This window comes from Humulus lupulus, chromosome 5, assembly GCF_963169125.1.
Source record: "Humulus lupulus chromosome 5, drHumLupu1.1, whole genome shotgun sequence".
Lineage (NCBI taxonomy): Eukaryota > Viridiplantae > Streptophyta > Magnoliopsida > Rosales > Cannabaceae > Humulus > Humulus lupulus.
This window is the reverse complement of record NC_084797.1, coordinates 241,239,108-241,311,196: the sequence shown is the minus strand read 5'-3', so window position 1 is coordinate 241,311,196 and position 72,089 is coordinate 241,239,108. Positions and strand designations below refer to the sequence as shown.

At 31.2% G+C, this 72,089-nt stretch overlaps 5 protein-coding genes across 7 annotated transcripts; 2 read left to right on the top strand and 3 right to left on the bottom strand.

The window, feature by feature from the left end:
- Positions 1-18,670: 18,670 nt before the first annotated feature.
- On the top strand, positions 18,671-23,600 carry LOC133834104 (MYB-like transcription factor ETC3). Of its 3 annotated transcripts, none has more exons than XM_062263609.1 (4): positions 18,671-18,779; positions 18,906-18,980; positions 19,135-19,228; positions 23,227-23,599. In XM_062263609.1, the coding sequence occupies exons 2-4, from the start codon at positions 18,926-18,928 to the stop codon at positions 23,348-23,350; spliced, it is 273 nt and encodes a 90-aa protein (XP_062119593.1). In that variant the 5' UTR covers positions 18,671-18,779; positions 18,906-18,925; the 3' UTR covers positions 23,351-23,599. The 3 variants fall into 3 exon arrangements, with proteins under 3 accessions (XP_062119593.1, XP_062119594.1, XP_062119592.1); XM_062263610.1 differs by having other exon boundaries at positions 18,714-18,823; positions 23,227-23,600; XM_062263608.1 differs by lacking the exon at positions 18,671-18,779 and having other exon boundaries at positions 18,833-18,980; positions 23,227-23,598.
- A 23,090-nt stretch (positions 23,601-46,690) lies between these two features.
- LOC133778574 (probable WRKY transcription factor 53) lies at positions 46,691-48,582 on the top strand. Its single transcript, XM_062218548.1, has 3 exons — positions 46,691-47,318; positions 47,431-47,559; positions 47,788-48,582. Exons 1-3 carry the CDS (start codon positions 46,981-46,983, stop codon positions 48,413-48,415), a joined length of 1,095 nt encoding a protein of 364 aa, XP_062074532.1. The 5' UTR covers positions 46,691-46,980; the 3' UTR covers positions 48,416-48,582.
- A 126-nt stretch (positions 48,583-48,708) lies between these two features.
- LOC133778576 (uncharacterized) lies at positions 48,709-50,497 on the bottom strand. Its single transcript, XM_062218550.1, has 4 exons — positions 50,131-50,497; positions 49,453-49,470; positions 49,161-49,362; positions 48,709-49,040 (listed from the first exon to the last, which is right to left on the bottom strand). Exons 1-3 carry the CDS (start codon positions 50,495-50,497, stop codon positions 49,178-49,180), a joined length of 570 nt encoding a protein of 189 aa, XP_062074534.1. The 3' UTR covers positions 48,709-49,040; positions 49,161-49,177.
- LOC133780182 (hydroquinone glucosyltransferase-like) lies at positions 50,207-59,712 on the bottom strand. The gene is made up of 2 exons (XM_062220054.1): positions 58,299-59,712; positions 50,207-50,660 (listed from the first exon to the last, which is right to left on the bottom strand). Exons 1-2 carry the CDS (start codon positions 59,710-59,712, stop codon positions 50,560-50,562), a joined length of 1,515 nt encoding a protein of 504 aa, XP_062076038.1. The 3' UTR covers positions 50,207-50,559.
- Positions 51,892-56,424, bottom strand: LOC133778575 (protein SEH1). The gene is made up of 8 exons (XM_062218549.1): positions 56,089-56,424; positions 55,604-55,715; positions 54,462-54,562; positions 54,016-54,093; positions 53,602-53,757; positions 53,019-53,131; positions 52,664-52,790; positions 51,892-52,220 (listed from the first exon to the last, which is right to left on the bottom strand). Exons 1-8 carry the CDS (start codon positions 56,245-56,247, stop codon positions 52,089-52,091), a joined length of 978 nt encoding a protein of 325 aa, XP_062074533.1. The 5' UTR covers positions 56,248-56,424; the 3' UTR covers positions 51,892-52,088.
- Positions 59,713-72,089: the final 12,377 nt, after the last annotated feature.

Here is a 72,089-nt window from a genome sequence, read left to right as displayed (position 1 = left end):
TGAAAATTTATTCTAAATAACTATAATATAAACGACCATACAAAAAATCGCACCGAAAATTGTTCCAAGATAGAAAATACAAAAGAACCCACCACCAGAGAATACTCCTATATATATATATATATATAAATCATATCACTCTCAATCTGCTTTCACAGTATTCTTTTTCCATTATATATTTCATTTGTTTATTTAAAATATTGTTATAAGATAGCGTAAGCGACATATAGAATAATAAGAGGATGAGAGAAAGTATAGACTAATCAAGTCTTGATCAGAACCAAATGAGAAAACAGACTAATAAGTAATGAAGTTTGGTAGTAGTGAAAAGCTCAATCGGTATTGTTGAGCATTAATCTGAACTTGAACTTGTATAGATATTTATAGATTTACAAACGAAGCTTTTAGAAACTTGATGAGGAATACAAAGTTAAAAATAACAAATAATACTAACTCTCATGCAGTAGAAATACATATTAATTAACTTTGATAATAATCCTTTACTTTCTCTTTATGCATGCTCTGAGCTCACTATTCCCTTATATCTCAAAGAAAGAAAGAAAGAAGAAAAAGAAGTGTCTCTCTACCTTGTTTCTTGTTCCATGGATTTTGTTTTTTGTAATCCTCATCTAATATTTTCTGCTCTTCTTCTCAACTTTAAGCTGAAAAATAAAAATTATTATGATCAAATTTATATATATTTAAAATATATGGTATCAAAATAGTAATGTTTTCTAATATAGGTCATAGAGATACTAGGGGTGTTCTTTGATCGTTTTGGGCGAGATGGGTGGATTTTTGACAAACTTAAATTTATAATCAGTTTTGTACTTTTCAACTCGTAACCCCCCCAATTAAAAAAAATTGAAGTTCAACCCGACCATATCGGTTTGGGCGGATTACGGTCGAATTTTTTATTTTCCTAAAAAAATATCATTTTTCACTATTTTTTTAATTTAATATCAGGTCTCACACGTTTTAATTTAACAATTATGATAAGATATAGCTAACCAACGGTAAGGTGTTACCTCATATGGTATTTAACACCTAAGATGTCAAATAGCAACACTCGTAACGTCACAATAGAAATCGGTGGTAAAGATTCGTGGAAAAATTAGTATTTACATATGCTTAGGTCAAAATTCGTGTGCGTTCCCACTTATTTGAATAGAGAATGATAAGTGATCAAGTGATGTGGCTGATGGCATATCATCCTATCCTATGTGGCTAAGAGGGCTTGCCATGTAAGGATGACATGTGACACGTCATAATAAAGCCAAATGTCACGCTTTGGTATATGTGGTACTTTCCATTGGCACATGAGTAAATTTCCCATTGAGCTACATGACCTGATAGGTTATCATCAGAATATTATAGGGATGGAGTTGAACATTTCTTGCAGTTTTGTTTAAAAAAAACATCCAAAATCTAATGATATTCCTCATCTTTATCTAAAGTGTGGAAATCTTGAAAATGTTAAAATTAGTCTGATGAAGGAGCATTTATATAAGAATGGAATAGATTTTAGTTGATAAAGTATGATTTTTACACGAAGAAAAATCTTATGTGTCGTGTTTTTTCTCTCTTTCAGATTTTGGTATACTAGTAACATGTTACCATAATAAAACCAAAAAAAACGGAGTAACTAATTACTATGCCATGCTTTTCGAGATTGGTAACTGCATTTCTTTTTAAAATTGATAACATTGGAAACTAATTAATGTATCATATTTTAAAATTTTAGCCAGCTAGTAACCAATAGCACTCTAAATCTACAAAACAAATGGTAACTAGTTGGCATAGTAGTAACTAATTACTACTGAAAAAAGTAACCAGTTACTATATGATGTGTTTATATATTTTGATGGATTACTACCTTGTTATCACTCTGAGTCTTAAGAAAATAATAACCAGTATTAGTAGAGGTCATAACACATCGTCATGAATGTTAATAATCAGTTTTCTCTCAATATATTATACGAATTATGTTTGTTAGATCCCTTTTTCACTGAACATAACATATTACTTATCTAACTCATATTTATGAATTCCATTTTTTTTATAAATCTATAATATTCACCGAATTCAAGTTTCAAAGAACATATAGCACTGATTAATTAATTTTCGCTGGGCCAATATAACCTTATGTTATATACATATGCTGTATATTGTTTGGCTATTTTTTATAAATAATTAATGATAAAGATCATAAATATTATGAATAATTGGTGTTTATCCCAAAAATAGACATGGTGACGTGCCATATCAAAATAACACGTGGCACTATAAAGTATAAACCATTAATTTTATCAATTCTGGTCGAGCATTAATTTTATCAGTTCTAGATGAAAAGTTACCCTCATCATATTCATTTAATATGATTGAAGGTAGTTGTTCGAAGGAAAACATCTACATTCCGACTACAAGCAAACTACATCGGTTCAAAGAAGCTCTAGTCGTAAGCAATCCCCAGAAGTAGTTCAAATGACCAAATCAACCCAAATTCTAAGGGATATTTATTTACTTTGATTAGAATGTAATTTTTTATATTTTTCTATTGCATGATCTGTTGTAAAAGACTCACATTTTGCGTGTATGACCCATTTCATGCGCAAGGCCTAATGCCCACAATAGACTCTATAAATAAAGACACCTCACAGTCATTATTTTTCAAAGATATTTTACATACAAAAACTCTGTCACACTGTACTCATTCTCTCAAGCTTATGAAACTCAGTTGAATTTTGTTCTTCTGATCTTGAGTTTGAGACATTTTTGGATTAATAAAAGTGTCTAAGTGGAGTAGGTTATTACCAATATCTGAAGCCGAACCACTATAAATATCTATGTCGTTTACTTAAGTTCATTTCTGTTATTTATTTATCATCGTTCATATTGACTTAGTGTCATTGTACAAATTTATCAAAGTTAACAAAAGATATATTTAATAAATAAAAAAATCATATTGAAAATTTTCAGAAATATGGATATGCATTTTTTTTACTTTGTTTATATATGTGGATTTTTTTTTTTTTTTTTAGTTTCTAGCTCTGGTTTACTTGATTAAAAAAGAAAACTACATTTTTTATAAAGTTTGGTGAATGAGATTAAGAAATAAACAAAGTAGGATCATAAAATAGAAGACCTCTTGTAAACACTATTATTCAATATAATAATATCAATTACTTTCTACACACTCTCTCTCTTCCATAAACATTCCAGCCCCATCGCCCCAAATCCAGGCACAACTGCTCCTCGCCCAAGAGTTCCCAATCCTCAAACCACAACTCCGAGCACACAAATCCTGGTAGGCTGCAAATCGATTTGCCCCTCTTGATACTCCTGATCGTTGTGTTCAATCTGACAACAATCCCAATAATGTTATTGCTTCAACAATCTTAATTGTCCTTAATTTTCATTCTTAGATGAGAGGCATCACAATTTCCCTTAGCGCCAAGAACAAGGTACCCTTCATATATGGAACCCTGCCTCAACCCGATGAAGATGACCCACTTCACACCTCATGGAATCGATGCAAAAACATGGTAATGTCCTAGATTTTGCATTCTATTTCTAAAGAAATTTCTTAAAGTATCATGTTTCTTGATGATGCCGCAACAATGTGAAAAAAGCTCCATGAACGTTTCAATCATAGAAATGGTCCCAAAATTTTCATGCTTCGCAACACAATTCATAGTTTGAAGCAAGGTGATCAAGATGTCAGCACATACTTCACCAAACTGAAATCCCTTTAGGATGAAGTCAAAGAGTTTCGACCATGCCAGATTTGCAAATGTGGTGCTATGCAAAAATTCCTTGATCACTACAATGAACATCACGTGTTGCAATTTCTGACTGGTTTAAATGAATCATATCATCCAGTTCGTGTAACGCCCCACGTCACTATGGTTGCTTCCTGTAATGACGACTGACCCTACAAGCCAACACAAGTCTTTCCAGCGTGCTTTGTCCTCACTCGCATGCTTCCTGGAAAAACTTCCCAGGAGGTCACCCATCATAGGATTGCTCCAGGTCAAACACACTTAACTTTGGAGTTCTCAAGTGATGGGCTACCGAAAAGAAGATGCATCTTGTTGGCATAGGTAGTACCCTTCAATCCATTTATGCCCTTTTCAATTGTGTAGTCCCATACCTACACAGTCTTAGAATCATCACACTTGACCTTCCTCAGACGATGTGGGATTGCACAACTTTTTACCCAGTCTTTTCCTCTGCAGATCACGGGATTCTGACTGTCACAGTTCATGCCTGAATTCTCCTCATAGAACCATTTCCTTCTTTATCAGAGGTTTTATTAATGATTATACAAGAAGAATGTCGATGTTCATTAGGTACTCATCCTTCAATTATTGTTGATGCTTCCATTCTTCCACCTCCTTCCACATCAAGAATTAAGAAACAAAAGTAATTTGCTCTAACTTTCATAAACTAGGGCACTTGGTGAATAAATGTTATTTTCCACCTGGCTATGGAGATAGAAGGAAAATCTCTGACAAGAACACACATGTGGTCAATACAACATCAACAAATGATTCAACTTCAGCACCAGTTCCTTCTGCCAACCAAGCATTGCTTAGCCAACAACTGATCTCTTTACCCAGTCACCAAATGGAACAGAACACTGCTTCTACTTCAGACGCAACACCTGTTTTGTCCAACTTTTCTGGTAACGATCCTCTTTACTCTTCTAAAGTATGGATTGTAGATAGTGGAGCTACACATCATGTATGTCACAATCTTGCTTGTTTTTCTACCTTTGATAATATTCCTTTTGTAAAAACTGTCATTTTGCATACTCGTTTAAAAACAAATATATTAAAAACTGGTATTCTTTTCTCAAAAACAATTTAGCATCAATACTTTTCATTGTTGATTCTTGTGTTATACAGGGACTTACCAAGACTTTGAGGATTATGATTGCTAAAATAATTGGCAACTTATTCTACCTCGAGAAAACATTTTTTCACAATTTAGCTTTACATTCTACATTTGATTATAATAAGTGTATCGATGGGAAATAACGACACTCAAGATTAGGCCATCCATCTTTGGTCATCACAAATACTTTGAATACAACCCTCTTTATTGTTCCTGAAAAATCAGTTTCCTTTCATTGTTCTATATGTCACTTTGCTAAACAAAGGAAGCTTCCCTTTTCATCTAATAATAACAATTCTCTTGCTACCTTTGATTTAATACATTGAGACATTTGGGGTCCATTTCAAGTAATAAGCATTGAAGGTTTTAAATATTTTTTGACAATTGTTGATGAACATGCACGATATACATGGATTTATTTTCTTAAAGCTAAGCCTGATGCACAATCTGCTATTACTCATTTCTTTGCTTATATAAACACTCAATTCTTAACTGTCATTAAAGAAGTCTGAAGTGAAAATGCAAAAGAGCTTACCTTGACTTCTTTGTTTTTTGCAACAAAAGATGTTATTCAATATAATTCTTGTGTTGACACACCACAACAAAATTCTGTTGTTGGACGGAAACATCAACATATCTTAAATGTGGCACATGCTCTAGAGTTTCAATCTGATATTTCCCTAAAATATTGGAGTTACATTATAAAAAACATATTTGAATCTTCTTAATAAAACACCATCAATTTTATTAAAAAGTAAAAGCTCTTTTGAATTACTCTATGAAAAAAAAGTCAAAATATTTCCATTCAAGAAACTTTGTTGGTTTAGCTTATACTTCTACTCTTGTCAACCTAAGACATAATTTTTCACCTTATTTAAGAACATGTGTATTCATTGGATATCGAGAAACTATGAAAGCATATTGTCTTCTGGATATTCAAACTCAACATATTTTCTTTTCTAGAGATGTCATTTTTCATAAAGAAAATTTTCCCTTTCAAAAACTAAATACTACTCTCAAATCTGATTCTATGTTCTCCTATGATATTATACCTGCTTCTACTAATAATGAAATTGCAAGTCCTTATTCTAATAGCTCCCACCATCCTTTTTCTACTATTAACAGTGATGTTGTAGGTCCTCACTTTGTTTCTAACGCTTCCAACAAAACTAGCAGCCACTCTCATGCTCAACAAGAAACTACCAACTTACTTAGATGATTATATTTATGATTTTGTTACTACCTCTTGTTCCACGACACATCCCCTAGCTAATAATCGTAGTTATAGCCAGTTGTCCAACAATTTTAGAGTTGTTATTCTTGCTACTCACACCATACCTAAACCAACATCTTTTTCCAAAGCCTACAAAACACTTGAGTGGAAGAAAGCAATGGCTACTGAATTAGATGCTCTTGAGGCCGACTAAACTTTGACCATTGTTTCCTTATCGCCTGGCAGCAAGATTGTAGGGAGTAAATGGGTTTATAGAATCAAATATAGACCCAATGGAGAAATGGAATGGTATAAAGTCTGCTTGCCAAAGGATTCACTCAACAGTCAGTCATTGATTTCATTAAGACTAATGCACCAGTAGCAAATTTCAATACCTTTAACCTTGCTTGCCCTTGCTATCATCCATAATTGGACCTTACACCAACTAGACATCAACAACACATTCCTTCATGGTGATCTTCATGAGAATGTTTACATGGCCTTACCTATGCCCCGGTGCACGGTGGCCGTAACTATAACAGTCTTAAGGTAGCGAAATTACTTGTTGGGTAAGTTTCGACCAGTACGAAAGGTGTAACGATCTGGGCACTGTGTCGGAGAGAGGCTCGGTGAAATAGACATGTCTGTGAAGATGCGGACTACCTGACCTGGACAGAAAGACCACGATGCACATAATAAAAATGAACAGATCTAATGAAAATAAAGATATTTGTAGACCAACTCTTGTCTCTTATGTTATCCATTATTCTATTTTAGGTTACACACCTCCCAGCCCGCTTCCCCCAAATCTTGTTTTGCAAGTTAAACAAAAGTCTATATGATCTTAAGCAAGCCTCTAAACGATGGTTTACTAAACTTAGTTATACCCTATTAGAAGATGGCTTCAAACAATCACATTTCGATCATTCTCTATTCACTAAGAAATGCTTAGGTGTTTTCTTAGCCCTACTTATATATGTTGATGATATAGTAATTGCGCAAGTAGCAGTGAAATTGCCATTACTCAATTTAAAACTAATCTTGATTTTAGATTTAAATTAAAAGATCTTGGCAATCTCATATTTTTTCTAGGCCTTGAAATAGGTCGTATTAACAAAGGTATCTCCTTATCACAAATTCATTTTGCTCTCCAATTACTCAATGAAACAGGTTATCATGGTGCAAAGTCAACCTCATCACCTATGGAAGCTAATATCAAACTCAGCTTGCATGAAGGAGAACTCCTGTAACGCCCTGGTTACCCCAGAACAGTTACGGTGAACAGTGAACCGAAAATTTGACCCGCTACCCGAGTCCTTTGGTTAAAAACGTGATCTAAGTGTTATTATCAGGTTAAGGTGAAAACTAGTAAAAAGGAAATGATACATTTCATTAAGTAAATAAACTGCTCATGAGCCTTTCAAAATGTTTACAAGTAATTCGTAATACAAAAGGGTCGCTACAGTTTCAAATTTACAATCCCCGCCGACCTAAGCAGCAAAAGTAGGGAAAACCCCTAGTCCCTCTGAGAACTCCTTGACCGTGGTGGTCAAGCGGCCCAGTATGTACACAACATCGCCCAAGCTCTCCACTCAGGGTTAGGCGAGCTTCTCTCTCCCTTTACCTGCACCACATAGCACCCATGAGCCAAGGCCCAGCAAGAAAACAGAATAAAGCATGACATAATATCAACAACGATCATATTAACCATTCGAGACCAACAGTCCAATACAGATAGGTGACAATAGCGAAAGTCACAAAGATGGGTACAGCTCCATTTGGCCATGTGACGATAGGGTCACCAGGGCTTAACTGATAGGTGGTTCTTTCATAAGTTTGATCAGGACAGGTGCATGGTGATTGGTCACCAACATAACCTTCCTCCCGACTCTAGAGTCGTAACTATGGACAACGTCCCCTAGCCATGTGACAAACGGTCACCGGGGTCATATACCTTGGCTAAGTACATCTGGTCTTAGACCAGGCAAGCGCTTATAAGTTCTTCGACCTTAGGGTCGGTCCCGCATTAATGCCATAGAGCTATTCAATGCGTGATCATCGACTTTAGAGTCGGTCCCTGACTAGTCAGTGCCATAAACAAGTAATCAGCATTCACTAGCATTTAATATGCAATCCATGTCCACATATATCAACCAACAGGCCTCAATATCAAACCATGCATGTCATATACCTATACAGGGTGCAACTGTATTCTTACCTTTGGTTCGAGTGAGAATTATTATATGAACGACCCCTGAGAACAATCAATCTTTAAATTCCTTGACGGTCACCTGGTCATAACCAAATTATAGGATTCATCAATAAAAATGATAACTGAGGGTTCCCAAACCAAATCCCAGCCCCCGAGACATCAAATACTACCCAACCGGGTATTAGGTCCAATCAATCTTTGTTGTAATTTTTATGTTATTTAATTTCCGCAAATTACTAGTTGATGGCAATTTTGCCTCCTAGTCCTCTATCTTATGTTTGAGTTGATGGCACTTGTGCCTCCTAATTTTTACCTTATTTTTGTTATGGTTGATGGCATGCTATGCCTCCCTACTCTTGCTTAAATTTGGATAGTCTTATTTAATTTTGCCTTATTTCTCTTTATCCTTTATCATTTTATTGTGAAAAAAATATATACTTGAAAAGAAAACTTGAAAAAAAAAATATATTCTTGAAAAGAAAAGAAAAAAAAAGATCTTAAATCTTGTCCTAGCTCTTGTTTTCATTTCTTAACATTGTTTTTTGTTCTCTTAATTTTTATTTTCTGGTTTTTTTTTCCTTAATTGTCATTTAAAAAAAAAATTAGTTTGTCATTTAGTTTCTTCCATATGGATCAATTTAATTATAGTTGGAATTCTGAGTACAACTATTATGAGCATTCAAATTTAAATTATGGAGAAACTAATAATATGTATGATATGCATGAATCCTTTGATATCCCATTTGCCCCCACCTATAATCCAAATTTTTCATGGAGTTATACCCAGTCTCCAATAGGGCATGAGTTCAACATGCATAATCAAAGTCATGCCCAATCCGACCTATCATATCCCATTAAACTAGAAACGAGCTCATCTTTAGAGGATACCCTACAACAGTTTATGCAATCAACCTACCAAATCTTACTAGCCCAATCTCAGTCAATCTAAAAAATTGAAACAATAGTAGGACACCTTGCAACTGTTATAGAGTCGGAAAAACAAGTTTATCCCAACCAACCCATTCCCAATCCAAATAGTCAAATTGAAAATGAAAATGAGAATGAAGTTGTTGAAGAACTTGTAATATGCATCCAACCCCCTAATAAAACCAAAGAGTTGGATGAGATAATTTTCGAGGCTCATGAGGAAAATGAAAAATATATAATTATATCTCAAGAGCCCATAAATGAACAAATTTGTATATTTACTCAAAATGAAAATGAGCCTAATATATATATGCAATTTCCGTATTTTATTGATATTCCATTAAAATTGCATATTTCTAATTTTCTTGTAGGTGTGATGTTATCAATTATTATTTATGGCATTTGCATCAAAGTCATAACTCACCTTACTAATGAAATTCTACACCATCGATTGGGTGTAGGTTAAAAGAAAAAAAAATTATAGTCGAGCTAAAGACTATAAACTAAAGCACTTTGTGGGAGGCAACCCATACTTTTAATGTTTCATTTTATATTTCACTTGTTGTTGTGTGTTTTTTGTTTCATGTTTTTCAAATTCCAAAAAGCTTGAAGGAAACTTCTTGCCCAAAAAGAAAAGAAGAGAAGAGAACAAAAGAGCTAAATCAATGAAGCATTCATCAAAGGGAGTTTTCTTAATTTTTTCTATTTTATTAAACATCGATGACAATGTTTCATTTAAGTTTAGGGGTAATGTGTATGTATTTTTTCTTTGTATTTATGTGTTTTTCTTTGTGTTTATGCATGTTTTTCATTTGTTGTAAAATTCAAAAAAAAAAAAAATTCTTTATTTATTTTTCTTTTTCTTTTTCTTTTTGTTTTTATGTGATTTTCATTTGTTATATAATATTAAAAAAAAAAATTATTGTCTTTGTTTTGTTTGAAAAAAAATTCTTTATTTATTTTTGTTTTTGTTTTTATGTGATTTTCATTTGTTATATAATATTAAAAAAAAAATTATTGTCTTTGTTTTGTTTGAAAAAAATATATTGGTGATTGTCATAAGAATTATAATTGAAATTGTTCTTAGTTCTTAGAAAAATATAAATAATTATTAAGCTTTACTTTTAATTTTTAAGTTAGTTTTGTTTAAATATATATTTTTCATTATATGACACTTTTCTATTCCATTTGAATTATTGTGATATTTGGATAAAGTTTATTTAAACATTAAATTATTTAAATCCCTAAAAAAAAAAATTGAAAAATCCTAGAATTTGCTTGATTATCTCTTGAGATTTAATTTATGTTTGTTTGCATAAACTTGTCTAAATGTTCACATGATGATTTAATATTTTTGTTTGCATGTTAAATATTTATTTTGAAAACAATTTTAACTTTTTAATTAATTACATAAGCTTTACTTTTATTTGTGATTTTCTTTGAACTATTTCCATTATGTAATTTTTGAGCTAAACATTTGACATCACCAATTAAAAAAAAATGAGTGTGTTTTTAATTTTTCTTTTGCTCGAGGACTAGCAAAATATTAAGTTTGGGGGTGTGATAACTCTACAAAATAGAGTTATTTTACCACTTTTTATGTGCTAATTGTTGCTTAATTCTTGAGTTTTTAAGTAATTTATTTAGTTTTTAAGTCATTTTCAATTTATTAGGCTTATTTTAATTTTATAGATTTTTGTGTGTTTTTATAGTTATTTTGTTGTAAAATGTTGTAGTTAATTATTTGAATTATTATTGTTAAGTTAGTGGTAAAAAAATGTTGTATTATTGAGCTTAAATGTTAAATATAAATTAAGTTATAATTAATATTTTCAAAAGAATTAATTGATTTATTTTATAGTTGAAAATATTTTATTATGATTTAGTTTATGTTTATTTTGTAGGGAAGTTATTTTAATTTTGGGCTTTGAAAAGCAAGGAAAAGAATGAAGAAAAATGGCATTTTTGTGGAACATGCAAAGAAATTGTGACATTTGTGAAAAGAAAATAGTAAAATTTGGCACTTTTGCCATCTCACACCTGCCAGGCCCAAAACAACAGAAGCCCAACAGTGGGCCCAACTGCTGATGCTCCCATGCCACCAGCTTGCCAACCGTTGCCTCCAATCCGCCTGGTTATCTCCAGCCTTCACCAAAGCTGCCTGCTTCCCACGCCTGACCAGCCGTGCACAACTTCAGCTCCACCAAGCCCCCAAATTTCTCATTTTTTGTGCCACAAAGCTGCCAATTTATTTTGGAGCTCAACAAAGCAATTTGTCCCATTGTCCCATTTGTTAAAAATACCACATTTTTACCCAACTTTCTACACATTTTACCCTAAAACATCATTATTACACCCTATAATTTACCTATCTTTGTCATATTATAATTAATTAAATTAATTTAATTAATTTAAATTGATTATTTTAATACCTCATTTTTTGCTATAAATAAGAGATTTGATGTCCATTTTAGAGGGAAGTTACTCTACACAAAGTTTCTACACATTCAAAACCTCTCAACTCTCTTCATCTTCTTCTTCTTTTTATTTTTTTCTATGTATTTTTAGAGGAAAAATTTGGGGGTTTTTCCTCCAAATTTTCCTATTTATGTTTGTAATTTTTAGTTTGTATTTGCTATTCTAGTTATGTGTTTCTAATCTTTTTAAGATTATTAAGGTGATGATGAAACATTATGTAACTAGATAGTATTTATTTTGTATATTGATTTCCCATTTTGTGCAATAAAGTTTATGGAATTTTCTTCTTCAAATATCTTCTTTCATCTTAAATATCATGTATTTTGGATTGTTAGCACATATTTAAACTTTGTTATTCATTAGTGCAAATACATAATATTCTTTGTGTAAGATGTGTCATTAAATTGTACATATCCATGCTTAGAACAAAAATATTATGTTTTGCCTTATAAATAATGCTCATTGATTTATTTGTTATTTCATTAGATTGATTTACACTAAATGCTTTGAAATTATAACTTTGAAAAGTGAAGAAAAATCCTATCTTTTTATAAATAATTTTTGCTTAAAATTATAAATTTATTTAGAAAATGATAGTTTGATTTATTTTAACTATCACTAAAACTTGGGAATCAATGTACTTATAAATATTATTGAACTTATATTTTGTGGATTCTAATCCTTAATAATCTTATTTTACCATCTTCATTTCTATTATTAATTTATGTTATATATATTGTCTTTAATTTCTTTATTAGTATCTTATATTTTACTTTTATTATACAAAAATCTCATCAATCTTTGGAACTAGGTTAGAATTTATTACTTTTGATTTAAAATAGTTTTCTTTTTTATTTTAGACAACTCATTTGGGTTCGATCTCGTGCTTACATGAACATTATATTCCATATACGATTCGTGCGCTTGCGAGTATAAATTTTTAAAACATACCCGTTTTGGGTCTAACACATGTCATGCCCCAAATTTCCTAATAAGGTTTAAGACCTTGATTAGGATGCCGGGAGGGCCATAATGACTCTGAAATTATATTTTCGGGATCCCAATGTATATATTAAACGTTCTAGTGAAACGTTACATCTTAACCAAAATGTTTAATCTCTAAACCGCTAATCATACTTAGTTCACGATTTTGGCCAAACGACTCGTTTAGCGAGTTTAGCACTGTTTACAAGGCACACCGTAACGGTCCCAGGAGTTGGGGCGTTACAAAACAGATCCCACTTCTTATAGAAGTCTAATCGGGAAGCTCATCTACCTCACCATCTCTAGGCCTGACATTTCTTACTCAGTCAGTTTCTATCTCAGCCACAAATCCCTCATCTTCAATCAGCTCAAAGAATACTGCAATACATCAAGGGAACTCCATGGAAAGGCCTCTTTTTCCACTCAAATATTCAGATATAACCATCAAGCCATTTGCTGATACCGATTGGGGAACTTGTCCAGATACTAGGCGCTCCATTTATGGTTATTGTATCTTCCTTGGCCGAAATTTAGTGTCATGGAAGTCCAAAAAACAACCTACTGGATCAAGATCCTCAATTGAAATCGAATATAGAGCAATGGCTAATGCCACTTGTGAAGTTACTTGGCTCTCCGCCCTTCTCAAAGACTTTGGCATTGTTTCATCAACACCAGCTATTATTTTCGGTGACAATAATGCAGCAATTCACATCTCAAAAAACTCGGTCTTCCATGAATGGACTAAACACATAGAGATCGATTGCCACATTGTGAGAGAGAAAGTCCAAACTGGTTCGCTAAAAATGAATCATGTTCCATCAGCCAGCAACCTTGCTCATATTTTTATAAAGTCTTTGTTTCCATCACTCTTCAAAGAGCTAATCTCCAAGATGAGATTAATAAACTTGTACAATCCATCTTGAGGGGCGTGTCAAGGCCTATGTAACTATCTAAGTGTAACGCCCTGGTTACCCCAGAACAGTTACGGTGAACAGTGAACCGGAAATTTGACTCGCTACCCGAGTCCTTTGGTTAAGACGTGATCTAAGTGTTATTATTAGGTTAAGGTGGAAACCAGTAAAAAGGAAAGGGTACGTTTCATTAAGTAAATAAACTGCTCATGAGCCTTTTAAAATGTTTACAAGTAGTTTGTAATACAAAAGAGTCGCTACAGTTTCAGATTTACAATCCCCGCCGGCCTAAGCGGCAAAAATAGGGTAAACCCCTAGTCCCTCTGAGAACTCCTTGACCGTGGCGGTCAAGCGGCCCTGTATGTACATCACATTGCCCAAGCTCTCCACTCAAGGTTGGCCAAGTTTTTCCTTCCCTTTACCTGCACCACATAGCACCCATGAGCCAAGGCCCAGCAAGAAAACACAATAAAGCACGATATAATATCAACAACGATCATAATAACCATTCAGGACTATCAGTCCAACAAAAAGGTGACAATGGCCAAAAGTCACAATAATGAGCAGCGCTCCCTCTAGCCATGTGACGATAGGGTCACCAGGGCTTAACTGATAAGTGATTCTTTCATAAGTTTGCTCAGGACAGGTGCATGGTGATTGGTCACCAACATAACCTTCCTCACGACTCTAGAGTCGAAGCTATGGACAACGTCCCCTAGCCATGTGACAAACGGTCACCGGGGTCATACACCTTGGCTATAGTCATCTGGTCGTAGACCAGGCAAGCGCTTATAAGTTCCTCGACCCTAGGGTCGGTCTAGCATTAATGCCATAGAGCCATTCAATGCATGATTCTCGACTTTAGAGTCGGTCCCTGACTAGTCAGTGTCTTAAACAGGTAATCAACGTTCAATAGCATTTAATATGCAATCCATGTCCACATATATCAACCAACATGCCTCAAATATCTAATCATGCATGTCACATACCTATACAGGGTGCAACTGTACTCATACACTGTTTTCTTACCTCTGGTTCGAGTGAGAATTATTATATGAATGACCCCTGAGAACAATCAATCTTTAAATTCCTTGACGGTCACCTGGTCATAACCAAATTATAGGATTCATCAATAAAAATGATAACTGAGGGTTCCCAAACCAAATCCCAGCCCCCGAGACATCAAATACTACCCAACCGGGTATTAGGTCCAACCCCGAGGCCTATGGTTTGAATCCCCAAGCTAAAAACCACATTTTAGCAAAATTAGCCTTAAGGGCCGCGACCCTCCCCTGCTGTGTCGCGGCGCGCCCTCAAACAGAGAGGGCTCTCCCTCTACCAGACGCCAAGGGTCGCGGCGCACCCCTGCTGCGTCGCGGCGCCCAACCCAGACCAGCAAGAACGCCTTAAACGAACCAGTTTTTCCCCTGTGCGATTTCCTCTCAAACCAGTCCTTCAAACCTTCATAAAACCCCTTCCTAACATACAATTAAACCCCCAAATAACACCCTTAGCTCACCCTCATCAAATCCCAATCAAACCAACACTAAAACTCCCTTTGATTCACACTTTCCACATCAAAATTCTAAGGCTGAAACTAACAACCAAAACAGAGCATATATAAAAACCAGTGGCTAAAAGCTTACCTTAAGTTCAGGTTATGGTGCTCTTCAACAGTGGAACACTCTCCCAAAGTATCAAGGCTTAGCTCCCAAGTTCAAACCCTCAACAAGTTCACAAAATCTCACAAGGAAGATGAGGGAAAGAGAAGGTACGGGAAGAAGAAGAGAATTGCCTCTGTTTTACTCTGTTTATTCTACAGCCTTCAAATATCATATATATCCAAGCCAAAAGACTAAAATACCCCTAGGTCTTTTATAGCTTCTAAAACCACTTCAAGGATAATTTTGGCACTTTCCGCTTATCCCGTTAATCATAATTAACGCTTCCCAATTCCCGCTAATCTCAATATCCTCAAACACCAATAACTCATATCTCGTTACCCTAAAATCCCCGGTAACGCCATAGCCTTTAATATCACTCCGAGCCCCGAGCTCAAACCTATTATGACCAAACCGATAAATCATATTTAAAGATCGTCTCATGTCGAAATACTCGAACCAATCCACATTATAATGTGGTCTCACAATATATCATAAGCACACAAACAAATATTCAATTATACCCTCAACGGGCCAAATTACCAAAACACCCCTGTAAACAAATGTGAACTCTCATGCATGCATTTAACATCATATTATAGTATAATTCTCATAAATATGCATAAACACATTTAATGGCGTAATCAAACAGTTATGGCCCTCCCGGCCTACTAATCCAGCCATTAACCATAATAATGAATCCAGGGCATTACACTAAGTTTGTTATTTTTTATGTTAAGCTTGTTCACACTAACTAATTCAATTAGTTAAGTGTTTTTGGTCTTTTTCTGTTTTGATCACTCGGTCTATATAAAGACCTCTTGTAAACACTGTTATTCAATAGAATAATATCTAACTGCTTTCTACACTTTCTCTCTCATCCATAAATACTAATAATAATTAAATCAATATTAATGTTAATATTATTATCAGCAAGAATTAAATTAATATTAGAAAGAATCTATGTAACTGTATTTTTTTTTTCTTACTAAGAATAATTTTATACCACCATTTAGTTTTCTTTGGAAAGTTTTGCCATGATATAATAGTGTTAAATGTGTATGTACAATGAGCTCTAAATTGGGAGGAGAACAGAATCCTCTATTGAGAATTGCGATAATTTCTTTTCTTTTCTTTTTTTTTTAATAAATAAAAAGGAACTTTTTCAAATTTATGATAATTTTTCACTTATTTTACATAAACATAAAAAATTTAACTTTCCACCAAATATATGAAAATATAAAGTACTTTTCCATGGGGAATTTTTAGCTGTATATATATAAAATCAGATACCTCATTAATTTAAGAGCTAAAATTAAATGTAGTACCGTAATTTTATTTGTTATATAGGGAAAAAGACAGAAAGGAGTACTGTTATGAATAATGGCACATAATAAAAACTTCACAATTGGGAGTACTCATTTGTGAATATTTATATACATATATATATTGTACGAAGTTATAAAATTTATACTATAAATATTCATATCCACATCTTTCAACAATAATGAATTACATCCAGTTAATTTATACTGTAATATTTATGATTATCCTCAGTACATATATATATACGATATATTTTAGCTGCTTTAATGTAAGTCACATATAAATATATATATATATATATATCGGTGGAGAATGTCCTAGCTACTAGCTAGTATTGCAAAAATTGTGGGACCTAAGCTTGAACGACACCGTTTCGAAGGTCAAATTATGTATAGGTAAGTAGTTATTACATTTCCCATCATCATAATTAGTCTAAAACATTCTACTTGATCAGCAAATCGAAATATGAAAACTACTTGTAACTTATTGTCAAACCTCATGTCATTTCATATATAGTACATAAGTGTTAGGGTATAACTTTTCTCATTTGATTTATTATTTCCTTTTTTATAAAAAACATGTAATTACTATAAATAGATATTTTTTTTTAAGGAGACACACCTAAATGCAAATCTTTAAAAATATTTATAGATTTTTTAAGATATTTATTGAGAGTCATGAAAAAACACAAATTAAGACTCGCAATAAGTATCCTAAAAGAATATGCGAGTCATAAAAAAATCTAGGCTAAAAAATAAGTATGTTACTTAATAATTTTAAAGACTTGCTTTGGGAGTCCTTAATACTCTTTTAGGACTCGTTCCTAAAAGAGTATTAAGGACTCCCAAAATAAGTTCTTAAAATTATTATGTAAAACACTTAAAAAGCTATCATAATTTTCGAAATTACAAGATTAAACAATAGAGAAAACTCAACAGCACTACATTTGGGGATTTATTCAAAATCACAACATTTAGGGCTGGTAGAGAGGTGAACGGCGGCTGTAGGTGAACGGCAGGGACGGTGGTGAACGGCGTTGTCTCACTAAATTTGTCTGAATCAGAGTTTGCCAGAAGCATAACTCGATAGAGGTAAATGAGATTTTGCGAAAGTCTCTACGTAGTGTAGAAAAAAAGCGAGAAAATGATAATTTAAAAGAATTCAACGTGAACTAATAAAAATAAGTCTCTCTAATATTTTTCTTTGTCATTTTAACTATAAATATTAGATTTATAACATAATTTAAGGACTTTTGATTTCTATATTTGTTGTAACTTTATTGAAATATTGTTGATGAGATGATCTATAATGACTTAAATTCTTCTTGTAGGTATTTTCATTGAGTTCTTTCTAGCTACCAGTTCAACTCAAGAACACATTCCATAGTTTATCTACTGAATGTGAAATCAAAGGCTCATATGCATTAATTGAAGATCTCATTTACAAATTTTCCTAATTGGGAAATTTGTTGTTAGAAGGAATTTTATACCTCAACAATAAGTAATTAATAATTATAATAAAAAAATCATTAATAAAACTCGAGTTAGTGATCATCCATAAATATCTAAAAATACCATTATATATAATACAAATTTTTTCCTTCACTAATAAATTCCATATGCTACACTTGTACATTATTGGACTAACTCACTATACTATACAATAATTATAACAACATATATATTTATACTATTGGCAAAAAGTTTAACCTTATTTTTTTACCTTGATGATATCAAAGATCTCCCTTTCCCTGCTGCTATATTTATATATATACATAGGTATACATACATATATCTATATATATATATATATGTTGTGCATGTGTGTGTATATTATTTACTATTGTTTTACACAAAGAAACAGTACATTTATATATGATCAGAACCATTCTTTTATATCTATCGATCAGCGTGGAGGATAGAATAACTAGAAGTCAAACTTAACGAGTCTCGTCTGGTAAGTACCACTAGTCGTTCAGAGCAATAAAAGTAGCTACCATAAGCACTTTACCACATTTTTATTGTAAATATAAATATATATATATATTAAAAAAAAATAGTGATAATAATAACTAAAAGTCCTTTTCCTCCAACCATTATTCTCTTTCTTCTTCATCTCAATTGAGTGTTTTGCAAATATAAATCTCATTCCATCTCTCAATTTTACAGGTTTTTTATTTTATTTCTTTTCCTTATATGACTTCTTCAATATCGTACGTAGCTATTTTACACAAATTAATTATTATTTTTTGTAAATTAATTTCCTTATTCTGAATCCATATATTTCTAATCCAGTTAATTAAGAGCCTAGCTAGATGGATAAACGACATCGTTCGGCTACACAAGAGGGGGAATCCTCCAATTCAGAAGGTCGATCTGGATCTATAAATATATATATATATAATAGCTTAAAAATTGTGTTATTCATTTTTCCATTTCATTATTTTGACCTATATATATTGAACTTATATAAATATTTATATCTTTTAATTAATTTATATATATATATTTTTGGTAAAAACAGAAGTGGATAGTATAAAGAACGAGTTCGTGATAATAAAGATGACTGAGCAAGAGGAAGATCTCATCAACAGGATGTACAGGCTTGTTGGAGACAGGTATACTACTTTGATTTTAATTAAGTATTTACTAATAAAATCTCTAATTTATACTCTTTTTAAACATTCTCATGTGTTTTTTCTAATTTAAAAAAATATATATGAGAATTTTTTTATAGGGGTTTTACTTAAGTTCTACCAATAGATCTCTCAGTGTTTTTGGCCCGTGAACAGATTTTGACGCGATTTTTTTTTATGACCATGTATATTATAGCTATTTAGAGTATCCTGCAAATTTTCAGAAAATTCCGAATAGTTTACAGTACCGAATACTAAGTTCAAACATGTTGCACACGTGACTAATTTTTTTTTATGAACGTGGAAATCAATATGTTTGAACATAGTTTTCGGTACTTTAAACTATTCGGAATTTTATGAGAATTTATAGGATGCTCTAAATAGCTACAATATACACAATCATAAAAAAAAATCGCACAAAAAATTATTCACGGGTCAAAAATACTGAAAGCCTCACCGATAGAACTTAAAGTGAAGCTTCTATAAAAAAAAAAATTATCTTATTTATTTATGTATATATAATCTAAAACTATTGTAGAGAGGTATACAGCTAAAACATATATATTATATTTACAACTCCGTTAATTAATAAACAAAATTTATTTTCAATATATTTATAAGAAAGGACTACAAGTCATCAACTTTTTTGACATCAGTCCATTTATTTTCTATTTTTGTCACTTGATTAAATGTAATTCTAAATTTTTTTATACGACGGTGTAGCTATCTAGATCATTCTTTAAATTTTCAAGAATTTCTGAATAAATTATGATATTGGAAACAGGGTTCATACAGTTGAATAGGCACGTGTGCAATAAACTGTTTGAACCTTGTTTTCGGCATTGTAAAGTATTCGGAATTTTTTAAAATTTTATAGAATGTCTAAAATAATTACAATATACACTGTCATATAAAAAAATTAGACAAAGATTATCAAAGTGTAGAAAACACAACTAACTGTGACGTGTTGTTATTAAAAAAGTTGATGCTGTATAATCGCTTCGTATATATATATACATAGATATCATCGTTATTTTTAATTGGATATCATATAATATACTATATAATTTTTCAATCGTACTGACTAAATTTTTGTTTAATAATATTGTTGATTTGAATGAGGAAATCGAATTTATTCTAGTCAATTGTAGAACTGCTGTTTAAAATGGTCAGAGATTTGACAATATATTTTGATTTGAATGATAAATATTAATCTCTTTGGAGTGATGATATACATTGAAACTAACTAAATCTTAATTTATTATCATCGGAAAGCTAGAACATGGGCCATTGAATTAATTAATTTTGAAAGTATATGTATATATATGTTGTATATATATACACACACAATATATATATATATATATATAAATAAACTTCACATGTACGTAAAATGATTTGACATAGATTGGTATTCAGTTCATGACTCGATCAGTATACATGATCATTAATTTATTAATAGGGAAAGATCTCATAAATAAATATATATATATAAATATATATATTTATACACATTATTTTAATGCATGCATTACAGGAGCACATGCAAGATCTATAAATATATTTATATATTTCCACGTCATTATTTACATAATTTTGCATGTTTGTATATAATGCATGTATTAATTAATGTTGATATATTATTATACATGATCATGGCATCAGGGGACGGAGCAACTTTTTATAACGAGGGAAATTTTATATATTTTCAAAATTTTAGGGGTTTTATTTTTTATTGTTATGCATTTTAACTCATTAATATTTCATGTGTACATACATTTGCGTACCTAACCATACTTGAGTTAGTCCCAAATTATCTATTAAATTTCCCATTTTTTTACTAATTAATTTAAAAGAAAATTATCTTTTGCTAAGAAAATTAGAAAACTATCTAATTAAAATTAACATTAGGATATTAACAACACATATTAATTTATACTAGATACAAACCACGTACAATCAATGCACGCTTGTTTAGTTTTATTTATAGAATTTATTAATTAGTTTTATTAAATTTATATAATTGTCTTATAAATAAATAATATTATATATAAAATAATGACATAAATATATTAAATGAAAAATTAAATTAAAATATTATTTATGATTTTTTTAAATATATATTTATATAGTATGATAATTTTTTTTAAACATAAATGATAATTTTTTAATAAAAATTAAGATTATGTATTATATATTATTATAATGATATTTTATAATATTTATATTAATATAAATATTAAATATTATTATAATAATATTTGAATTCATATTAATATAATTTAAAATTTTTGAATTATATATTATTATCATAATAATATTTTATAACATTTAAATTTATATTAATATAATTATTAAATATTTAGTTTTATATTATATATTATTATAATAATAATATTTTATAACATTTAAATTTGTATTAATATAATTAATAAATATTGATCTACACACCTTTTATATAGAAGAGATATATAATTATACTATTTTATTGCAATCTTGTATCTTTGGTACAAGTTTATACAAAAATATTCGTTGAACATAATTTTATCAAAATTTATTGTTATAAAAAGAGAATGATATTCGAATGAATTATTGAAAGGAAAAGTTGGAAAAGAAATCAAGGGGCTGTTTGGTATGAGAAATTTACAGTTTTCATATTAATGAGAAAGTTGAATAAGGTAATCTGATAGTCTGAAAACTTACATCACTGTGTTTGGTTGGACACTGAAATCTTATCTATGATTCCTATTATTATCATTTTCTGTGTTTAGTTGTGCATAAGAATCTGTCAAGTTTTCATATTTTCATAAAATTAATATAATAACATATTTCATCAAAATAAAAAATAATATAATTATAAATAGCAAATATTTTTAAAAAATTACCATATTTTTTAGATTATCATTTATAAACAATTTTACTCATGAAATATTTTTTAACAAAATTAAAAAATACAGTTATTAAATACTAGAATCAAGTATAATTTTTAAAAATACAAAAATACCCTTATTTTATTTTTAATAATATTTCATTTGTTATTTTAAACTAATGTAATAATATAAAGACTTTACATATCAAATTATTTAAATAAAAAAATATTATTTATCATTTTATAGTTTGATATATGTATATTTATTTTTATATTATAAGCTTCAAAAGTAAAATAAGTCATTAACTAAAAAATTATTGGTTTAAGATTTTTTTTTAAATAATAATAATTTTGAAGTGTTTCACATTTTTTAGTATCTGAAAACAACTTGTTAGATGAGTTTTACTTGAACTCAGAATCAAGAAAAGTTAAAACCCCTAGAGTACAGTTTCACAGGTTAGAAAAAATCAAATTAGTACCAAACATAGGGAAGTATTCAGATTTTCATTCCTGTCTCCAGATTCCTGCATACCAAATGCCCCTTAAAGATTTAGATATTTTCCTCTATTCTGTGTATACTACTTTTAATGAGCTGGTAAATGTTTTACGCTGGCAAAAGACACAGGTACCAACGATTCTTTGTTGCTTGTCTTTGATAGTGCAGAAATGCTTTTGCCAGTGCAAATCCAAAAACACGCCGGCAAAAATCTTGTATTTTGTAATGAAAATTAAAAACTCTCGAATTAATGAGAATGAGGTGGTGAATTTGAGAAACAACATTATTGAGAACATTCTTACAAGAAGTTGGTTAGAGCCTTGGAACGAATAATCAATACAAAGTAGTTGAAAAATAAAAGAATCAAGTAACAGATGATTCTATAACAACTTTTAACAAAACACAAAAACCTGTCCAACACTATAAAATAATGAGCTAATGTAGTAGTTATATTGGTTGTTTGTCTTTTTATATATAAGTAGTATTTTGATATATATATTTATATATATTAAATGAAATGAGTGTAAGAAACAAACAAGAATATAATAAATTATTAGTATAATATGGCATCAATAATTAATAATTAATTTGTGTATAATGTATATGTGAGTGCAGGTGGGATTTGATAGCGGGTCGGATCCCGGGTCGTGAAGCAGAAGAAATAGAGAAGTTCTGGTTAATGAGGCATACTAATACTACTCGTAATTATAAAGTCTTTTCAAAGAAAAGGAGAAAATAAATAAGCATATATATATATATATATTACAAGATATATATATATATATATATATATGAGTAGTAAATGATATCTGCTGAGATTATGAAGTCAACACTTTTGTGAAGTAATAATAATATATGTGTGTTTTTTTTATTTAATCATAACATTAATTCTATATATATGATAATGTAATCATTGTAATATTATGTCATCTCTAATTTCTTTCCCATGTTATATTATTATTACTTTTGTTTCCCAGAACAAGTACTCTTATCATATTTTTCTTATATATCCACCCATTATATATATACTAGACAGATGTAATGTACTGTACGTTTGCGTAATTTTATTTATAAAATTTATTAATTATTTTTATTAAATTTATATTAATGTCAAATAAATATTTTATTTTAATTAAATAATTTATTTATTTTTGTTTAAGTTTATATTTGTTCTAATTTTTTAATTTAGGAGTGGCATCCATGTATTATATATTTAATGTAATATTAAATATTATACGTGGATTTTAAATTTAAGTTTTTTGTTAGTTTTTTTTAAAAAGTTATTTATTGTTAATTGACAGTAAATTATATTATATATTTAATATGATATTATTCTAATAAATGAGTTTAAATTTAAGTTTAAGTTTAATTAAATTTTATTTTAAGTTATAAAATATGTGATTTTATTATTTTTTAAATAATTATCATTGTAAAATATCTTAAGAATATCATATTTTAATTTGTTTAATTATTTATTATTTGTAAATATTTATCATTGTAAAATATCTAAAAAATATTATATTTTAATTTGTTTAATTATTTATTATTTTTAAATAATTATTATTGTAAAATATCTAAAAGATATCCTATTTTATTTTTTAAATTATTTATTTTATTTTATTTAAGTTTAAGTATTTACAAACTACCGTTAAATTAAGAATATTCTGCTAAATATAAAAATATTTCATTAAAGTTAATATTAAAAAAATAGAAATCGTTAAAATAAAAAAATTATTATTATCTACACATTTATTATATAGAAGAGATATACACTTATACATTTGCGTGTCTTTGAATGAATTTTATGCTATTATAATTATTGCATGTGAATTCAAATTCTTTTTTTTATATTTAATTTGTTTTCTTCAAAAAGACCAAATTAATATTAACTTTGAAGATAACTAATAATAAATTTATAATTATTGCATTTTTTCAGCTATACTAAGCGATTTCAAACATTAGAATGGCATGAAAAGGACTTCGACCAATATATATTAAATTAATTAGTGTATATGTAATTATTTCTTAATTTGACTCTAAGAAAACCGATGGTGCAAAAATTACTTGTAATTCGATCCGAATTTTCAGCTATTATGTATATATAATAATTATTCTTATTATACAATTATAATATATATTTAATTAATTTTAAGTCCAACGTTACATGGAATAATGTAGTAGTAACATGTAGCCTTGTAATTGTATGATCTTATGAGAATTAACATGAAGATCATTAAGAATATCACTCATGTGATTCATATCACATTTTCATAGTTATTGTTAAAAATGAGTATAGTAATTATATATAGATAGATACATATATCTTTGATGCAATTTTCCAACTTTTATTCTCTCTTCTTCATATAATAATAAACTCTTTCAATGTTCAAGATTGTGAAATATAGCACAATGTAATTTTCAGCCAAATAATAAAAAATAAAAAATAATTGAACCTTACCCAAGATAGCTCTAAATCAATGTCTCAAGCTCCTTTAGTCTTCTATGAAGATTATCCACTCTATGTTCAACCTAAAACATCCATAAAACAACATACATTTATCAATTTTCTCAAACTTAAAAATCAAAATAAAAATTAGGGCAAAATACTTCAAATTACTTACCAATACTAATTACTTAAAGTTTCTCTTGATGTTAGAGGAAGATGGTGTATGAAAAATAGTCAAAAACCTTCAATTACAACCAAAAAAAAAAATGGAGAGATTGTGGCAGGTTTAGGGGCTGGTCGAATAGGGATGAAGAAGAGAGAAGAGAGAGAAAAGAGGAAAAAAAGAGAGGGAAAAAAGAGGAGGGGTCAGGTGGGGTTTTGGCCCAAAAAAAGGCCTTTCTCGAGGGACCTGTGGGGAACTGTCGTAGGCTTATTTTCTAGGCCAAAACATTATTGTCATTTTTAAAATATATATATAAATATCTCGTCATAGATACATGGTCCCGCCGAGATTGATATAAGGTATTAGTCCAATTTTTTTTTTTTGTAGTATATTGATATTATTATGCTTTTTAATGTAAAAAAAAAATACAAGAAAAAACTAAAATGAGTATGAAAACAAGAAAAAGGAAGAGAAAAAAGTAATGTAGGTGGGAACTCACTAAACAATTCAAAGAAAGTGATGTAACCTATATTAGAACAGCATTGTTGTATTATTTATGTATGTATATTATGCCCGTGGCAAGGGTCATGCTTCTCTTTATATAAAAAATAATAACAATTATTATTATTATTGTATTTTTGTTGGGCCAATATGATTTCTTTTTTGGACAAATATATAAAAATTAGATATTGGGTTGGATTATTGGATAGATCTCTTGTGTTTCTGTCCCACAAAACGTGGCAGCCTAGAAGCTTTTAAAATATGATAAAGCAGTCAAAACGAATTGAAAACTTCAAATTTGTTGTTAAAAGTTATAACTATGTCAAATAGTGGCCACATATATAAAAATTGAGAAATTTGTGAATTTTTTTTTGTGCGGTGATTTTGCATTTTCATTTATTTTTGATAATTTTTTACAAAATTATATTTATCTAAAATTCGACCGGTTGTCTAAATTTTTTGACTAGTTGTCCAAAATTTTTGACCGACTGTTTGAATTTTTCGACCATCTGTCTTAATTTTTTACTAGCTATCTAAATTATGAGAAGTCATTTTGCAAAAAATTATTAAAACTAGTCTAGACGGTAAAATAACTTTAAAAAATAAATTATTTTACCAAAATGCCCCTATAAAAATAAGCATTTAGATATGAATCTAAAGAACAAGTAGTATGCATCTAGAAAATAATAAAAATTGAAAAAGAAAGATATATGGTTCTAAACCACGATTCTTATTAATCCAGTTGACTACTTGATTAAAAATAATTATATATATATATATATATATATAGTTTCTAGATGTATTCTTACTTAATAATAAGATAGAATATTTAAAGAAATTTTGGGGTTTGAATATGTCAAAAGATGGGAAGTTGGGTCCACTACTGATACAGACTCTACCTAATAATCAATCCAACATATTAAAATTTTTAGTGTAAAATTTGAGTATATTTCATTACTGTTGAAACCCATATAACACTCCAACCACAAATATCTGCATGTATAGTCAAAATTAAATTTAGGGTTTTTAAATTAATAGCACTTTATTTTTACTTTTTTGAGTTTTTTTCTGTTTGACAATTCAATTATTGTACTTCTTCAAATATGTTTAAAGATTATATTGTATAGAATTTCATTCAAAAACTAAAAAAAATTATGAAAACTTGATTACCAACAAAATTCTTTAAGGACTGAATTACGAAATAAAGTGAAACTCATGAGCATTTGTGCAAAATCTATTACAACTCAAAATAACCTAAGTGATAAAATCTTTAAAATTAAAAAATGAGGCATCAAATTGAAATTATTTAAAAATATTTTAGAACATTTATACAGTGCTAGTACTATATAAGTGGGTATACTCCTTAGCCTTACCCTACTGCAACGTAAAATATTAGGCAACCGTACACTCCAAAATTTAATTAGTACACTCCATTTTTATTAAGAATTAATATATGTTATATATATATATATGTATATATTTTTCAATTTGTGTTTACATTTTTCTAATTTTGTTTATTTTTCATATTCTAAAAAATACATATAAAAAATATATTTTTTGAATATTTCAATTAAAACAAAAAAAAAATATAAATTTGTTAAAATAAGAGTTTTTCATTATACATTATTTTTTTTAAAAATTATAAAAACAATATATAATAAAATTATTAAAATTAACCAAAAAATATTAAGAAGAAAAAGTAGTGTTGGAAATGATTTTTAAAAAATAATAATTAATGAGGTCATCACCAATGGAACGGGAATACGACATTATATGTCGTGAACAGCAGATATATAACTCCAACCCAACTTCAAATATACCTCCATTTAGCCGTTTATGAACAGTGACACGGCATATATGCTGTGCACTGTTCATACGGCAAATTTTTTTTTTTTATATATTTCATATTTTTTAAAAGGATAAATATATTTATATTTTATATATATATATAAAAATATTATTTGGGTTTATATTTTATGTTGGGTTTTTTAATTTATAAATACACATAATTTAATTTTCTAAATAAAATTTTAAATATTTGATAATTAATTTTTTATATAATTTATTTTAATTTGTGTATGAAAATTCTTACTCTACACTATAAGAAAATAATTTATTTCATGTAATTAATAATGACATTTTTACTTAATTGATTTATTAAATAAATAAATGATAAAATGATATAATAATAAAAAAATATTTTATTTTATTAAAAAATAATATAATAATAAAAAATATATTTTTTGGTGTAATTTTTAGTGTTGTGATTAGAATGAAAAAAAATATAGTGATAAGATTCTTTAATTTTGGTATTAGTGCAACATTATATATATGAAGTAATGGGCAGGAAAAGATCTGATTGGTATATATATATTATTGAGTGCAAAAATTATTAATTATATATATATAGTTTACCAAGTCAAATTACTATTCATATCAAAACCATATATAGACCCATGACCACTGGTTTTGTTCATATTGGTATTTCGTCTAGGTTCAAAGGCTGCATCTATATCTAATCTTCTGCCTGTTATAATTAGATTAATAAAACGTGATAAAATTTTATGCATTAATTGCATGATAATTGGTTGCACCACTCAATCCAATGATCATGATGACATTTTTAATGGGATAGGACAGTTTTTGGATTATTTCTTTAAAAAAATAAATTATAAGTGGGGATGATATTTGTTTTGAAATATACTTGGTTTAGTGATATGTGGTCAAAACTTCGTTAATTAGTAGTTGAACATAAAAGGTAATATCCCTTTAAAAAAAATAGAACATAAAAGATAATTAAAAATATTCCTTCAAGGTTGATCCAAATAAAGATTTATTATATACGTAAACAAATATTATATATTTTGTCCGAAAAAAAAAATTATATATTTTGAACATTAACACTTCTAAAAACATTAAGTAATACTGAAATTGTTGACACAAACTTAGTTCAAAACTTTATTTCTACTACCTTCTTCTGAAAATTATTTATTATGTAGCTTGTAAATAAATATTATATGTGGGTTTCGAGTAATGAACCGAATTTGGGAGTTGTTATTGGATTGGAATTATGACAAAATCCTATTTTCACTAGAAGAAATGTGATTTTCCTCACAGAGTTCCAATTTTTTTGCCGACAAAGCTTGACTTTTATCGACGGGTTTGATGAAACCTGCCGGCAAAAATCTCATTTATTCCCAGCGCGTTTTGCCGCCAGCAAAATAATGTTTTACCGATGCTATCCACCAAACGCACCGGCAAAGGGTTGGTGGAATTTGTTTAGGAATCTGAGTACACTTTTGGTGGTGCGTTTGTATATATTGCCGGGAAAAGTTTTCACCATTCCCCGAGAAATGTTGGATCATCGCACGAGAAAAGTAATGTTTTGCACCGGCAAAATTTTTCTAGTTTGAAATAATTGAATTTTTTTAAACTTGTCGACATTTTTTTTATTCACTTGCATCGTTTTATATGTTTGAGTATGGAAAATGTAATCAACGGTTTGATTTCTTCCGGATTGTTCCGAGATTAACATATAAACTTACTTATAGTATTTTCTTAACTATTTGCAGTTAAACTGGTTTGATTGGTGTCGACCTCACCGTGAGATCATAGTTTATAGTAACCTTTGATAATTAAGTGTTATTTCATAACAAATCAACAGTTTGATTGTACGTATAGTGTTTCTAGATGCATATTCTCTAACATTAATAAATTTTCTTATTAATTGTTAGTACTTAAAGTGTTATAATTTGTGTATAACGTTGTTAATCTAACTACGAATTAGTAATTTCTTGAAACGTTAGATAATTATTAGTTAGTTGAAAAGTAATAAATGATTTGACTGAGTAATGAGTGCTTAAATATCAACAATCGAACTTACTAACACTTGTCTTATTGAATGTTAAACATTAAAGTGTTCTGATTTCTATTAATCGATATCGATCTCACCATAATTGTCTGATCAACTCTAACCTTAAGAATTGATGAGCCTTGATTAGTTGTGAAAAAATACACATTTATTGATTTTAATAGTCAAAATAAATTAAGTTTTAATTAATATTTTCATGGAATTAATATGATTTATTTTATAAATGAAAATATTTGATTATGATTTAATTTATTGTTATTTTGTAGGAATTAAAAGTTGTATTTTGACACTTTGAAATAAAGAGAAAAGGAAACATTTAGATCTGAAAAAGAGAAGGGAAATATGGCATTTTTCTTGAAATATAGGCCCAAGAATTCGGCCCAGCAGCAACAACCCAATCCAAAGGCCCTTCCCAGCCCGAGCCGAGCCGTTGAGCCGCCGAGCCGAGCCAAGCCTGCCATCTGCCATGCCTCCTTCCTAGCCGACACCTATCCAGTAGCACCCGTTCACACTCTCACGCCCACTGAAGGTTCCCCATATGCAAAGCCAACCTCCTCAAGCCTTGCTCCCAACGCCCAAGATCAAGTGATGCCCAAAGAGACCCAGCTGCCATTTTTTGTCCACATGCACAGCCAGCCGCCAGGTGTCCGCCTCTGATTGGTTGCGGCTGGTCAATGGACCAGCTGCCACCAGCCCATCTTGTGTGCCCTTTGGGCCTTGGACCTCCTATTTTGAGCTTAAAACTTATCTTTTTTTTGGTGTTTTTGAAAAAGAGCAATTTGACCATACACCAAAATAGCTAGGGTAATATTAATAATAAGATTTGATTTTATTTTAAATCATAATTTATTATTAATATTTCAGATTTATTTTGTAAACCCCATTTTGTTGTTTAATTTCTTTTTAGTCATTTTCCCCATCTATAAATAGGGACACTTTCTTCACATTTGGAATATAATTTTTAGAGTAGAGAAACTATAGCAAAATTTCCACTCACTTTCTTCTCATATTTTCTTCTTAGAATATTGTGAGAATCATGAGCATAATGGCATAATCTTCCTAGGAAGGTTAGGGATGATTCCATATGCAAGTGATGTTATTTTGCTACTTTGATTTACTATGTTCTTAATGTAATATATTTGAGTTATTTATGTTCTTTCATCTCTATCTTTATTTTGTTATCTTTATTTACTTATGCTAATAGTATATAGGATTAGTCATGCTCTTTCTATGTGCTTCTAATTAGTAAAAGTAATATTGATACATAATTTTATGTCTAATCTTCTATTGCATTATTGCCCTTGGGTATTTTGTCATTTTTAGATTTTTCATAAGATTAACATTGTGCTTTTAAAGTAAAGAACTTTATAACTCAAATGAACTTTTGTTAGAAAGACTATGAACTTTAATGTTAGATTTTCCAAGTAAATGTTGGGATGTGAACTATTTACTTGTGTATTTTTGTAAATCAAGTAACCAAGTAACTAAATAAGCATATGGATGATTCTTGAAACCTTTCATTTTCTCAAACTCTTGATTACATCTTACCTTTATTTCACTTATCTTATTTCATCACTTTATCAAAAATACAATACCAAAATCTCAAACCTCTTTCCATTTACAATTTTATTTACTTCTTGTTACTAACTTTTTGTGTTATTTCCTACTAACCTTTTGATTTTAGGTTACCTCCTTGTGGATCGACCGCCCGATTATACTACAACCACCGCTTAGTGGTTGTCACATTTTGGGCGTTAAACAAGCCTTTTTGAAGTTAATCAACCATACGATTGTCTCTCGGATATTTAAAATTACAAATATCGCTAATTTCCAGTTAGGGTTGACGAGACTTTTGCCAACGGGACCACTTTTACTGGTGACGAAATGCGCCGACAAAAGTAAGGTCATCTACCTCAATTAACACGTAAGACTTTTGCCGGCTAGGTAGGCAAAACGTGCAGTAAAAGTCCCACGTGTTAATTGAGGTAGATGGACAGACTTTTGCCAACGTATTTGGGCTTGCCAGCAAAAGTCAATAAATCGTCTGGAAAAGTTTCATTTACCAAAATGTCGTCATTTTCATTTAGGTTTACGGGTAGACTTTTGTCGGCGAGCCAATGACTTTTGTCAGTGCACCCAAATGCGCCAACAAAAATGTTAACGATATCAAAGCCCTCAGCTTGCATCCTCTCTCATTTTCTTCTCCTTCGTATTTCTCTCTGTTGCAGCAAAGACCCCACCTCCAACCCCCCACTGACTCCTCCTCGCGAGCCCCTCCACCGACTGCCCCACCCTGTTGGTATTAATAATGTAAATTAGAGATGCGCAACGGAAATTGGATTTTGAAAATTTTATTAATACCAGCCAAGATCATACATATATAGATATATTAAATCACATACAAATATATTAGAGATTACCTCTGGAAGCCTATAAAGTGTCCACGAATCTTTTTGTATAAATCAACTATCTTCCAATCCAAATTTTGAAAGCTCACACCTTGATCTTCTATACCAACCCTCAAACATACAAGGACGTGTGTGGGCACGTAGGATTCAATATGTTGATTTATGACTTTCTAGATGTATTCAACACATGAAATCTAGAGAGGCTTGATAGAGAGAGGATGTATTGAATAGTTTTTCTGGTTCGACAGTTTTTGAAAACTTATTCCCTTAAAAAGTATCGATTCTTTTCAGGTTTATAAAGATAATTAACTAATTTAATTAATTTTTATTTTATTAAAATAAAACTGATAAGTTATAACCTATTTAATTATTTAATTTAAATCATATTTAAAAAAATATATTTAAATATATATAATTAATTAAATAAACTATTTGAAATTCAAAATTCAAATCTCAGGGATAGGAAATCTCTTTGTGTGGTGCCACTCACTATGCAATACAGTGAGTGGCATAAGCCACATTAGGGATTTCCTTAATTTTCTCATTTTTTATTTAATTAATATTGAAGACAATATATTTATCCCAAAATAAATATCAGTTAATTCAAAATTAACTTTACTTAAAATACCAGTTTTAAATAAATGAATAAATAGCTTATTATAAATAAAATAATTATCAATATCTCTTTATATTAATCCAAACATGATTAATATTTATTTTAACCTATAGTTTTTCAAAATAAAAATTATATAGTTAAATAATTAATTCATAATCAATCAATTGCTCATAGTTATCACATAATTATTTTCTTATTGCCATGAAAATTAACTCATTTGAAATTAAGTCATTCTCTTTACAAATCTTTCTTTTGACATCCTTACCCTTGACAGTGTAGGACAGAGGTGATCTAGGGACCATTGACCTATAATACGAAGCTCCAATAAACTAGATTATTAGTTAAACTCTTTAATCCAATAATCTTATTTATTAATTCCATTATTACTCCACTATAAATATGGAATTGCACTCTAAGTATTTATAGAATTATATTTACAGAGTTTTCTCTTGTCGTCCATTGATATAATCTATAAATGTAGTTTTGTCCTCCGTATTGGTTCGTCAATTAAAGCTGGTTAATATTATCGTTTTACCTTTCTAATTACCTCTTGATCCTTAAGTACCACTAATTCACTAACGAATAATTAATCTATAATCATATTATAGATTTGAGCTCAATAAGTATTCAGTCCCAGAATTAACCCTTAAGGGAACCAATATTCAATCTGTTAAGAAAGTATGGATTTCATTATTGTAAATCATGCTCCCAGCCATTCATGATATTGAATCTTCAAAACAAAAGTCATTAACCTCATTATACTAAGAAATCTTAACGAGTGAATCAAAAGATCCAATAAACACAAAAAGGAGTTCATAAATACTCAGAATTTAGACTGATCTACAAATGATCATCTATTATGATAATTTTAACAAACTAAAAGTATAGTATACATATTACAAACTTAGACATATTATTCTAAATTGAAACTTTAAATATTATTCTAAATTCATTGTTAAAAAATTAAAACAATATTTAATATTACATATAATAAATGTAATAGTATACGTAATATATGTATGTATAAATGAAAATATAATATATTAATCAGTTTATTCAGGTTATATTGGGCGGGTTGGTATAATTTTCAAACCTTCCAATATAATAATTGAGTGGTTTGAATTTTGTCGGGTTATTCGGTTTGCATTTATTTTTCGATTTTTTCGGTTTGGCCTAGGCAGTTTATTTGGGTTTGGCAGTTTGCAAAAACTTTTGCACAGCTCTAATCAGAATGCATTTGTTCAACATTGGCATCCAAAAATCCTACTTAGTGTGGTATTACCACGGAGAGTTGGTAAGTATAACACTGGCATCCAACAATCCTATAGTGATGATGATGAATTTGATGAAGAAACTTTACCCGATGATGAAGAAGAAAATATATTTGTTGATAGTGATAGCGATGATGATCGTTTTGTAGTTGATGATGATGATCATGAATTTTAATCAACAAACAAATCTTATAACTTGTTTTTTGATCCAATGAATATTAGTTTATATTTTGTTTCAATTACTTATGTATTCATTTATTAGACAAATTAATAAAAACCAACATATTAATTACATAGCTTGTCAGCTCCGGGAACGAGCATGTCAACTCTGGGATCCAGCAACAGTTAGGGTAAGAAAAAAGTAAGGGGATCTTACTATGGTTCTAATGTTGAGAAAGAGATCGCGATGTTGCGATCCAAGGGGATTACCCATATGCAAGTACGGAAAAAGGTTCAACAACACCATGGCTTGATTGGTCCGAGACATCTTATCCCCAACCTTGTTTCACTGGACTGATGTGTGATGAGTCTGTTTTTAGCATAGTTTTAACATGTGTTTAGGGTAAGTTTGAATCATTTTGGTGGAGTGTTATGCAGTATTATGTTTGTTTTGGTATGTTTGCAGGAAATAGGAGAAGAAAACGTGAAGTTTGGGAAATGACTGAAAAATCAGCTGAAATTGGGAAATTTGTGCTAAAAGTTGATAAGAAGAAAGTTTAAGACTCATTTGCGGAAATAATTGGTCGTTTTGGAGTTTGGAAACAAGTTTTTGAAAAAAATTAGAGGGGTTGCGGCACTTGAATGAAGAGCTGCGGCGCAAGGGAGAAGCAGAGAAGGCTAGTTTCTGGATTTTTGAAGGGTCGCGGCGCCTGAGGGAAGCGCTGCGGCGCTCGCTGAAGTCAGAGAAGGGGGCTGCGCTGGAGCATAGAGGCGTGCCGCGGCGCTTGGACGCTAGGGCCACGGCACGTGTGGCTGAACGTGGCCTGCAGAATTGGCAAAACTTGTTAGATATTTTAGGGTTTTTTTAAATACGTTTTAAGAGTTAATTAGTGTAATGCCCCGAATTCCCCGATGTGTTTAGCGGTGTGAACAGTAGGCCGGGAGGGCCATACTTGCTTAATTATGTTATTAATTGATTAAATGCATGTATATGTTGATTATATTATGATATGATGTGAAATGCATGCATGTGTGTCCATATTTCTTATTCCAGGGGTGTAATGGTAATTTGGCCCGTTGAGGGTAAATTGATTATTTATTCGCATGTTGGTGATATAATTTGAGACCACATTATGATGTGGGTTTGTTCGAGCCATTTGGCATGAGACGATCAAGGAATGTTGATATCGGTTTGGTCATAACGGGCTTAAGCTCGGGGCTCGGGGTGAGTCTCGGGGCGTTTTAATGATTAGAGTGTTACCGGGCATTAATGGGTAACGGGAGGTGAAATAATGGTGTTTGAGGATATTGAGATTAACGGGAATTGGGAAGCGTTAGTGATGATTAACGGGATTAGTGGAAAGTGTCAAAATTACCCTTTAGTGGTTTTAGAAGCTTTATTATACCTAGGGGTACAATGGTCTTTTGGTATTTGGATATATATGATGTATAGATGGCTGTAAAATAGAACCCAAAACAGAGTTCCCTTCTTTTCCTTCCCGTACCTTCTTTTTCCTTCATTTTCCTTGTTTCTTCTTTGGAGTTTTTGAGCTCAAGGTGTGGAATTAAGCTAGGGAACTTGGAGGTTGAGGTTGTAGGCATAGCTCAGCCATTGAAGAGGGTTTGGTTTCGAATTTGAGGTGAGTTTTATCCATTGTTTTACTGGTTTTGCTCTGTTTTCGCTCTTGGATTTCAGCTCTTGATTTAGGTGTGGAAAATTGGAATTAAAGGGAGTTCTTGAGGTGTTTTACTTGGGTTATGTTGGGGGAGAGTTATGGGTGATGTTTGGAGGTTTGAATGGGTGTTTGGAAGAGGTTTGGGTGGTGTTTAAATTGGGTTTGAAGGGTTAGTTTCAAGGGAAAACGCAAGGGAAGAAAAACAGGGGTTTTGGCTGAAATGGGCGTTGCGCCGCGGCATGGCCAGGGTGTGCCGCGGCCCTTGGGACCTGCTGGGTTTAGGAGCCTCTGTTTGAGGGGCGGGCCGCGGCATGGCCAAGGAGGGCCGCGGCCCTTAAGGCATTTTTGGCCAGAATTAGCTTTTTGGCTCGGGAATGCAAGCCTAAGGCCTCGGGATTGAACCTACTACCCGGTTGAGTAGTGTTTGAGGTCCCGGAGGTTAGGTTTTGGTTTGGGAACCTTTTATTATTCATTTTATTGATGGAATCCCATAATTTGGTTATGACCAGGTAACTGCTAAAGGACCAAAAGGTCGATCGTTCTCAGGGTCACTCTTTTATTTGTTCTAGCTCGGACCAGAGGTAAGAAAACTGCACCCAAAGTGTGACATGCATGGATATTTGTGAGGCATGTTGATTGTATAAATATGGACATGGATTGAATACAGAATCGACAAAAGTGTTAGTATCAGCTGTGAGGCTGTGACTTATTTGTCAGGCTCGGCAGTGTTACTGGACACAGGTCAGGAAGCGCTGACTTACTTGTCAGAACGGCCTTAGCGTGAATCACGCAAGCCAATAAAGATTAGATCTAATCGATTACTAGCATTGAATGACTCAAGGAGCATTAATGCCTGACCGACCTTGAGGGTCGATGAACAAACAGAGCTTGGAGGCTAGTGGCTTACCTATCAGCCACTCTCCCGCTACAAAACAGAGCTTGGAGGCTGGTGGCTTACCTAGCAGCCACTCTCCCGCTAGAAAAGAGAGCCTGGAGGCTAGTGGCTTACTTAACAGCCACTCTCCCGCTAAAATCATGTGTTATTCATTTGTTTGAAAGCTTTATGCTCAGTGTGGTTATAATGATAATCATTTGATAATGTTTATGAAAAGTATTATGTTTTCTTGCTGGGCTTTGGCACATGGGTGCTATGTGGTGCAAGTAAAGGGAAAGAAAAGCTCACCTAGCCTTGAGTGGAGAGCTGATGTGGTGATGTGTACATATGCGGCCGCTTGACCACCACGGCCAAGAAGTTCTCAGAGGAACTAGGGGGTTTACCCTAATTTTGCCGCTTAGGTCGGCGGGTTTGTAAATTTCGAACACTAGTGACCATTTTGTACTGAGAACCACCTGTAAATGTTTTGTTTAGCTCTGCAGAGCAGTTTGTAATAAAATCTCCATTTCCTTTTTATTGGTTTAATACCTTAACCTGTTAATTACACTTAGAGCACGTTTTTGACCAAAGGACTCAGGCAATGAGTCAAATTTCCGGTCCACCGTTCACCGTAACTGTTCTGGGGTAGCCAGGGCGTTACAATTAGGGTTGATTATTAGAAGTGTAGAGAAGTCATTAGAGGCAGAGGAGAACATTGAAGACCTAGAGTTTGATTTCTTATTTTCTTCTGTAATCTCTTTACTGGAGTTTATCTTTATATTTAATTTGATTGATTTCATTATGTCTGCTTTGAACTAATCTTGTTATTAGGGTTTTAGTGGATTCTTCTTGAAACTTTTGATCTCTTAATGAAATTTTCCTGAATTTTTTCTTCTGCTGTGGATTCTTTATCATATGCTTAATGTTTGTGAATGTTTGATCATCATATACATGTTTATATGATTTTAACATATATTCTGAAAAGAGAAGGATAATTATGCTATAGGTAAATAATCACAATTTTATATTAGACGAAAGTACTATTATGAATTGTGTAGCTTAGGGATTATGTGTTTAAAGCCTGCAATATATTGATTTACCACAGAGATGTAGGAAATAGTATATTGTAGAGAATTATAGATCCTAACAAGACTATAATTTATAATTGTAATCTGCTACCACAATAGAATTAAGAAATCTTGAGAATTGATTAGAAATCATAAGTGGATGGTTGATGAAACTAAAGCCCTAACTTTTGCATCTATTGAATTAAATCAAATTTAATCTCTGCATTTCTTTAAGTGCTTAGTAGTTTTCTTAATTTTTAGTAATAATTATTTTATTTATCAATCTGAAATTATTAATTAAATCAATTAGAATTAGAGGTTAATTGTTGGTAATTAATAGCAGTCTTCGTGGGATCGACACTTTACTTATCATATATTACTTGATTAGACCGCGTATACTTGCGTGTTACTTTTTTGGCGATCAATGTGCCACAAACAGATGTCGTGACCATTTACCAGAGATTAGTTGTAAGTATTTTCCTAAGCTTTAACATAGTAATTACTAATCAATAACGATGGTGGGTATATATTTTAAAAGTTTTTTCAATTTTAATTGTAGGATAAGTTCATTTTTCCATTGGAGGATAAAGATGTTAAGGACCAGATGGAAAAACAGATGATGAAGTATTTGTCTAACTCACGGTATAATATGAGGCGATATTGGATTGAAATCGGAGGGGAGAAGGACAACGAAGCAGAAAAGACACATCCATACACATGTGTTTCTCAATCGGACTGGGCGGTGTTGTGTGATTATTGGTCTTCTAAGGAGCAACAGGTAAAACTATAATTATTTATATTATTTTTTATTATGCAACTACTAATTACATTGTTATTGTTTTATTTAAAATAGAAAAGGTCTCGTAGAAACAGGGAGAATCGGGCCAAAAGGCCTATACTGGTGGGACACGGCTCTAAATCCATTGTGACACATATTCAAGATAACGTAAGCCATACGAATTAAAAATATTTATTGTTTTATATTATATTTATGTCTATGTTATAATATTTTTTTCCTTTCTAGGATGATGAGTTTGACCAATTTTTGAGCTTGATCGACACGTTCGAACAACTCCATCGAAACAAGAAAGGTTGGCTAAGCGAGAAAGCTGGGAAGGCGCATGTAAGATTTAATTATTTTAAAATTCATTAATCTTTATTTCGTTTAAAAATTGTCTCTTATTATCTTAATTAATTAATTTTAATATTTTTCCGGATGAGATCACTCAAAGGTGGGCATCACAAAGTACGCCTACTGCCTCGTTTGCTGCTTCTTATGTTGGCGGTTATGATGTTCCATTGCCTTTGGACTTGGACATAGTGAGTGATATTCTAGGTCCTCGATCCCACTATAAGAAAGGATGTGGACCATTGTCGAGGCTCAAGGCAACTAGAGGACATCGAGCACAGACTTTGTCCTCCACATCTGCTAGTCAATAATCTGCGGATGCAATTCATCTTCGGGAGGAAAACAAGTAGCTTAAAATGAAGCAGCAAGCCCAAAACCAATACATAAAAAACCACAACCAATACATGATGAATTACATGCAGTAGATGCAAGACATGGTATCGGGAATGAATTTCTCACCCCCATTTTAGCCCCCACCCCACCAACATTTAATTTTGATGGTATTTCAGTTAGCGAGTCATCCCATTCAGTCCATCAGGAAGACAGCGACGATGATGAGAATGATCTACGCCAATAAATGTACTTTTATTTATCTCATTAATTACAATTTATTTTATTTTGTTAAGTATACTTTTGTATGTTTTAAGACATTTAATTAATTATGTTACATTAGTTTGTTAATTATATTTAAAAAATAATTATGTGATGTTTTAAATAATATTAATCAAATTAATTACCAATAATAATTTTAAATTGATTTTATAAATTAAATTACACTTTTTTATTTGAAAAAAAATTGGGAAAAACATTTCCTAGCGCATTTTTTTGTACCGGTAAAATGTTCTTAAAAAATGTAACCAATTTTTACAGGCGATTCTTTGCACCGGGAAAAGAAAATTCTAAAAAAAATTGTCAGGGGAGATGAAGACGCCGAGAAAAGCCAACATTGCGCCAGCAAAAGATTGTCTCGCGGTATCGGGGGATAATCTTTTGCTGGTGTGATGACGTTTTGCCGGCGTCCTTTCTTCGCCAGTAATACTACTTATGTCGTTGAAAGTGTAATGTTGCTGGTAATACTACTTAAGGCGGCCCTCTATGCCGATGACAATGGACACTTTTGCCGACGGGAAAAACTACCGGCAAAAAACATATTTCTTGTAGTGTTTGTTTACATTTTTTTTTTCTTTTTCTTTATATATGAATTATTTAATAATATATATTATTTTTGTGATAAAAAATATTTCTTTTAGAAGCTTTTTGTCATGGGAATTATTTTAGTAGGGTTTGGACAAATTTTCCAGTCTCATTCACGTACATGTCCAAAAAGAAAAGTCTGATAAGTCCTAAAGAAATTAATTTTCTAATAAAAATAAATTAAATATTTATTAAACACAAATATGGTGAATCCGTCCTATAGTTGGAATATTCTCTATCTTTGGATTTTTCAGCCTTCTCTTGCGTTTGAGATTATGCTCAATTTTTTTTAATACAACCTAGAACTATTTTGACCACTAATTTGACTATCTTTTTCATTTGGGTGTCCTTATTTATAGTCAAAAAAAAATTAATAACATAATTATGAGCTTCCTCAAAATAATTTGGTTTAGTAGACAATTCAAAACCCATATAGTACTTATCCCAAATGAAGAAACAATAATAATAATTCAAACTAGTTATTTCTATGTCCTTTTTTCCATTGGAATTTTTTCATATAATAGAATTTTCAACATTAACATATAAGATGAAACTTCAGTAGAAAACTATGTCCTTGGAAAAAAAAAAAAAAAAAACCTTGAATTTTATTACATCCTTGAGCTACAACATAAAAACCCACTGATTTGACCATCTTTTTCCAACTTTTCTTCAAATAATTGACACAATTTTTAAGATGAAATTCTTAAAAATTAAATGAAGAAAAAACAACACTATAGTCTATTTAGAAATCAAGTCAAAACTCTGGTCATCCAAAATGAAGAAATAATTGTCATTCAAACTAGTGCCTTAAGAAGTGTCCTTTTTTCCATTGGAATATTTCTTCAAAATGATTTTCAAAAATAAAACTTAAACGTGTACCCTCCAATGAAACTTCAACAGATAAAATATTATCCTCATCAGCATTTGGAGAGGTGACCATGAAGAATATTTCAAAATTTCTCCACCATAATCTGAAAAATGTTGTTGAATTGTAATTGTATATTAATAATAGTACTGCCACTACAAGAAAACAGTCTATAAAATGTTCTTGTCACTTCTCACTAGAGCATGCCTAGGTACCACCATACCCAAGTGGTAAGTTCTAATAAAGCTTAATAAGCCTTTTTGGGTCAAAATCTTCTCCCAAAATCTTTCCTTTAATTTCATTTAATTGTGGATTCCAAGTATAATTCATTGTTGATGAAAAATTCCAGTAGCTTACACATTATATTGGCATGATGGTATGAATATGTTCTTCATTAGAATGAGTAGAGAGAACAAAGGAGGTGTACCGGCAAAAGACACTCCGATACTTAAGTCAGCACAATGTTCTCTCACTCAATTCCCATTATATTCAAGCATTTACTGTACTAAAGTCCAAGGTCCCAAGTTTGGTCCCTCTTTTACTAGTCACGTGTCCGGCTTCACTAACCTTCTTCTCGCATTTTTCTTTCTTTCATATTATAAGCTCAAATGATCTTCAATCCTTTCACTTAGCTTCTACATTAAGCTTTTCGCGCAATCTATCCACTTTGGGCTTGGAGCGTCGTCAATCTCATTTAATTGTATTGAACTCAGAGCTCAATAATTTATGCAATCATACTGAGACCTTAATCAATCATTTTGAGTTCAAAGCTCATCATTCTACTCAATCACGTTGAGCAATCGCCTCCGATTACAAAAGGAAGATCATCCTATTTTCTTGTTAGTCATAGGACAATCTTTAAACATAAAATGTTTCTTTCTGGGGGTGAGATAATAGATGTTGAATGGTCGCTTATTTTGAATACGATTGTGTTGAGTACGGAAAAAGCAGCTGAAGATATCTTGGACAATGATTGTTGTCTTGTGCAGAGGCCCAATCATGGCAGCTCCGAAGACTGATCGAATAGCATTCAAGGTGAGTTGCATTAAGTGAATTTGAGTGATCAAAGCCCTTAAACCGTTTCTAATTGGTCAGCTTTTTCAAATGTTTAATCAATTTTAGTTTCAAGTTAAAAACAAAAACAAAAAAGGTTTTCGAAAATATTGCTTGTTTGGCATTGTTTTCAGTTTTTTGTTTTTAAAGTTGTGTTCTCAGAATTGAGAACAAAAAATTGTTTTTGTAGTTTTCAAAAAACAAGAGGTGTTTGGTTAATATTTTCTAAAAATAATTTTTTAGTTTTATTTTTTTAAAATTTTAAATAAAAAATTAACAAATATATTTACAAAATGAAAAATATTTTAAAAATTTGTAATAAATAATGAGATAAAATAATTTGAAAAAAATGATGAAAAATAAGAAGTGAGAAAGTAAAGAGAGAAAATTTGAAGAAATAGAAAATGAGAAGAGAGAAATTGATCCAAGAAAAATTGAGAGAGAATGTGATGAGAAAGAAAGTGAAGAGAGAGAAGTAAATAGAGAGAAAGTGATGAGAGAGGAAATGGGGAGAGAGAAAAAATGATAAGAGAGAAAATGAGGAGAGAGAAAGTGATGTGAGAGAAAGTGAAGAGAGAGAAACTAATGACAGAGAAAATGATGTTAGATAATAATAATTAAAAAAGTGATGTGATAAAAAAAGGATAGACAAAAAAAAATTTGAGAACAACAGAAAACAACATTTTGATGTTCTCAAAATTTTCTGTTTTTTATAACTTTGTTTTTAAAAACTGTTTTTTGAAAACAACGCCAAATATCTCAATTTGTTTTCAAAAAACAATTTTTAGCTTTTAAATACAAAAAACAATTTTTTTTTAGTTAAGGTGCCAAACACCCTATTAATTTCTAGTGTTCAAAACTATTTGGTGGTCAAAATCTTAAAACTTGAGAAACTGATGAAATTATGGGGTAAGAATGTTCAACATATCGATATCATATTAGATATATATATATAAATTTGGGGATTATGTGGTAAGGTAGTCATTTTTACTTTATTGGTACAACACTATTATTTTTACACAACTGGATAAGTTATAATCCAATGTTTTTACATGACAGTGTTCATTGTAACTACGTAACCCTTAGGTACGTTTTTGGAAAATTCTAGATAAGTGTACCGAAAGCAGAGTCTCTGATATTCTGAACCACCGCGAGCGCAAAACAATATTTTAACCATGTTTTCAGCCTACTTAAATTATTTAGAATTTGCTGAAAACGTATTAAAATATTATCGTAATTACAACAAATACCATCATAAAAAAATTAGATCATAATTTATCCACATATGTGAAATTGAAATGTGTCACACTGAAATATACCCAATGACGTGCCCTATATATTTAATGTGATCCATAATAATTAAATGCAAATTTTGATTACTACATTGAATCAAACTGGCAATATAGTTTTAAATCAATCTAATCTAATCTCAAATTAGATCACTAAACAACATCAAATTTTCTTATTTGATTGACTAAGTTCATTTTTTAAAATCTTGAATAATTAAATTTGATAAGCAAAAATAATAATTAAAAATTCAGATTAAACTAAATTATGAATTTGTTGGCATGAAATAATAAATCAGAACTGCATTATATATATTCTTTGAAATATATATATATATAAATATAGGGTAATTCTCCTACAGGGGCTTCACTTTAAACCCTACTGGTAGGGCTTTCAGTGTTTCTCGACCCGCGAACAGCTTTCGGCGCGATTTTTTTTATGACTGTGTATATTGTAGCTATTTAGAGCATCCTGCAAATTGTTAGAAAATTCCGAATAATTTACAGTACCAAAAACTAGGTTCGAACATGTTACTTAGGACAATTCTCCTATAGGGGCTTCACTTTAAGCCCTACCGGTAAGGCTCTCAGTGTTTCTCGACCCGTGAACAGTTTTCAGCGCGACTTTTTTTTATGACCGTGTATATTGTAGCGATTTAGAGCATCCTGCAAATTTTCAGAAAATTCTGAATAGTTTACAGTACCGAAAACTAGGTTCAAATATGTTGTTTTCCATGCACATAAAAAAAATTAGTCACGCGTGCAACAACATGTTTGAACCTAGTTTTCGGTACTGTAAACTATTCGAAATTTTCTGAAAATTTGCAGGATGCTCTAAATAGCTACAATATACACAGTCATAAAAAATCGCGCCGAAAACTGTTCACGGGTTGTAAACACAAAAGCCCTACCGGTAGGGCTTAAAATGAAGCCACTATAAAAAAAAAAAAAAAAAAATTCTCATATATATATATATATATAAAGTGTGGTTAGATATAATTCTTTCAATATAGAAAGGGAAGTATGCATTTAAGTCTTAGATTTCATGAAACCACTCTAATATGCAAAGTATGATTATTCGTACTTTGAGAACTAAATTTGATTGGTTAGATCTTAAACACATAATCCTATCAAAGATAATCCTACACATAATCCTGTCAATTTTATCTAAGAAGAAAAGGACCCTCTAATGAGACAAAAGTTCCTAGTCTTAACGAGGAACATTGATAATTTTTCGTTACTTCAATGTTAAATGGGACAGAAATAATCTGTCCCTAAATATTAAATGTGTAGGACCTAATAACTTTTATTTATTTTATATTTTTCTTTACATATTTTTGTTGTCTATTAGTAATTTTTTTTTAGATATTCTTAATTATATTTAATATTTTAGATTATTAATATTGTGTAATATTTAATTTTTATGTAATCCACTTTTTCATATTTAAATTTGTTTTTCTTTTATATATATATTATAAATTAATGAATCTTTTTTTGTTCAACAAGGATTCCCTACAAGGTGCAATCCCAAACAATACTCCATTTTGACATAAATGACTATTTAGTTGTTATAAATTTAAGAGATAATGGCGGAAAAACTACTCAAATAGTTACAATTTTTGCAATTAATTATGTAAAAATTTGATGGCAAAACTACTTAAGTAGTTACAATTCTTGCAGTTAAATATCCATGTAAAAAAATTGACGGTAAAACTACTTTAGTAGTGGATTTTCTTGCACTAAATTTCTTATCGTTAAGTCAATTGTTAAAACTAACCCGATGAGACACGTGATAGCCTCCAATTTGTTCATTTTTTTAATTTTTAAAATTAATTAAAATTTAGAGAAAAAATAAATAAATATTTTAAATTCATAAAAAATTAAAACATGTATTTTAAAAACTAAAAAAAATAACATTATTTTATGAAAAATCTAAATAAAAATCATAAAATTTTCATTTTTAATCAACATGAAATTAGATTGTATTTAGATTTTAATCAAAATCAAAATGAATTTTTTATGAATTTATTTAGATTAATGTTTTTTAGTTTTTAAAATACTTGTGTTAATATTTTGGAATTTAAAATATTTTATTTTATTTTTTCTGAATTTTTAATTATTTTAGAAATATTTAAAAATTAAAAAAAAAATTGAAAAATAAATGCAATAGCTAAATGATGATGAGCAATATCAGTCAGCCATAAACTTTGCGTTTGTGGATGGAATCCCCCGAGAAGAGTTAGAATAGAAGTTCCTGCTCCTTGGGAGGTGCCAAATAAATTACTACTTGAGTCAGGGTTTTGAGCATAAAGATTCCACTGACCTGTAAAAAGTGGGCCTAATCCTTGGGGAAGGTTAATTTTAACCGTTGACTTAACAGCAGAAAATTAAGTGCAAAAGAATCAACTACTTAAGTGCTGTTAAAATTTTTACATAGATATTTAAAAGTTTTATTTTATTTTTTTTGAATTTTTAATTATTTTAGAAATATTTAAAAATTAAAAAAAAAATTTGAATTTTTTAATATTTTTAAAATCTCATAAGGTTAATTTTAACCGTTGACTTAACAGCAGAGAATTAAGTGCAAAAGAATCAACTACTTAAGTGTTGTTAAAAGTTTTACATAGATATTTAACTACAATAATTTTAACTACTTGAGTAGTTTTGTTGTCAAAATTTTTACATAGATATTTAACTACAAAATTTGTATCTACTTAAGTAATTTTGCTGCCATTATCCCTAACTTTAATGTCACTTGAGTCTTCCACAGCCTTTTGAAAAAGCACAGGAACTAATCGCATATTCGGAAAAAACACATGAGCCAAATTAATATTTTCCCTGTATATTTTATTTATTTTTAAAAAAAATATGCATTGCGAACTAATTTTATAAATTTTATAAGTGCATTTTAAGTGGGGACATTTTTGTCTATATCAAAATTAAGTTCGACTAAAAATAGGACTCATATTTTTAGTTAATTTTAGATTTTTTTTTTAATTTACAGAGTTAAACTTGAGAAAGAATTTAATTGAAAAGGGTAAAGTAGTAATTTCACTCTCCAAAAAAAATACATTAATAATTTGGCATGTAGTGACAATAGTGTGGTTGATATGTAAGTCAGAACTCTCTCTAATAATTTATCCTAGGACTTAAAATGATGGCAAACACAAATCACACCTCAGGCAATGACGCGGAATGAGCTTTGAATATTCTTAGCAATGCCACGATGGAAAATAGCACATAAAGAACAAGAAAATTTGAACTTTTGGAAGTAATTGAACAAGTGAGTAGAATTGGTCAGCTTTAGACTTTCTCACTCACTCAAAATCTCTCTTTCTCTCTCTTGGTTCTCAATGACCAAAGACTAGTCAGAGCTGAAAAACTCGGTTTCCCAGTCAAACTTCAACCTTTCTACCTTCAAAATAAACAAACCCCACCATTTCAAACCCAAAATACCACACTTTAAATACAAGTGCTGATCAAACTTGCAACTCCAAGTCTCAACTTTCACTCTGACATTATTCTCTCTACAACATACAAACCTTTCACAGCTTCTACTTCTTCCATGCTTTTAGCTTTCTTTTCTTCAAATCTACTTGGGATTTTAGTACCATCTCTTTCACTTACAATCTTACTGATAAGTGGGAGCTTTGGCTTCTTTACGACCATTTACCAAAATCAGTAATGAGATAACAACTATTAAGAAAAGAAAAGAAGAGAAGAGAAAAGAAGAGAAGCTGTATTGGTTGTAGTCTCTGCTGAACTCATTGATACAATTGACTAAAGAACAATGGAGGGTAACTGGGGCTGGGAGCAGAAGATACTGATCGGCGAGCTAATTCATGGGATGGAATTAGCAAAACAGCTGAAGCAAAATCTAAGTGCAAAATCTTCACCAGAGGCAAGAGAATTTCTAGTTCAGAGGATATTATCTTCATATGAAAAGGCTCTTTCCATTCTTAAATGGAGTGGTGGTTCAATGGGGCAGCAGCAGCAGCCGCCTCTTGGGGTGGCGACCAGTTTCAGTTTGCCGGAGTCTCCCATTTCGAATAACGCAAGTCCTCAGAGCGAAAACTTTGACAGGCCATTCAAGGATAATCAAGACCTCAGAGATGTCTCCAAGAAGAGGTGAATTGAATTGAACTTTGTTACTCTATGATACCTGAAATTTGCAGGGTCTACTATGATTGGTTGACTTCTTATGATTATGTCTCTTACTATTTTTGGATTTCGGTTGCAGAAAGACAATGCCCAGATGGACAGACCAAGTGAGAGTTAGCTCTGAAAATGGTCTGGAAGGACCTCAGGAAGATGGCTATAGTTGGAGAAAGTATGGACAAAAAGACATCCTAGGAGCCAAGTACCCAAGGTAAACAGTCATTTCCAATTTCACCATATTGTCCAGAAAAGTAGACAAAACCATCATCTAATAACAATATAAAAGTAAGAAGAAAAAAAAAAAGCGAAATACCAACATTATCTCAAGTCTTGTGACCTTTTTTTCTTCAAAAGACAAGCACTAGCACTATTAGCAGTGACTTTACTAGATATTTTTAAAAGAAAATTCTAATATAAAACTGTTACCTTTATTTTGCAGAAGCTATTACAGATGTACTTTCCGCAACACTCAGAATTGTTGGGCTACAAAGCAAGTGCAAAGAACAGATGAAGATCCTTATCTGTTTGAGATCACATACAGAGGAACACACAGCTGTTCCCAGGCCGGCAACTCGGTTCAGCCACCTAAATCACCAGAAAAACAAGATCAGAAACCAAACAATCAAAACATGATTCCTCAACAGCAACAGTTTGAACAATCCAACCCCAAGTTTCAATCTAACTTGAGGGTGATAACAGATGAATTGGGATTCAGAGAAGTGATGGAATCTCCTTTCTCTTTTCCTTCAAGTTCATATGGATGCATGAAGAGTGAAGATAGCTTTACCCCTTTGGTGCTGGACAATGATACCTTCTTGGGGGGCTTCTCTCAATCATTTGTATCTCCAGCCACTCCTGAGTCAAATTACTACCCACTTTCACCGTTCCAGATGAGCAGCCCTACAGCTTTTCATAACGTGCAACGGTCTGAATCTGATCATACCGAGATTATCTCAGCCAACAATTCAGTCACCAATTCTCCTATTCCAGAGATGAATTTCTCACTTGATCTAGTGAACAATGACCCAAATTTCCCATTGACACTCCTGGACTTTTCTTCCATTTGAAAGGCTTTTTTTTCTTTCTTTAATAAATAAAAAAAAAAAAAGATACAATTAGAAGCAATTTTCAGATTGGGTAGCTGCTAGCACCTGTTGAATTAAGTTTGTAGTCTAAGAGAAGTTCAAGATGAACAGTTTGTAAAATACAATGAGTGCCTTTTTCTGATACTAAATAGGTGTATGTTGAGACTAACAAGTTTCAAAGGTTCTTCCTTTGAAGTTGATTCTAAAGCAGAGTTTCTATAAACGCTTCTAGTGATATTTAAGAAAAGAAAGAAAAAAAAGAGAGAGAAGAAAGATAAAGAAACATTCATACCATAAGGACCTTTTATTAACTTTATCATTCAAACAAATCCTAGAAAGTACCAGAACAAGGCACTATTTCAGAGATCAATTCAACGTGTATATATACACCTGAAATCATTTTACAGCACACATGAGATTGGATGAGACTCCAAAACTCTTCTAAAGATAGTTAAATATACATATTAACTAACTCAAATAACAAAGAACAACATACAAGCTTCTACAATTTGACATCCCCACCCACCCCAATTCTTGCAATGGTTTCATCCAAATCCAAACATAAGCCACTACTTGAAGCACCCAGCTTGAAAAAAGCATGACAAGACTGCAGGAATATTGGGAAATTAAGCTTATGTGAGAAAGCTGAAGACAAAATAGCTAAATCTAAGAGAATAAAGAAAAACCTTGTGATAAGAAGACATGAACACAAGACCAAATTACATACATTAACACCACCTAAAGTTAAGTTTTCTTCTCCTCTTTTAACCTTGATACAGTACTCAGTGTATCTCCTTGTGCATCTTTAGCTTTCCTTAGAGCTTCTCTTAACCCGATCACAATGAATATATTGGTTAGAGTTAGAAGAGACTCAGCTCCACCATGTAACCAGTCCACATTAGACAAAGAAGTTCCATAGTGCACCTTTGCTGTTTCAAAGGAGAGTACCATACTCATCTATACAAAAACATGAAAGCGTAATAATTGAAACAGAGAACTCTAAAACTGTGAAAACTTACCATATATTCCAGCAGGAACTGTTCGATGGATTCAGGGCACCAAAGATCAAAGAGAAGAATGTCAGTAGAGTTCAAAACAACATTATATACACACATATTTTTAAGTGTATATGAAAATTGGAGAACGGAAAAAACAAGAACTATTTATTTAGCCAAAGACGTTTTTTCAGTTAAGAATTGAAATATGAAGCAATGAATCATAAAACTGAATTGCACAAAATTGTGCAATAAAAATATTCTATATGAAAATTCCAATTAGAGAATAACAACAGACAAGCACTTTGGAATAAGAGGGATCAAAGAACGAAGTGAAAGTACAAATGGGACTCCAAGAGCTTTATCATGACCGAGTTTCATTATTTTTGTAAAGACATGTGCCTTATACACCTGCTCATATGTGAAAATATAAAATCGATAGCATAATGTGTCTAAGTCTTGTTAATTGTACTGACACTTTGGGCTATCCATATCAAAGTCAGAAAAATTTATAATCCACTCGTTAGTCGAACAAATCAAAATAGATTAAGGATCAAAAGGGTATCTGAATCTCCGTACAACCTGATGAAAGTTATTATAATAAAGGAAAACGTAGTCTTTTCGCATAGCCAGAATCAGAAAGAAGAAAGAGAATTGTAATCTTCCAACTAAACTGAGCAAAAAGTATTTGAAAAAACTCACTAGTAGCCCCAACAAAGGTGAGCAGGAAGTAGAATCCAAACAAAGTGAGCTTTGGGGCGGACTTAGATTTGGTGAGGAAGTAAAGAAAACCAATGTAAGGGAACAGAGAAACTGCAAACAACTGTGAAGCTATACTCTGTGAATCAATGGTGGGGGCCCATGGATCAACTGGAAGAAATGCTCCACAAGTAGTCCCTCTTCTAATTTTCTTGCACAACAGCCCTCTTTCTCCCAGAATATGAGAATCGTTGTTCTTCCCAAATGGTTTTGCGTGGTGGGTTTTCGAGAAAAATGAAGAGGAGCCCAAAAAAGTAGAAGGAAAAACAAAGGTGGGAGCTTTACAAAAAGAGTGAATACAAGTAGTCATAGAGAAAAAGTTTGACTCACTTTACTACAGAAGATTCTACAAAGTGGGTTTTTGTTTGGGTTTCAAACTTTCGATGGTGGATGGAGGAAGAAGAATGTAAGGCAGTAAGGGAGTTGAAGAAATCGCTGTGGACAGTAGACATTCGTCGGAGAAGATGGCCCTTGTATTTTGCATATCGTTATCATCATCGTCTAAAACCAGCAGCTGATCAAGACCGTTGATGAATGTATAAAATTTTGGGCCATAAGTTTATGGGCTTATGACCCAAATATAGTCTGCCACTCGATTGGCCCGTGATCATTGTTGTTAAAAAACAACTTCAAAACTACTTAGTAATATATGAAGGTTTATTACCAATTAAATAGAAGTCAATTAAGCACAAAATAAAAGTGGTGTTTCATATGGTGTAATCCGAATGTGAATGTGGAGTAAAATCCTTGTTTGATATGTTATTTCTGACATTTTTAGCTCAGGGATTCATGTTACTTAATTTTGGGGTAATATCTCATATGTGAGTTTTATTTTACTGAAAATCTCAGCTTCTCTTTATTAAAAGAAAAATAAGTTTCATTTCGTGAAGCCCTAGTCGCTTCTTATCTTCATTTCCTGCATCAATTCTAGTTGAACTAGATATGGAATCTCTCTCGTTCTCTTAGCTAATTATAGATTTGATTGAAGTGTTTTCTAAGATGGGTGAATTGTTGTCTGTTTCTTTATATCTTAGATGAACCAGATTTTTTTTTTTTGGCTAAAATAGTTTGCTCCTTCTGATCAATGCATATAATTAGTCTGATGAATTATTTCGAATCTGAATTTTGTTGATGATAATAGGTCCTTTCTGTCATACTTGTGTATACTTGTACTCTGTTTTGTGCTTTCTTGTTTTGTTTCCCATAGGCAGTTGTTGATGATGGTAGAGTTGAAATCTAAAGGTGAGCTTAGTCTTTTAAGGTCATCTATTACAGATGTTGAGAATGTTATTGAGAATGTTATGGAGGCCAGTGTTGACACAATGATCTTAAAAACCAAATAATTTGCATAAATATAAGCCATGGTTTTTCGCTGTTTCTTCATAAATTCAAATGATGAGTGTTTCAAACGGTATGCAGATGACTAACTAATGTGGTGGTTTATAAAAGCCTTGTGTATAGCAAGTAATGAAGTGGCTCTCTTTAGTATTAATGTTTATTTGCATGTACCGGGCAAACTTGGCGGTTATAGTTTGTAAACTCACAATTTTCATCAAAACTTGGCAGTTAAGCATGATTTGTACCCTAATCATTACTAAGCATATGTACCTACAAGAGTACAAGTGAAGTGAATGGTCTTTTCAAAAATCAAATTTCTTGAGACAAATGCACTATTCAGTCACTTGTTAATGGCTAAGCAAAAAGAAATTCCAGCCAAGCGGGAGAAATTTTGTAATAAAGAGACACCAATGCCAATATAACTTAAATAAATGTAGCAATTCTCTACAATCAGATTGCTCATAATACAGTCTATGCACTTTGGAAAGAAAGAAAAAATCAAATAAAAACAAAACGTAAGTATACACCACAGCGACAACAAGCCAAGGAGAGAACTCAAGAGACTAATTGGTGGGTTCAAATGTAGCCTGTTCATGCCAAACGCCACTCAAATTCGATTGCCACAACCTAACAACTCCATCATTTCCCGTGGTTGCCAAGGTCATTCCACTCATATCCCATTCCATCTGCCACACCTGATCACAAAAAGAAGACCAGAGATACAGTAAGTTACCACCATTTTAAGACTAAAAATACAAAGAGTAATGATATGTGCACCCAAACATTCTCCCAAACATTCCACAGAGTGATGTGGTATTGTTTTTTTAAGACAGTGGTCCTAATTTTGATAAATGTAATTGGTTAGTGTTAAACTGTCACGTCAGTGTATATGTTGGGTGCACATATCATTAGTAAAAAAAAAATATGCTATTCATGAGGCACTAATGAGTGTTGTGATCAAATTCAAACTGGACTTGTGATTCTGAGTAATTTGAAATTGAAGCAACAGAATGCTTTGTACTCGTTAATTAAGATGTTTCTTTAGTAACGCATATGGTCAGACAATTGCTATATTAAAATCTTCCTTATGTCAGTAAGTGCACTCAATCAACTAAAGCATCATTGGTAGTATTAATACCTCGCCTCCATGGCCGGACAGCAATGCAACTTGCTCCACCAAGAGTCTTCCATTTGTGTCAGGGGTCAATCCAAGATGCCATAGTCCGATCCCCTTGTGGGTGGCAACAGCAATTATCTCGTATGGCCTGAGTATTACCAAAAACAAAATTCAAATATGATTATAAATTAGAATATAGCTTTATTATACATTTCCTTTTACCAACAAAAAGATGTAGAATAATCAGTATTAATAGGGACATTGCACTTGCTGAATCTATTTGTTCCATAATACACATACTACAATACAACCAGAAAAAGTGCAGCCCATGAAACAAAATATTTGATGCCCATTATTTAATTATACCAATTTGTACCTGCCAATATTTGGTGCCCAGGCAACAGAGTAGACCTGATCACCCTTGTTGCCATCCAAAGCCAATTCTGCAACCGGAAGCCATCTTTGATGAGCTTGATCAAATTCCCATACCTGAAAGAAAAAACTATAACGAGATTAGCCGTGAATTGATCGAAAAGATTAAAAGCTAATTAAATAAAAATTTAAAGACCATGATAAGTTAGAGATCTTTTATCGCAAAAAATTAATGTTCAAGCTTTTGGCAAGTCCAAGAGAAATTATGGATAACCATTTGGAAAAGGCCACTCTGGGGAAGAAAAAACAATGAAAAGAGAGGGCGAGAAAAAGAAATATAGAGGCACAAACACGCATTTAGGCGGTGCTCCATCAAAGATTAAATGAAGGTTTTGACTAAAGAAGCCTGGACCACACAAAAAAGTTGCAAGCACTAATATCATGCATGCATAGAAAAGAAGAAAAGGTGGAAAGAGAAGGAAGGGTAAGGGTGAGGAAATTCAAGTGCATTCAAAGAAGAAAATGCCACAAACTAAACAGATTAGTAGCTGCATCTATTACACAAAGACACACAAACAAGTGCATACCTTGGAGGAGTTAAGTTGTGGTGTATCTGAATTGAAACCCAAAACAAAACTTGATTCCTGGCTTTCCCCTCTTGGTGGATTCCATGAAATAGATGCAGACACACACGAAGCTTTGCCCAATGTAGAAACTGAATCACTGACATTCTGGAATTCGGCCTAATGAAAATGAATAATTCAGACGATGTTAATATTTTTCTTTTCTCCTCTGTCGTCAAATACAGTTTTAGTAATTGTTAGAAAATAATAAAAGCCAATAGAAAGAGGCAGTTTCAGAATTCAAATAACAAGTCGGTACATAGCTTGCAGCGATTTTCAGTAATAGTTTGCAATTTTCAAGAAATATTTTCAGCTTGCATAAACTTAACGTAATTGTAGTCGAGTAAGAATTGTAAGATTGAACAGAAGTATAGTCACCTGAAGTTGCCAATTCTTCAGTTCCAAGGGATCTAAGAGCTCGTAGACTTTGATATGGCCATCTGAATAAGCAGCAACCTATAAATGATTGTTCAGAGAATAAAAAAGAACACTTGAACAATAAAAAATTGATAACTGTAGTACTTAACATAAAATTTTATGGCAAAGAAATACGGTCCTCGTTAAAATCACTCGCTACATTTTGCAAGTCACACATGACAACAATCTGTAACATTTTTTTTTCATTTTAAAGTGAAGGACATATAGAGCAGTATCTCACAGACAAAAATTAAAGTGATTTTTTTTTAAAAAAAAAAAATAGTACCACCCAAGCATCAGTAGCCAATTTATTATACTCACTCATCAACAATATATATTGTACCAGAAATATGTGGGAAACGTAAAAAGGAGAAGTATAACAAAAGGTAACAACTTTTTAACCTCACCATCTTTAAGCCAGATTGAGAAATTCCAAATTGGATATCCAGCACTTGAGATGAATTGCTTTTAAAGGTTTTGCAAAGCTTCCACTGAAGAGGTTGCGCATCTAAAATAGAAAAAGAGAAAAACATTAATAATAAAAAAAATGAGGATTTTTCCCAAATATATGCTACATAAAATCCAAATCTAAGAAATACTGCTTGAAAATCAACTAAAGGAAATACAATTTTCACAAAACCCAAAGGCAGAGTCTTAAAGTGGGTAAGCAATTGATGCAGAAGATAATTAGTATCATATGAAAAGCTAAATGTCAACCTAGTTAAGTCAGTGTAATCAGGAGCAATTTCTTTGGGTAGGAAACCCTACTTTAATCGATAGTGTGATCAAGAGTGTTTAAGAATATAAAAATGAAGCTAGCTGAAACTTGAAACGGAAGAACACAGGCTTAAGATCAAATATTAAAAATTTGGTAGAAAAACAACATTGGACATTGGCTAGTGCTGTCTATCCATCAATGAAGGGTAGAAACTCAACAAAACAATCACAGTGAAGTTGAAACTTGAAAAACCTCAAAGAAAGACAGAACCATAAGTTAAGTCCAGGAAACAGATACCTCTAATAATCAAGCTCAAGCGAGGTCGATAGGAAATAATGTCACCAAGGACAGCAACATCACATCTCAAAATGTTGCATCTCATTTAGTTAGAGAAAAAATCATTTTCTATAAGAGTAGAAAAAAGGGGGCATAAATCCTCTAATTGCTTATTGGTTGATGAAGATGGTGATTTTAGCAAAACCAATCGTTCGCTAATAGTATCAGATGGTGTTAATGGGCTGCTAAAATTTAATGAAGATAAAGTCTCTTGTGAAGATCAAGATGCTCATGCTCCAAGTCTAGTAGTTCGTTGTTCTATGTTAGCTCCTAAAGTATTAGAAAGTGATTAAAGAAGAAACTACATCTTTAGAATCAAGTGCAGTGCATCAGTCATAGGAAACTTTGCAACATTTCTATTGATGAAGGTAGCTATGAGAACTTGGTTTCCAAATAAGTGGTGACAAATCTCAAACTTGAAGTGCAGCCACACCCAAATTCCTACAATTTAGCTTGGTTCATGAAAAAAGAAGAAGTAAGGTGACAAATAAATACCTTCTACAACCTCCTCCCACAACGACACTGTTCCATCCATACAAACACATGCCACTGCATCACCATATTCCGGAGGAACCCAAACAACTTTGACAACTCCATTGTCGTGTACCTAGCAGAGATGTTAATATCACACATAAACAAACTGTGAGAAAACCATCAAAGAAATGAACAATCATGATCAAAACCATCTAGCATGTTCCACTTCCTTGTATCTCTAATATAACACGATTATATCACAATGACAGGTTATTGAGAACATAACATAGAGTATAAACAGTCCACCATACACTTCTTCAGGTGAATTACACACGAAAACAATTAAACAACCCAAATTCCCATCTCGACCAACAACAAAATCTAATATTTACAACTCAATATATTGAATTTAGATACCCCAAAAGCAATATGATCAAAAAGCGCATTACTTCCAAGAAAATCAAAGTGTAGATTATTGGCGATGGCAGGAAAAGAAGGATACGAACCCTAGATTTAGAAGAGCGGGTGAATGAGGAGGAAGCAGGGTCCGGGGAGTCGAAGATAGAAAGGAAGCCATCGTTGGAAGCAGCAGCTAATCTGGTGCCGGAATAGTTCCAGGAGGAGCAGGTGGTGCCTACGTCCAACTCCACCAAAGACTTCTCCATGTCCGTACAATTACTGCACTCACTGTGAATCTGTAACTCTGATGAGTGGAAAGAAAGTAAGGAAGGAATCTTAAACCCCTTTCATTCTAGGGTTTTAGATTTATTTGCCGATTGATTCCAAATGTTAATTGGAATATTATCCAAAAATAAATATATTAAAATAAAATAAAATTGTCCAAATCTTAGGAGTTCCTCATCAATATGGTAGAACTGAAAAGTGTGATTTTTTTTTGTTGGTGACAAAATTGTAGGTGTAATTTGGGTATTTTTTATAAATTAGATTTGGTTTTAAATTTCTTTTAAAAAAAAAGATTTGTTTAAAATTTATTCGATTTAATTATTAAATTGAATAAATTAATCTAATATGGACAGAGTCAGCTTTCTTTATTTGTTGATTGTAAAAATTGCTCATTATTATTAGTATGAGGTACCATGGTCCAATATCATTATAATGGAATTAATGTTATTTAATATTAAATTATTTTGATGTTAAATTATACCACTCAAATCATCATCATATCCGATATTACTAAAATGAATAATAATAATAAATACTGATGTCGTATATCTTAAACCATTGTTTGAGGTTGGTGTCTCTTTCGTTACACTACTAAAATTTTAAAATATAATTTTTTATTTTTTGCCAATTAGAAATACAAAATTTTTATTCATGAACAAATACAGAACCAAGTAGAGAGTAGGGGAAATTTAAGTCCCTCAATTGTTTTACTTAATAATTTAGTTTTTTTAAATAGTCTAATTTTGTAATAAATTAATGTTATATAGTTATAAAAATAGTGAATCGTGTTTATTTGTTTTATAATAAGAAAGAAAATTTCATAATTTAATTAACAATCTACATTTTATCCCCAAGTTATATTTATATTTAAAAAGATTAAAAAAAAATCATTACAAAACAATTATTAATAATATAATACCATTATAATTTTTGAGATTATAATATTTTGGACCATGTATTTTGTCTTATTATCTGTTTGGACCTTATGTTTTGATAAAATATAATTCAAATAAACCTACAAATTTGATTTTGATCCAAAATGATAAAAGCCTTTTATTAAGAGTAATGATATGTGCACCCAAAATATACACACAAACATTACACACAGTGATGTGGCAGTTTAATCTAGTCAATCACATTTATTAAAATTAGGACCCACTGTTTTAAAAAGCAGTTACACGTCACTGTGTGTAATGTTTGTGTGCATATTTTGTATGCATACTACATCAAAGTATGAATAGAGAAATATATCAAGAAAAGATAACATATGTCATTCCACTTTCCACGCATAATTCTTGCATTACTTGCATACATGTAGGGGTGAGCATCGGTCGGTTTGGACGGTTTTTTCATAACATAAAATCCAGAATTCGGTTTTCGGTCTGGATTGGTGCAATCCAAAAACCGACCGACCAAACTAGTTAAAAGAAAAAACCGACCGTTTTGGACCGCGGTTTGGTCGGTTAAACCGACCAAACCGAATTTTTCATTTTTTATTTTTGAAAGATTTAGTTAAAAAACTAAAAATTTTGGATTGTTGGAATCCATTTTTGTGCATTTTTAAAACATAAATATATAGAACATAATTTCATATATATATACTTTTTATTTAATAATTTTAATAATTATATAATATTATATTATTATATATTATATTGTTCGGACGGTTTTGGTTCCGCCGGTCGGTCCGAACAAAATTTTCAAACCAACCGAACAGTGGCGGTTTGTGCCGTTGGCGGTTTTTTCGGTGTTCGGTTTAATCGATTTCAGTTTTTTCAGTATTCGGAAGGTCGGTGTATACGATTTTTTCGATTTTTCGAATTTTATGCTCAGCCCAACATACATGTATAGATAGAAACAAACATATAAAAATTCATTCCAAAAAACAACCAACCAAACCCATCGTTACAAACATTCCACAAATATAAAACAAATTAAACAAACAATATCCCTTATATTATTATTATTAAACTTATTATACTTGGCCACCTCTTCTCTTGCCATATAAAAACCCATTAAATTTTGTGAGTTTTCCAAATCTGAGCAACCTCAGCAAGTGACTTAGTAGACGACCCTTCATGGCCGAGAGCCAACTTAGCAGCCTCCTTGAGCTCACTCATTCTTTTCTTCATAACCTTTCCTTCTTCACCTTCCATTAAATTTTTCACATACTCACAAATCTCTTCACGTCCCACCATTCCCTTCTCGTTCATTTTCACTCTCACCCCAACATTCAAACCACTCTCCCCAACCAAAACAGCATTCATTTTTTGCTCAGCATAAAGAGGCCAAGCCACCAAAGGCACCCCATGAACAACACTTTCCAAAGTCGAGTTCCACCCACAGTGGGTCAAGAACCCACCAGTCGACCCATGGGCCAAGACCCGAACTTGTGGGGCCCAAGAGTCCACTACTAGGCCCAAACCCTTAGTCCTCTCAAGAAACCCATCTGGGAGATAGTCAAATGGGCTTTTCTGGCTCTTCAAAGTGAAGAAAGCACTCGAGGCCTTGTCGCTTGGGCTTCTGATAACCCAAAGAAACCTTTGCCCACTCAGCTCGAGTCCCGTGGCCAACTCGGTGAACTGTTCCTGTGAAAGAGTCCCGCCACTACCGAACGAGACGAATATGACTGACCCCTTTGGCTGGTTATCAAGCCACCGCAAACACTCCGGTTCGGAAGAACTGTTGCTCGAACCGGTTTGTGTCAGCGGCCCAACCGGGTAGATAGGTGGGTTACCATGGATTCTATCGATTATGGCCTTGAACGGACCCGGTTCCAAGTCCACAAAGCTGTTGACCATAATCCCAGCAGCCAAATTATACTTCTCCGCCATGCGAACAAAAGCTCTGTATGTTTGGGTTTTCCGGTCATGGAGCGGGCTGAAAAAGTCTCGACCTTCGATCGGAATACACCCGGGTAGCTGAACCGGGTCCGGTAAATAACGGTACTCAGCTGAAGTGATTGCATCAAGCTTCGGCAAGTAAAAGAAAAACGACAACACAGTCGCTGTCGTCGGGAAGAAAATGTAAGGTGGTATGTTGAACTCTTGGGCCACTTCAAACGCAGCTGGACCGAATACGTCGACGACGAGCGCAGCGTAGTGAGTTGACTCGGTGAGGGTCTCGAGAGTCTGTCGTAGAGCGGGGAGGGAGCGAGTCAAGGTGAGTTCGATACGATCTTCGATGGGAGTTTCGGCAGTGAGGTCGTCCATGTTGACAGGCGGAAGAAAGTCGGAGGATATGGGGCTTGGGAGGGACTGAAGGAGCTTCTTTTGGAGTTCTATGGAGGACGACCCGTCGTTTGGGACGATGAATGTGATGGCGATGTCGTGTTGTGCGACGAGTCGTTTTGAGAACTCGATGAGTGGGAAAAGATGTCCCATTCCTGGTGTTGGGACAATGAGTATGTGGGGTAGCTGTGGTGATTTTGGATGAAGGTCTCCCATGGCGTAAATTTGGTTTTTGATTTGATGAAATAGAAATGTATATACTGTAGATAAATTTCTACTGTGTATATATATAATATATTATAGAGCTAGAAATGAAAAGTATATCTTGATATTTCTTATAAGGAAAAACCAGATTTTTTTCATTGATTTTAATGGAAAGCATGTTATGCTTTATTTATTACTGGATATTTTATACTATATTGATTTTTTGAAAGAAAAAAAAATCACCTGTCATTTATGCTAATGCATATCCAAATAGATTGGGAAAATTAAGTAAGTTTTTAATCACATGATTATCCAAATTGTATACTGTAATACTTACTATAAAAATACACTTAAATATTATACACTAATATTCCTTTTTAAAATAGTATGTAAAGTAATAATAAGTGAACTTAAATATGTATATAATTATGTAACGTTATTTTTTAAAATAACATAACATATTACAATTTCAACTAATTACATTTATCTAAATTTGAATTTATTATTTTAAAAAACAGTACCATATATTTAAGTTATATTTTGAGTGAATATATCATTTTTCATGGATGAAATACTGTTACATACATTGTTTAGTGGTTTAGAATCTTAACTCTAAATAAATAAAAAATCTGAAATGAAACCTTTGTCATTTAATTGGGGATTTTAATAATAAATTGCTATGTTGAGTCATGGGATTTGTTTTTATATCAATATTTTTAATATTTAGAATATGATTTTTCAATACAAATTTCAAAGGTGCTGGCCAACAGGTTAAAACAGGTGATTGATTGCATTATTTCAGAGACTCAAAGCGCTTTCATACCGGGACGTTTGATCACTGACAACATCATGATTTCCTATGAGCTAATGCACTACATGAAGAGGAAGACTACAGGAAAGCAAGGCTACATGGCGCTCAAATTAGATATGAGTAAAGCATATGACCGTGTTGAATGGGATTATCTTAGGGCGGTGCTTCATAGAATGGGTTTCGATGACAAGCTTATCAGACTTTTTATGGCTTGTATCACGACTGCACAATATCAAATCTCCCATGCTGGACAGGTTTTCGGTCATATTATCCCCGAGAGAGGTTTGCGTCAAGGTGATCCCTTATCCTCATATCTTTTCATTATTTGTACTGAAGGGTTCTCTGCTATCTTAAAGGACTTTGAAGAAAGAAGGCTTCTTAATGGTATTCAGGTGGCTAGAGGAGCTCCTAGGATAACCCATATGTTCTTTGCTGATGACTGTTACATTTTTTGCAAAGCGTCTAGTGAGGAGGCCAGTCATGTTATGCATATGTTAAACTCTTTTGAGGAAGCCTCAGGTCAAAAGATTAATTATGACAAGTCATCAATTTTCTACAGTCGCAATACAGATGTTCTTACCAGGGACATTATTTGTGGTGATATGGGTATCCATGAGGCGGATGATAATAGTACTTACTTGGGGTTACCCAATATTTTAGGCCGCAATAAGACCGCAATCCTAGGGTACCTTAAGGATCGTATTCGTCAACGCATTCAAGGATGGGAAGGGAAGTTTTTATCTAAGGCTGGTAAAGAGATTTTGTTAAAAACGGTGGCTCAAGCTCTTCCCAATTATGCTATGAGCGTATTTCTTCTCCCTCTTGACATTAGTAGGGAGGTAGAACGCATAATGAATCGATATTGGTGGTCCTCTTCATCCAAAAAAGCCAAGGGGATCCATTGGCAAAGTTGGGAGAAATTATGCAAACCTAAATGTATGGGAGGCCTTGGATTTCGATCCCTTTATGACTTCAATTTATCTCTCCTTGGAAAACAGGGATGGCGTTTGATTCAACAACCACAATCTCTTGTTGGGCGTATTTACAAAGCGAGGTATTATCCTCATACTTCCTTTTTTTCGGCATCAATTGGGGGCAGTCCAAGCTACATTTGGAGGAGCATCTTAGCATCACAAGAATTGCTAAAACAAGGGTCAGCTGTCCGTATAGGTTCTGGTATTTCGGTTAATGTTATTGGGGATCCTTGGCTCCCCAATGAGGACCCTTTCGTACATACTTCCTCCAATGCTTTACTGAATGTAAAGGTTGCCCAGCTAATGAACGATAATCAGACAGAGTGGGACCAAGACATTCTTAATGATATTTTTAATTCAAGAGACCGAGACATTATTCGTCTCATTCCTTTTGATACAAATTCAGAAGACCATTGGTATTGGCGCCTGGAACGACTTGGGCATTACTCTGTCAAGAGTGCGCATGCTCTCCTTCAGAAGAATAAATTACCAGTTAGTTCGGCCGAAAATTTGGCATTCTGGAAGAATTTGTGGCAGCTAGATATCCCTCCTAAAGTTAAAAATTTTCTTTGGCAAGCCTCCTCTGAGTGCCTGCCGACAAGATGTAATCTCCAACTGAAAAATATTCCAGTTAATGCGCTCTGCCCGTTTTGTAATAGCTGTCGTGAGTCCACCATCCATATTCTGGTTTCTTGCTCATTTTCGCGAAATTGCTGGAGGTATATCAGCATTTCAGTGGAGTCCGAGGTTGATCTCTCTTTCCCAGGTTGGTTTTCACAAATTTTATCCAAACCCCATGGTCCATCTCTTAATCTCATCCCCATGCTTTGCTGGGCATTGTGGAAATCTCGGAATGACCTTATCTGGAATCAGAGATCCATGGAAGTTGCTGAGATAGTGTCTCTTGCCCGTAACTCCCTGTCGCAGTGGAAATCCGCCCAAGACCGTTCATTCGACCTCTCCTTGGGGCTTGTCCTCTCTTCAGACGGTCATGCAATTTGGTCTCCTCCCCCGCCTGGTTTCATCAAAGTGAACTCTGATGCTGCTTTGTTCTCTTCTCCAGATCGCTTCTCCTTTGCGATTGTTGCTAGAAATCAATCTGGGGAGCTGTTGGAAGCTAGAGCGTCTTGCCGTGAAGGTTTGGTGGAGCCTGATTTCGCAGAAGCCATCGGGATCAAAGAAGCCCTGAGTTGGATCAAAGCTAAGGGATGGCGTAATGTTATGGTGAAATCGGATTCATTGGTTTCAATTCAAGCTATTAGAAGTTCCACTCCTCTACTCTCTTATTTTGGGAGAATCATCCAAGATTGCAGACAGATTTTCTCTGAATTACAAAATTGTTCTGTGTCACTAAACTTTGTAAAACGTTCTGCTAATGCTGTGGCCCATTGCATTGCAAAATCCACTAGCAACATAGCTGATCGTATTGTGAAAGGGAATGCTGTTCTAGTTGAGTTAAACAATGTACTGTTGAATGATTTTATTCAATAAAATTTCCCCTTTTTTTTGGCAAAAAAAAAAAAAAACCACTAGATAACTATCATATCGAAACTTAATATCACAATAATACTAGAGAATCAATCAATCCGAACAGCAATGTATCAAAATATCACATCAATTAAAATTCTAAAATACTCAAAATGTTTCCATCAATCAATCGAAATAATGTATCATAAACAACCATATAATTACCACAAATTTTGTGCTAAAATTATACAAAAACAACTCCTACTAAACGATAAATGAAGACTATACATTTGTTATTGTCTATATATTATGTCCCAACAAATTTGATGAGACCACGACAAATCTTTGTTTCTTTGTACTTTTAATATTATAATAATAAAAAAATTAAATATTATTGTCTATAATATTATTGGTAGGGGTTAATATATTTTTGGACCTTGTATTTTTTTCCATTATTTGTTTGGACTCTATGTTTTGAAAAATTACTTTTTGGATCTTATGTTTTGTAAAATAGTTAAAATAGAACCCTAAAGTCAATTTTGATGAAGAAAAAATTGAATATAACAACACAGTTTTTAAGCAGAATGATTTGATTTTTTTTATGAATTGTTAGTTTGGTAAATTATTTGTGATTTTAGTTGAAAAAGCATTGACCAAAATCGGGTTTAGAGTTCTATTTTAACCATTTTACAAAACATAGGGTCCAAAAAATAATTTGTCAAAACACATGGTCCAAACAAGTAATAGGTAAAAACAAAGGGTCCAAAAAGGTATAAACTCTTATTTGTAATTATAAGTTAAGTTATTATATAGTTTAATTTATTGGTTTTATTTATTTTTTGGACAAATTATTGGTTTTAATTTTAAACAATGATTTTTTTGTTAATATTAATTATTTTATTATAATTTTAATTAATGCTTTTAATATGTACTCATAAGAAAATATATATCACTTACAAATTGATAAAAATATATATATATATAATAAAATAGCATTAAAACATTATAAATTTAAAATCAAACACTCTAACAAAAAGCTGAAAACAATATAATATCAAGCAAAAGAAAAAGTATTGTAAACTAAAACAACAATTTAATAATGTAGAAAATATATAATTTTTAATTCAGCCAAAATAATTATAACATCGATTAAAATTCTCAGAGAAATTTTGAGATCTTTCATCAGTTGTGGTGAGAGTACCATCACCCTTCTTTGTTTAATATTCAAGGACAGAAAATCGTTCCTACTTGTCTCGTTCTTCATATAAATAAAGAATCATTGCCTTATTAAGGGAAAGAGAAAATGTACATCCTTAGGAAATGAGTTTACATCTACCTCTTTATAATTATGTATATTTAAAAAATAGTTTATAACTTTATACATTTTTAGATCCTGTGTTTTGTCCCATTACCTATTTAGACCTTGTATTTTAACAAATTATTTTTTGGACCCTATATTTTGTAAAATGATTCAAATAGGCATCTAAATCTGATTTTTATTAATAAAAAATTGAATATAACAATACAGTTCTTAGGCAGAATGATTATATTTTTGTTCTGAGTTGTTAGTTTGATAAATTATTTGTGATTTTAATTTAAAAAAATTTGATCAAAATCGGGTTTATAGGTCTATTTGAACTATTTTAGAAAACACATGGTCCAAAAAATAATTTATCAAAATACAGGGTCCAAACAGTTAATGAGTCAAAACACAAAATCTAAAAAGACATAAACCCTTTAAAAAAAAAAACTTGTTAACTTTGTAATTTAGTCCAATACAATAATTTCTCCATGGGTGGTTTTAGACCTAAGCTTTCAAACACATATTAAATTCACCATAATATTCCATTCAAATTTCTTGTCCTTTCTAATCTAATTCTCCTTTCTATACATTGAATATTTGAAGTCTTCAAACCCCACCACACCACAACCATAACTATATTATAGGTCCAATTTTTGGGTCTATAAAAAATGGTGGCCATAGTTTCAAGGTAATTATTATACATTTATTATATATCCAAGTATAACAGTTATTTTACAGTCCATGCACGGTAAAACAATTATAGTAAATTAACTGACAAACTCTTCACGTATAAATTCATATACTTTTTTAAAATATATATTTTTAAAAGAGATTTCATTAATTAAGATGATGAGAATAATCATAATACAATATGTTTTCTTAAGAAATTTAAATATTCTCATTTCGTTTTTGGAATTTACTTATTTTTTTTATTTAACTATGAATTTGGATTTTTAACTTTGAAATATATATTTTTTTGGTACTATAATAAAGTTTTGTTCATTTATTTTATTTTTTAAGGCATTTAGTTATTAATAATGATTAATATTTTCAACTAGTTTTTATAAGGCCCCTCCTACCACCACAAGAATAAAAAAAAATAGAGAATTGTAAACTACATATTTGATAAGAAATCTATGGTACAAGACACATTTGGTGTTGTACCTACATCGTAACGGTTATTTTCCACGGATAAAGTTATAATTTTTTTTTATGATGATACATACTTTAATTGTTTTGAACATCCTGCAAAATTTTAAGAAATTTCAGATAATTTACAATGTTGAAAATATGGATTAAAGAGTTTGTGCACACTTGTCTTTTTTTTTATATATGCGTGAAAACAAACTGATTTGAATTTTATTTTCGGCAGTGTAAATTATTTAGAATTTCTCAAAAATTTACATGATATTCTGAATAAGTAGAATGTAAACCATCGTATCTTAGAAAACAACTGTGAGGTGTAGGTACAATACAAAAAATGTGATGTACCGGAAATTCTCCTAATAATTATTAATTACTTGAGTTTCTATGATAAAATATAAATTTAGGAGTTACTATATTTTTCATAAGTTTTCCATCAAATAATAATATATATAGGCTTTGTTTGGAATCATATATTAACAAAAAAAAAATGAAAAAAAAAATATTATAGAAAAGATAGATAAGAAAATATTTTTCTAAATTTCATAATAATTTTTTTTAAATATATTTTTCCTACAAAAATTATTTTATCATTTTTTAATTCAAAAAAACAAAATATTTCAAAATTTATGTTTTTTTTCATCTAGTATTGATTTGGTCCAAAATAAATTTGTTGGTTATGTTGGTCCTAATAAAACAATGTCATGTATTCTTGCATGCTTCAAAAAGTATGCATAATATATATTTACAGATTAATTTTCAGTTGACCAAGCAACACTAATGCTATCTCCATAATGCATCTATGAAATTTGACTTTATTGCTAGAAAATATCAGTTGATCTTACAAAAAATAATTTCATCCATTTAAATAGATAAAAAAATTTGATAAGTTATGGCAAAAGGCAAATTAAATGTATGATACTATTGTGTAACAATGTCATTAAATAGACTTTTATATAAAAGAAAAAAAAAAGGCTTATATGATAAGTATATTAATTACGTGCATACATTTCAACAAAATAGATATACCATTCTATGTCATTTCCATTTCCAAACGGTTGTCTCAATAATTAGACAATGAGTTAATATTTGTGTCCCACCAAGAAAAAAATACACATACACTACAACAAAATTGATATACAATGACTCTTGTAAGACATTAAAGCTTATCAGGGTTTTAAATGTCTGATGTTGTAAGACATTGAAAGTTTTTATTAATGGCTACAATTGGAATACATTAAAACTGGTAGAAAACGTTGAAAATAGGCTGGAGAGGTGAGAGACTTTCAATGTCTCATATTGGGATGGGTGAGAGACTTCCCACGTCTCTCAGTGGGAGACGTGAGATATATACCTACAATGACCCCGCCTACAACGTCTTCCCAATTGGGAGACATTGTAGACTTTCAATGTCTCACAAATAAAATCATAAAACCCATATTTTGTTGTAGTGATATCTTGGTAATTCCCAGTTAGGAATGGAAATGTGGCGGGTAATTGGCGGCCCCCACCCCCGCATATTCTCCGTTGGGGTGGAGAATTCCCGTAGAAACCCATTTATTTAAAAATAAATTAACAAAGTTAGATTACCTAAAATTAATATATATTATACTATTTTAATTACTCAAAGTATTAAATATGTCCAAGTTATTAATATACTACAAAATCACACACTACAACAAATGCAGGTAGTTGCGGCGAGGTCATTAGCGGCGGGCTTAGTCCGCCGCCATTGTAGAGGTTATTAGCGGCGGACTAGGATATTCCGCCGCTAATAATATTTAATAAAAGTAAAATATAAATATGGATATTTATATTTTATTAGCGACGGATATACGATTATTAGCGGCGGACAGTCCGCCGCCAATACCCATAATAAAAAAGCCCGGGAATTTTTCATTTATTATTAGCGGCGGATAATCACTATTATTAGCCGCGGACTACCCGCCGCTAATAATATTAGCCGCGGGTATTTACTATTATTAGCCGCGGACGGCCCGCCGCTAATAATATTAGCGGCGGGTAATTACTGTTATTAGCCGCGGACTACCCGCCGCTAATGCTCTTGAGCAGTTTAAATTTTCCATGCATCCCTTCTTCTTCCTCGCGTCTCGCATCCTTCTTCAACCGTTCTCTCTTCTTCATCTCCAACGTTTCTTCACAGTTGCAGAGAAAAACATCCGAGACAAGTAAGTTTCTTGAGAAAACTTAAACCATTTTCTTCTTCGTTGAGTTCTTCAATATGATTCTGAATCTTACATCTTCTCTTAATCATTCTTAGTCTCATTGTCTCTGTTCTTGCTTTCTCTGTCAAATATGTCCAGGTTCAGGGCTCTCTGCTTGCACTGCAATCTGATTCTCTCTGGTTTAGCTGCTTTCTACAAAGGTAAGCAAGCAAACTCCATTTTCATATTCTAATTCTCAGATTAATTTGTTAATTTATATTTTAAATCTCTGAGATTATTATTTGAACAGATTCTTTTATTATTATTAGTTGTAAAAAATGCTAATATTGATTGATATTATTAATAATGATTGCTTTTGCCATGGAAAATGTGTTGATATTTGCCTACTTTTTACGTTCATATTTCTTGTTCCACGTATTAGTGTTAGATTTTTTATTTGGTGCTTCTTAGATTTTTTTAAAAATTTTGCTCATATATGTTAGTGAGACAGCTATTGAGAGATTTAGGAAAGGTCTTATTCTCCTATCTCTTGCACTATATTTACAAAAAGAAGACAAGAAAAAAAAAAGCTTTTGGATTGAGATTGTGTGTGTTGTTTAAGGTCGCGGGATTGAGATTGTGGGTGGACCGGGGGCATGGGTTTGGGGTTGTGATGTCAGGAGGTTTCGAGGTTGGGGTTGTGGCTGAGTGATGAGGTTGGTAGGGTTCGCGGTTGGGGTTGGGGCAATTTTTTGTAGCAATTTTCTGAGTCTCTGTATTGAACTTGTTTTATACAGAAAATATAATGTAATGATTTTTTATGACATTAATTTTATTTTGTGATTGTAGATAATTTTTTAACTATGTAACTGTGTCAAATTATTTAAAAATTTAGCAATTAGTTGTTTAAGTTTGTGACTTGATTTTATGCTTAATTTGTTTAAGTTTGTGATTTTTTTTATTGTGCATCCATACATGACATGGAAGGTTTCATTGAAGACCAAGAAATTGAAAAAGAGAAAAATGAAGAATATAGATGAAAGTTATTTGTTTCTTCTATTTTAGACTTTAAGTGTATTAGATTATTATCTGTAAATTTTGTATATAAGGTTTTAAATATTGTATTGTGGAAATATTAATTATATTTCATAAAAGTATAAAAAATTAAGAATAAATATAGAAATTGATAATTATATTTCATAAAAGTATAAAAAATTAAAAATAAATAATTATATATATAATAAATTATTTGTTGATTAATTTTTAATAATTTAATGAATTAAATAATAAAAGTTTGATATAATATTATCTAAATAAATAATTTAATTTAATTTGTTTATTGAATAATATTGTTAAATATAAATTACATGAATATAGAAATTGATAATAATATTTAATAAAAGTATAAAAAAATTAAGAATAAATAATTATATAAATAATAATTTAATTTTTGATTAATTTTTCATAATTTAATTTATTAAATTATAAAATTTTGATATATTATTATTTAATTAAATAATTTAATTTAATTTGTTTATTGAATAATATTGTTTAATATAAATTACATTAATATAAAAATTGATAATTATATTTAATAAAATTATAAAAAATTATGAATAAATAATAATTTATTTTTAATTATTTTTTATTAATTTAATTAATTAAATACTATCTAATTAAATTATATAATTTAATTTGTTTATTGAATAACATTATCCAATATTAAATAGTTATAAATTACATGAATATAGAAATTGATAATTGTATTTAATAAAAGTATAAAAAATTATGAATAAATAATTATATAAATAATAACTTATTTTTTTATTAATTTTTAATAATTTAATGAATTAAATAATAAAAGTTTGATATAATATTATCTAAATAAATAATTTAATTTAATTTGTTTATTGAATAATATTGTTAAATATAAATTACATGAATATAGAAATTGATAATAATATTTAATAAAAGTAGAAAAAATTAAGAATAAATAATTATTTAAATAATAATTTAATTTTGATTAATGTTTGATAATTTAATGAATTAAATAATAAAAGTTTGATATAATATTATCTAAATAAATAATTTAATTTAATTTCTATTCATGTCAAGTTTTTATTTCATATATTTGTTGGTAGCTTTCATTTATATCAACAATAATAAATTTCTTTATAATTTTTTTATGTAACTTATCCATATCATATTTTATACTTTCATAAACTTAATTCCTAGAATTTAGTTACTCAATGTATCAGCCTCCTTCACAGCAGTATCAGCCTCCTTCACATCAGCAGTATCAGCCTCCTTCACAGCAGCAGTTCCAGCCTCCTTTACAGTATCCGCCGCAGCAGCTGTACCAACCTCATCCAATGTATTCGCCACATATGTCGTCGCAACAACCTCCTCAGTATCAAAACCAATACATTTTTTGGACCCCATTCTTAGTCTCCTCCACAATATTTTAGTTTTACCGATTTTTTAGGAGGATCGATGCAGCCTCCGCCACAGCCACAGCCTCGAGATCTGTCTGGGGACCTCACGCTCGGACGATCATCACAACCACCATATATTCCTTCACCGCCACCGCCACCGCCATCGTCACAGCCATCATCCTCACAGCCAGACCAAAATGTTGAAGATGAGGACAATTTCAATATTAATCTTAATGACTTTCTTTAGTTACTAATTTATATATTTGGACTGAATTAATACTTTATTTATTTTTAATGACTATAGTGATATTTACTAGGTTGATAAATATTAAAACTATTTATATTAATTTTAATGTTAGTTATGTTTAAATTAATTAAATGTTTATTTTTATTAAATTATATTATAAATTATTTTTAAAAATAATTAAATTTAATAAATATTAATTTATTAATTTATTTAAAATTTAATTTAAAAAAATATATAAATATAATAATAGCGGCGGACCCCGCGGCAAATATTAATGCCCGGACATAGTTATTAGCGGCGGAACCCGCCGCTAATGTCCGCTGCTAATAATTGCTTATTAGCGGCGGGTGTGTCAGTCCGCCGCTAATAATCATTATTAGCGACACTTTTTTAGGCGCGGGGTATTAGCGGCGGAGACCCGCTGCTAAAGCCTATTAGCGGCGGACGTGGCATTTATTAGCGGCGGAGTCCCCCGCCGCTAATAATGAAATTTGTTGTAGTGACTTATAGAACACATGTAAAATAAATAAATAAAATTAAACGAGACCTCGTTGGGCTGGGGAGTGTTATCCCCGTCACGTTTAACATTTAAGGTTAGAAAATGACCCCCGTCCCTGCCCCGTTTCCTGTTTAGGCAGGGAATTCACGCCCCATTAAGGGTGGGTACGGGGCCCTGCGTGAAAAATCTCCATCCTTATTTCCAGTTAATGATAAAAAAAATAAGAGCATTGTTATAAGACACCTTACGATTTCCAATACTCTAGACCGTGATATATTATTATTGATGTAATTTAATAGTAGATGTTACATATATATTTAAATATATGTGACACCCTATATACATTTGCACCAATAATAACAATATTGAGCACCCTAAGGTATTCTTTAGCATTTCTTAAAAAATAATCATATTATATTACATGACATTTATAACTATTCGGTAATGCTTTATCGTGCTTAATATTAATAGAAATATTCTATTTTTAAATAATTACAGGTCTCTTTTCTGTCCCATTGTTTAAAATTTGATAAATCATTATATATATTTAAATACATATGTGAGAGATTTTATTTAAGTAAATGATAATGTGTATTTAAATATAAATACGTGAGATTCTATAAAAAAAATGATCGTCAAATTTAAAATGGTTAGACACAGAAATGGCTACTGTAATTTGGAAAAAAAAGTATCCATAGTTACATTTTTATTTGACAATTCTGAAAAATTGATGGAAAAAATTGGTATATATAATATATATTAGATATAATATAATGCATATTTGCTTAGTTTTATTTAAAAAATTATATTTTTTTAATTATTATTTAAATTTTAAATAAATAAACAAAACCATATATTATAACTATATAACAGAATGATACAAACATATAAAAAAAATTAAGATAAAACATTGCCTATAGTTTTAATATAAATAAATAATATCATAATTTTTATTTAAGAAAATTGTTAAACCAAGAATTTGTTATATACGCATTTTTTACATATAAAAATATAATGTATTTTAGTTTTAAAGTAAATTATTTGATATTGTTTATTAATTTTCATAATAATTTAAATTTTGGTATTTTTATGTTTTGATTTATATGTTATATATGGTAATTTTAATTTTAAACATAAATACTTTTTTTTTTCTAATTTTCTCTTAGAAAAAATATTTAATATAATAAAATATTAAGAAATTCTAAATTAAAAGTATGAATTTAAAAAGTTATTTGATCAAATTTTAATTATTTAATTAAAAAAATAAAAGGGAACATAAATTTATATATAAACTAATAGCTAGAATAATTAAAATAAGTAATTTTTCATTAAAAAAACTAAATGA

Coding starts and splice junctions, on each gene's coding strand:
- LOC133834104 (XM_062263610.1), top strand. CDS start 18,926: ATGGATAAACGACATCGTTCGGCTACACAAGAGGGGGAATCCTCCAAT. Junction 18,981..19,134: donor GGAATCCTCCAATTCAGAAG/GTCGATCTGGAT, acceptor TGGTAAAAACAG/AAGTGGATAGTATAAAGAAC. Junction 19,229..23,226: donor TACAGGCTTGTTGGAGACAG/GTATACTACTTT, acceptor ATGTGAGTGCAG/GTGGGATTTGATAGCGGGTC.
- LOC133778574 (XM_062218548.1), top strand. CDS start 46,981: ATGGAGGGTAACTGGGGCTGGGAGCAGAAGATACTGATCGGCGAGCTA. Junction 47,319..47,430: donor AGAGATGTCTCCAAGAAGAG/GTGAATTGAATT, acceptor TTTCGGTTGCAG/AAAGACAATGCCCAGATGGA. Junction 47,560..47,787: donor CTAGGAGCCAAGTACCCAAG/GTAAACAGTCAT, acceptor TTTATTTTGCAG/AAGCTATTACAGATGTACTT.
- LOC133778576 (XM_062218550.1), bottom strand. CDS start 50,497: ATGACTACTTGTATTCACTCTTTTTGTAAAGCTCCCACCTTTGTTTTT.
- LOC133778575 (XM_062218549.1), bottom strand. CDS start 56,247: ATGGAGAAGTCTTTGGTGGAGTTGGACGTAGGCACCACCTGCTCCTCC. Junction 55,716..56,088: donor CCCGCTCTTCTAAATCTAGG/GTTCGTATCCTT, acceptor CATCTCTGCTAG/GTACACGACAATGGAGTTGT. Junction 52,221..52,663: donor TGTCCGGCCATGGAGGCGAG/GTATTAATACTA, acceptor TTTTGTGATCAG/GTGTGGCAGATGGAATGGGA.
- LOC133780182 (XM_062220054.1), bottom strand. CDS start 59,712: ATGGGAGACCTTCATCCAAAATCACCACAGCTACCCCACATACTCATT. Junction 50,661..58,298: donor TGAGGTTGCTCAGATTTGGA/AAACTCACAAAA, acceptor TATGCAAAATAC/AAGGGCCATCTTCTCCGACG.